At 41.0% G+C, this 72,089-nt stretch overlaps 1 protein-coding gene across 1 annotated transcript; it reads left to right on the top strand.

Annotated features, from left to right (window-relative positions):
• The first annotated feature begins 39,838 nt into the window (after positions 1-39,838).
• On the top strand, positions 39,839-58,270 carry KCNG4 (potassium voltage-gated channel modifier subfamily G member 4). The gene is made up of 2 exons (XM_010205250.1): positions 39,839-40,588; positions 57,485-58,270. The coding sequence occupies exons 1-2, from the start codon at positions 39,839-39,841 to the stop codon at positions 58,268-58,270; spliced, it is 1,536 nt and encodes a 511-aa protein (XP_010203552.1).
• The last annotated feature ends 13,819 nt before the right edge of the window (positions 58,271-72,089 follow it).

Below are 72,089 nucleotides of genomic sequence, written 5' to 3'. Positions count from 1 at the left end.
TCAAGCAGGTAGTGCTGAGCACTGAAGCTAAATGGGCAGACTAAGCAAAGCATATGCTCAAGGGTCCCCTGCCACTCTGCATGACTAGACATGATGAGATTTACCAGGAGGTATGTGATGTGGACCAGCAGTGAAGTGTAGGTGTCAAATTCTTGGCACACTTGCCTCGCAATGCGAGGAGACACCAAGGAAATTCCTCAGCTCTGTACAAAGGCAGCGACTGTCTTAAGGGCAAAGCCCAGCAGTGTCCGGCTGTCTGCTGCCTCCTGCAAAGCTGCTGCCTCCTTCTGCAAAGTCACAACAATTTCCTTGCATCAGTGAGATCCTGGCATTAGTAGCAGATTGCAACAAGTGGCACATCTGCTTGTTTAAAGTAAGATCTCAGAGTCAGTGGCTCCTCTGCAGATAGAAGGACACTGGCTGCAAAGGGGGTTCAAAGCAGTGCTACTGCTTTGGGAGGGAAGGATGAGGTGGAGGGAGGGATAAGGCATCCAGAACTGAGGCTGGTTGACAGAGCTGTGCAGGACCATTTTGTTCTGAATGTTTAATGGGACAATCCCCACCTAATCCTAGACTCTGCTGTAATTTTCAGATGACCAGCTGAGATTGCTTTTTCTGAGACTTCCAGGACCTCATACTACAGGAGGTTTTTTCCTGTAATTTTGTATTCAGGCCTCATGTAAAATGTTACTGCAGGAATAAGTAATAGATTACTTGTTTTATAGCATCAGTCAACCCCAGCCAGAGTCTCACTCAGTCCTGCAGTACATTGAGGTCTCTTTTCACAACACAAGTGAGCAACAGAGCACGTAAGCACACGCCTGTCCAACTCCTGATACTGGAGGTACAACACTTCCTCTTCTGATTAGCTTTAAACATCAGTCCTCACCTTTAAAAAATTATTTCCTAGCCTCAATAAAGTCCTGCTACTGCAGACACTGATACTAACCAGTGGCACTAGTCCCAGTCAGTGTCAGCAGCAACTCCAGCTGGAATTAAGAAAGGTGATAAACAGCTATTTTCATGTTTCATTCCCAAACGTTTCACTCCCCCATCAGGAAAATGTACATCTAGTAAATATCTGTGATGACATGAAGTCAAGTTACATGAATGTCATAGACTTAATTAGTTACACATTTCCCTAGCAGGAAATGGGAAGCCATTAAAACTACTGCTTTAGAATACCCCTCAAGTACTGCTTCGTTGCAGCTGATTTCAATTTTGTGCATCTGCCTTTCTCTGTTGAGTGGTTTCAGCAGGAATGCTTGAGGGGCTGCACAGCACAATCTGCACCAGAGAAATGCCATTTGCAGGTCGTGCTATGTGTGCCCACGTCTCATCTTGGCTCTTCCCATACCACCCTTTCCAACAAGGACTGTCACTCCATGATCCCACCATCCCTTCTTGCCTACCAACCAATTCCATTTAGCATCTTAGTTCCCCAGTTCTACACTCCTTAACTGGCCTTTATCTATACTATTCCTCTGTCTCCACAAGGAAAACCACATCTGTTTGCAAGACTCCAATCCCCTGAACACCTTGTGTGCTCACACCCCTGCACTTCTGTCCCTCTGATGTGCTGATGCTTTTCTGTCAGCTACAACTCAACAGGTAACATTCAGCCTCTCAACTTACAGTATTGTCTCCATAACAAGAACAAGCAAAGAAACAGGAAAAAGTAGGAAGAAAGAGGATGAGCAGATAGAAAGCCTTTTAATTTGTACAAGGCCAAAGCAATGTGCTCAGAGGATAATGAGTATGATGTAGAGCTCGTTTCAGTTCAGGGCCATGTTGAAACAAGCTGAGCCATTTAATTAATGAATATACTTTAAGAAAAGGAATAGAGGGATAAAAAAAAAAGATGACTGAGAGGAGCAATTATTTCAACAGATGCTGCAAATAAGGTCCCATAATGCCTCATGGAAGGATTGTGCTGAGCTAATTGTAATGCAGCAATTCCACAAACAGGCTCTTTGGGGGGACTTTTATGCCTTGATTGTAAGGGCTGGAATTGGTCCTTCACTGGGACTTAATTCAGGGACTTCAGAGATCTCATCAAAAGCTGAAAAGTGCTGTATTTTATATCATCTATAAAATGGAGCAGGAACAACCAGTGCAGTTTGGATTTGTGAGATGAGAAGATTTTAGCGTCAGGCTCCTTTTTTTTTGCTTGAGCTCCTGCTGTTGAGCACAGGAAAAAAAGACACATCCATACAGACACAAACCACCCCAGAAATGCTTTAGTAACTCCCTGGCATCACTATGTGACAAATGAACAAGGGCAAGGGCTTGTGTATCCTTTTCAGTTAATTCTGCAACTCTCTGCCACTGCAGGTTGAGAACTGCACAACTGGAGAATCAAACTCTTCCTCAAAGCAATTATCCATGATTTATGTCCTAAGTCAAAACACCTATTTTTCTCTTTTCTTCAGAGTACCCTGGATTGCCAGACAAAGTTCAGAATCAATCCTTAAGTTCCCTGAAATCCACCTGGCTCTGAGATTCCAGCTTTCAACTCAAGCCCAGGCTTGCTTTCTGCAAGTGTAAGCTGTAAGGCTCTGCAGTGAGGGCTAGAACACAGGGCTCAAACTTCTTTGAGAAACCTGCCATTTGAGGATGAATGTAGAGGGAAGTGTTTCTTCCAAGTGAGGTATGGCTTTGTTTGGAAGTTAAATCTATTTGCACAAGCTCTTTGCTGCTTAACAGCTCCAGTTCAATCTCTTGTAACCCCACAGAGCATTAACATGGCTGTTTGAGTAAGGTGCTGGAAGCTGCAAACTCACATTTTCTAATTTCAGAAAGTTGTTTACTTTGTGATGTGACAGAAACCCATCTTTTCTGATGCTTCATTTTGTTTCCATTTCCAGTTACAAGTGACTCCTTCTATCACTTCAGGACTATGGAACACCGTGAAAGATGAATTACACGGAAATAGATGTTTTGTGCCTTGTTAATACTACTCAGCAGTAACAACCCCAAAAAGCATTCTAGAGACTCTAAAAGCCACTCAGAAAACAAGATAACATTCATTTAATTTATTTTACAGATGCTGTTAGCGTCATCCTCAAATGTCACAGCATTTTCTCTTCTTTTAAAGGCAATTGAGGACCTGATTGCAACTCTGTGAGGCATTTTGCCACAACTGTGGATTTAACGTGAAAGGATGAGTAGTTTTATTGTGCAGAAAACATCACAATAGAAATAACCTTCCTCCAGAATATAAAGATCCTGCAGCTTCTGAAAGCGTGGCAGGGCACTGCAAACTAGAACTGGCCTGGGGGCTCAGATGCACTTTAGAATTAGACCAGGAGACTGCAGAGACATTTAAGTATGTCTTAGTAATTTCTTAAGAATGCAACTGTCCCAACCAAAGCAAGGAGAGTTTTTAGACAAAGATATTGCAGTATTCCTGTGTATGATGTTTTCTGGGTAGGAGGAAGATATATGATGATATATGGTCTTTGCTGATTAAGTACAGTTGTCCACATACTGGATCTTCTAAATGTATAACGTGATATTGATGTATTGCCACTTTTACCACTGGATATCTGAGAACAGAAGACACTGCACAGACATTAGGAGACCTCTTAACATCAGTTGGCTACATGGACTGCTTAAGACAAAGGACTTCCTCCCAGAAGCTCGTAGGGCCTTCCTTCTGTTAAAAGAAACATCTATCTGTATTTCAAGCACAAGCTGAAGCAGCACACACATACCAATTACAGCTACTGCATTAACACAGTATCATTAAAAACTACTTAGGATGAACGTCTACAACAGCCATTACCCTTCCTCACAAAGCAGTCACACTACAGCTGAAATGAAAGGACTGCTCATGCAGTGATGTTTCACAGTTGAGTGTCTGAAACATTACCATGTTAAGCAATCTTTATTCTGAGATAGATAGCTGGTACAAATGAAAGGGAACTGCTAAACAGGTCTGCAATTAGCCAAACTAGGCACTAGAGGTTAAAGGCACACATATCCCTTCAACAGATGACATGAGCAAGCACTTGATTATATTTAAAGCATAATTAGAAAGAAACCCAAATGTGCACTAAACTCAGGAAAAGCACTTCAGAATGGGCTCACATGAAACAAAACATTTGCTAAGTCTCAGAGAAACCTGCTGGTGGGAGACATCTGACATCCAGCACAACCAAGGAAATAAATATCCTCTTACAAGCTCCTTGGAACTGGTGAAGGCTTTCCAAGAATACTCTTATAGTTAGTGCTAGCACAACATCTGCTCCTCACACTAATGCTCCTCTGCTTCTCCCAAGTTCCCCCAATGCCCTGCACAGCCAGCAAGGAGACTCTGCCTGAAACCTTCATCTCCAAGTAGAGCACAGGAACAGCTGGTAGGGACACACTGAAAGCTGCATACAACACCACAAAGGCAGAAAACACACTGTGGTGCCATGAAAGAGACCTTATGACATACTTTTTCATCCACAATTAAACTCACAGATGAAACCAGAAGGTACCTAGTCCAAAAGTTCTAATGAAAGAGAAAGGTAAAACACAGCTTGAAAAAATCTGCTTTGCTGCAGTGCTACCTCGAGCAAAGTGGGAGATCAAGAAACCAAATCTGAGAAGCTCTGCATCTGCCCTTTTAGCCTGAGACATCATGTGAGTTGTCCCTAATGGAAAATTCAGTTTATACCAACAAGCAGGCGTTTAGGCCCACATTTGTTAATCCATACTGCAGTTTTAAAGCAAAGTTTTAACAGCTTAAAGGAAAGGGAAATAAAACAAAGTGGAAAATATGTTGCTTTAGAAGCTGAGCCTTTAGACAACTTCTGTTCCCAACAAAGTGCAGAAATAAACAACTTCTTGTAGATACTGCCCTCATGCTGCCTTTTAATTGAACTACATAGATCAAGCAGTGCTACAGGGAAGAGAAAAACAAATCAGTGAGGAATTTAAACGACTTTTAGGAAGCAATGAGGAAAATCACAACGAAGCCGGGACACAGCTGTAAACATCACAGAAATGAGGACAACAATATCACGGATTTTCACACACACTGCTTGCAGCAGCTCTTACAGATGCTTCTGCAGATCACCCCCTTCAAGCCAGACCCCACATGCTTTACTCTTCTCATCTGTGCTACAGATATTATTACAGATTCCTCTTGTGTGAGCCCCTACTCCTGTTACAACATCTGTATGTGTGGACAACATCTACCCATGTGACTTCAGCCAGGATTGCCTGGGATGTCTGGCTTTTATATGAACCACTCACATCTCTTTTGGGACTGATAATTTGTCTAGAACTAAAGACACATTCTGAAAAGTGTCTGTCTTCAGAGGGCTGGCTGGCCCCAGGAATAAATCATTTGGTTATAAGCAGACACTTCTGAACATTTTACCCTTGGTGAAAAGAAAGCACTATGTTATGGTTTCTTAATAAACTATAAACTGTTATGACAAACTTTGTTAGGCTCAAGGTCAGCTCTCTCTCCTCCCCCTCTTTCCACCTTGCCTAGCTGTTTCATTCAGTGGCTGCTTCTGCTTGTCACGTTGGGTGTAACGATCTAGAAACCAAACAGGCTCTTTACTTGCTCAGTACCATGAGGTCTGAGGTTTGACTGGAGACCCCAGATGCTACCAGATAATTATAATGACCACCTTCCTAAGCATCCAAAAATCCAAAAAGCAAGATTGGAGTTCCACTGAAGTCAATAGGAGCTTTGGCAGACACTTCAGTGCTGGTAGGATTTTATTCAACGTTTCTTTCACATGAGATTTAATTAGTAAAGAGGCAACCTTAACACTCCCCACATTTGGGGAAAGAGAAACACACTTAGAGTGGACAGTTATAATTCACAAACTGGATTGCTAGAACTACATTTCCTCTGCTTTTTTCCCCTTCTTTTCCAGGAATTACACAACTAAACTCAGTGCCTCCACACAGTCAGGAACGACTACAGCAAGGTGGTGTTGAACAAACCTGCTGCAGACTGCTGAAATGGAGGCCTGATTTAGGGTTCTCATTTCAGACTTGAGGAAAGTCAGATCACTTCACATATGGTATGTTACAGGAGACTACAAATTAGCCACAAGTCATCCAAGAATATGCCTTCAGATGGAAAACAAATCAAGAGGAAATTAGTCAAAAAGTAAACACCTCCTTTCTTCCATCAGGTTCGTGAACACAGACCATTTTTCTTGTCAACAATGTCCTCAACTGAATCCAATGAGGCTGTGCTCTTTGGAAATGAGCATCCTTCACAAAATCTCAGCTGTGAGTACACGACAAATGCATCTCTGGTCATAAGGCAGAACTTACAGAAGCCATGGTGGTGACCCACACTGCAATGCCATGTCACATCACTGCCTGCTTAGCCCTGCCAACACGGTTAGCTGAGCCTTCTATTCATTTATCACAATTTCCATTTGATTTCCTGAGTCTGCCAGACCTCTCCTTGAGGATCTCCAAGTACTGGAAACCAACCAGAGGACAGCATCTCACGTGCTTTCTAACACTGAGCTGCAATAAGTGTACAAATCCACACCCAGAAGTAGATGTTGGAGTTACAGCAGCAGTTGCTCCAGAAAAGGCATTCTGGTGAGAAACTACCCTGGGGCTTCCCAGGCCCATGCAAAGATGCCCACACACTGGTGGAAGACTGAGTAACAATAGAGTGGAGTGGTATGCCTGGTATGAAAGATGCTCATGGGCTAAGCCCAACAAGAAGGTTGCACACATTTGAAGAGGGAAAACTGGGGGATGAACAGATGAAGTTCAGAACCCTGGCACATCATTTTCATGTTTCTAGGAAAGGAAATACAAACCAAACAAGTTTGTTTGTATTTGAAGAGTCCACAAGAAGCTGATTCTTTGATTTCTCAAGCAGGAATTTTCTTGGTCATGTCAAACTCTTCTAACATTCCAGGTCAGAAAAGAACAAAGGATGGAAGCTGAGCTCAACATAATGCTGTGACATCAAAACAAAGTCAGACACCAGCTGTAATAATGGCTGGAAATGTGAAGTTTGTTTCCATTTGCCTTCCTGAGCAAGTGCTCCCTGGTTTTCGTTAACATTTGGAAGAAATCATGCCAACTCCAAACCGATTAGAAGGGGAAGCCAGTAAATGGAACGTGGATTACGGGACCACTGTCTGGATTAAGCTGGCCAGAGAGTAGCTACACCCTTCTCTTTCACAAAATACAACAGTTTCCATTTGTGGATGCAAACTAGTGAACAGCATGGTTACAACTTCATTATTTGATCGAGGACTATCTTTTGCTTTCACTTCCCAAAGGATTACTACTTTTGCTGAGAATAATAAGCAATAAAAATGAGTAGGCTGTAAAACCCTTTGATCTGGGCAGATTTGTGCCCATCCTGTTTCAAAACAGCTAATGTTGCTGATCCCTGGTCACAAATGACAGGGATGACAGACCATGGCCACAAGCCTGTGGCAGCTCAGGGGAGGATGGACACTCATGGACTTCCACTCTCACAGGATCAGAAGGATGACTGTGTGGGTAGATTTGTTCAGTGAAAATCCACATTTTAAGACTTCCTGCCCTTCAAACATCCTTTGCTATATCAAGGGGAGAGTGGCACAGTGCTATTTGTTTCACTACACAGCCTAGAACAAGAAGTAATAAGTTTCTAACCTACTTTTGCTCAGTTAAAACCAAAATGCACGATGATATTCAGCATAATCATAAGATCAAATGTCATAACCTGGTGCCTTAATTCTTCCCTGAAGGTATCATATTTTCATCCTCATCAAGATGTAAGTGTGCATATCTACCAATGTCACATCCACAGGGGAAAAAAAGATGACTTTGCATTTTACGCTCAATCTGAGATGTCGTTCAGTGATGCTAAAGACAACTTCTGTCACTGTTAGGCTATTGAACACAATCAGGCTCCCATACACATTACATGAGCCTGCTGTTGGCATCAGCTGACATCTTACTAGAACCACAGAATAGTGGTTGACCTTGCATAAGCCTTTTTCTGCTTAGGAGGTACATATCAAGATAAGTTTGCAATTAAAAGACTCATGCGTCCAAAACAAGGTGATACTTCATGCTCTGGGACTGATGAGCAGCTGAGCAAATGTCATCCCAATATTTCACATTGGTACTGGAAAGAGGCATTCTGGTACACATATTTCCTTGAATTCTTGACTGCAGTGGGTGATTTGATCTTTAGATACACATAAACCACATTAAATTGTTTGGGAGAATTAGAAACATGCTTCTGAGAAAGCTCCCCCATATATATCACTTTCTCCCTGTATAAAACTGATACATATTCATAAACTTTCAGCCACTGACTCAGGGAATATTGGATGTATAGCCTATATGTATTACAGCCTTTCTTTTTCCCAGCACCTGGAGCACCCCAAGGAACTGTAGATATAATTTCACTGATTCAATAGTGTTGTATTATAGAATTGCACTGTGTCACTGGCCAGGCTGCACGATCCCGAGGGACTGAACCTCTGCAGAGCCTGGTTCTGTTCTGAGTTGATAAAAATTAACTGCTGTCAGTGTACTGGCCTTTTCTCAGAAGAAAGATTTTTCCCTCCAGCAGCAGGGCAGAGAGTTTGAAACTTGAACAATTGCTCCTTTTTTTTCCCCCTGTAGGACTTTTTCACTCCAGTGTAAGGACGTGCCTCTCCTTCCAATTCTTTTTAACTCGCAGGAGAGCAATCACCTCTTCTAATGGAAGTGATGCCAAAACTCCTGGGAGCAAAAGCTTGGCCCAAAAGAATATAAACCCTTCTCCCACTTTCTCTCTTTAATCTCCACTAAATCCCCTTACATTATGCTGAATTAGATAACAGGGAGAGCATTAATATTTCTGCAGATAAGAAATAAGCTGCCCTCAGTTAAACAGCCCCTATTATTTATATCCATGTGAGCAATGAGCATGGTTTAGAAGATGTTTCCTCCCTGGCTTTTTTTTTCCCCCCCTTATTTTTTCTTTTGTTTATAATCCATTTGCATATTACAAATAAACTTGTGACAGAAGTTATTAGAGTAATGGGAAAAGCCTGATGAAACAAAGCTGATCCACAACATGGATTGAGGAATATTATATAACTATAAAATGTTTCCCAAAAGCAAGTGAATAGTGCCCTGAATCTGTGGAGATGACATCACTGCCTCCTAAGAACTTAATTCCCACAGATCCATTGTATCTTATTATTATTTACAGGGAAAGCACTGAGTGAGATTGTCTCCAAATCTCACGCTGTCTGCAGCCATTAGGCTTAGGAAGTGCCAGTGCCTGCAATGGCTTCAGGAACTGGGTTTGCAGGCTTCTCTCATTACCAGTGCTGCTGAGATGTGGAATCCCTTCAAATCCACCTGCTTCTGCTGTGGGGGAACTGACTGCTGTTGATGGCTAAGTTTTCTTGAGCAACACAGACTGCTCAGCAGACAGTATCTGAATGAACATGGGAAAGGCTCTGTAAATATTTTGTCCAAGCCATAGATGGGAGCATTAAAAACCCAATAAGAAAAGTACATTTTTATTCTCACTTGAGCTGAAAAGGTTAGTCTGAACTGTAGATATGGATGATCAGGTAAAAAAAACCTATTCATGTAGCAACTCAGCAGGAACTGTTGATGAAACAGTTACCAAAGTGCTGGAATCTGCATTTCTGAGGTCCTTTTGCACATCACTTTTGCAAATGAGCATAAAGAAGAAAGAGTAACAAGCAAAACAAGCGTTCCCCAGTCAGGTTACTGCATGCTTTTATCTCTGTTCAGCTAGCCACTACACTGGACAGTCTTGCTGACATTGTTTCATTGGAAAGCTGTGTAGCTGAGATGCTGAAGGTCATGGGTTAGTGGTGGGCTTGGCAGGGTGAGGGGAGGGCTTGGACTCCAGGAGCTTTAAGGTCTTTTCCAAACAAAATGACTCTATGATTCTATGATTTCAAACTGTGAATTGCATCCACTACTCTCAGTATATCTCCTGTGTCCAGATCGTTCTTCCCCTCAGTCATCCTCATTGTCAAAGAAATTAATTCCTTGTTACCCTGCAATTTCAATTAACTCCATGTAAATCCAGCTGCAGAGATTTTGCAGCATCAGGCAGGGCAATCATGTTAATAATTTACATCTACAGTGTTTAAGCCATCTAAATCTCTGCAGGACTGATTATGTGCTCAGCTCGGGCTTCAAACATTGCTGTGCAAGGGAGCATAAAGTCAGATGAGCAGAGGGAAGGTGTCTTTCCTCTTCTCCTCCCAAACACTGCCCCCTCCACTCCCTGGCCATAGAATTGATTTTTATCTGAGCCCCAGGGGAGCTTTTTGTGTAGTTCAGTGAAGAAATAGCCTGACAGACTGCTCCCTGTGTCTAATCCTGCAAATCAGGACCAATAATCATCTTAACTCTTCAGCAGATCTATTTTTAATGAGTGCCACCCACTATCTGACTTTCAGCTCCTGATTCCAGATGTGAAGCTATTGGCTGGTGGCTAATACTGGACTTTCACCGGGACTGTATAATCCATCGGGATTATTCAGTGAGACGCTTCCTCCTTCTCCTTACATAACCAAGGGGACCTTTTCCACTTATCATCAGAACTGAGGGGTTTCTAAATTCAGGCCAGAAAAGCTGTTCTCTAAACTCACCCACTGTACACTGATATTTATCCATCTATAAATACAATATACTGAGCTCAGATCACAGAGTCACAGAAGGGCTCTTAAGGGCTGGAAGGGACCTTGAAAGATCATGTCAGTGCAACCCCCCTGCCAGAGCAGGGCCACCTAGAGCAGGTCATACAGGAACTGGTCCAGGTGGGTTTGGGATGTCTCCAGAGAAAGAGACTCCACAACCCATCTGGGCAGCCCCTTCCAGTGCTCCCTCACACTGAAGAAGTTTTCCCTTGTGCTTCTTTGGAACCTCTCCTATTTCAGCTTGTACCCATTGCCCCTTGTCCTGTCATTGGCCATCACTGAGAATAGCCTGGCTCCAGCTTCATGACACCCCTTTTTGTATTTGAAAACATGAATGAGGCCACTCCTCCAAGCTGAAGAGCCCCAGCTCCCTCAGCCTTTCATCAGGAGGAAGATGCTCCACTCCCTTGATTAAATTGGTGGCCCTGCTTTTCAGTAATTGTTGCAATTAAATCTCAAATAACAACAACAGTATCTTTAGCTTTTCATTAGATTCAAGTTTTCCCTGGGGAGTGGGGAAAAAAAACAAAACACCTCAAATTTTAATCATAGCCCAAACCTTATATAACACTTCAGGATATGACTCACAGTCCAATTGCATCGGATGACAACTGCATTTTGAAAGCTACACACACAGACATTAATGTTGTCTGCCAGAATATCAATTTTCTTTGAAACACACAAACTCACTCTGCCTTCCTTCCACTGAAGGAAGAAATCTGTCACTGTTTTTAAAGTTCAATCTGAAATACCTCCGTAGTGATAAGAACTGAGTGGGAAGATTTTTTTTCCCCCCCTGTTCCCTGAAGATGATTTTTGGAAACGTTTCACGTTGTGCATCAGGACAATCTATCAACACTTTGCAAGTCTTCAAGGAACAGAACTCACATTTCTTGTCATCGCTTCTGCGCAGCTCCCAAGTTTCCTCCCTGTAATTTGAAAACATTTTGGACCTATTTGAAATGTTTAAAAGTTTCTGAACTAGAGACTACCTCAAATAATGAAATGCAAAACTGATCATAGAATCACAGAATGGTAGGCGTTGGAAGGGACCTTTAGAGATCATCTAGTCCCACCTCCCTCCAGAAGCAGGTTGACCTAGCTCAGGTCACACAGATGCCTTTTGTATAAACATTTTGATTTTGAAAGATCTTTAAAAAAATATCATTAAAAATTAACTCCTGAAATTCCCTTTAAAGGTTTGTCACTTAACAGAGGAAACATTCTATTCATTTCAGATGCGAGTTTCTCAGGGTGACTAATTCTTTAGGAATCAATAGGTCTGTGGACTCTTACCTGTATTATACCAGCCACATTAAAATAGTCAACTCCAATACAAGCCAGAGAGAGCTGTTATACCTTGGCATTGTATTACCAGAGCAATATCACAGGGAAGACAGGGAGCAGCGGAGGGCAGCTGACTGTGCTGTCTCTCTGAGGAAGCAGACAGACGTTTCTACCCAGGAATCTTACAAATGTTAAATATTCCTCATGGTTTAATTAAGGAAAATATTGCTATATGATTTTATTGTATGGAAACAGGGAGTTTACACAGACAAAAGCTGTTCCTGTTTTCACTGTAGTCACAGACTCTAAAGGGTTGGAAGGGACCTTGAAAGATCATCCAGTCCAACTCCTCTGCCAGAGCAGGATCAGTTAGAGCAGGTCACAAAAGAACTGGTCCAGGTTGGTTTGGAATGTCTCCAGAGAAGGAGACTTCCCAGCCCATCTGAGCAGCCCCTTTCAGTGCTCCCTCACCCTCACATTAAAGAAATTCTTCCTCCTGTTTCTTTGGAGCCTCTTCTGTTCCAGCTTGTACCCGTTGTCCCTTGGCCTATCATTGGCCATCACTGAGAACAGCCTGGCTCCATCCTCCTGACACTCACCCTTCATGTAAATGTTTTGGGCTTCTCCTGTTACTCTCTAAAATCTCAATCTAAAAAAGTGGGCTCTTTCTAAAAGGAAATATGTTTTTTTAAACACCCACCCAGTAGACAGCCAGAAGTGTAAGAACCAAGGGATTTCACAGATGAAGTATTAAACACATGTGCCTGGGTTTGACTTCTGTAATTTAAACCAGATAACATTTCTTGACTACACCTATACTTTGCTTTTCCTTCAGACATTCCTTCCCATTCTGTCCTGCCTCGTGACCTGCACATTGCTGATGCCAGACACAGACCAGAGCCTGCAGAAGTGCAACACATGTCCAGCCCATCCAGAGAGGCTGTGGAAGCTCCATAACTCAACTGGTGGGTTCACTGCACCAGCCAGGGGACACAGACAGATGGGGAGACTGCAAAAATGTGTTTCCTAGGAAACCAGAGAATCCTGAGAGCATGGTATCACTCGATGGGAATAGTTCATTCAGTGGTTTAACTGCTTCCTCTAGACTTAATTTCATCTGAATTACTTTTTTTGACTCTTTAAGCACAAACCCCCCTTCACTTTACTTTTAGCCACATTTTCAAAACTACACTGCAGATAGTTCACAGGACTTGGGCAGAGATACAACATAGGTTATTGGCAGGATTGGAGACTGACCTTTGATCTCTTGACCTTCTGTATCAGTACTTCAACCTTTCTTTCAATGAGTAATTTAAGGTCTTTTTCTTTCATAAGTTCTAGTGTTCTGTTTGAAGGTTCAGGCTTTGTCTTTATTATGTTTCAACGACTCAAAGGGACTTCAAACCCATAGCAAGGACACAGCAGCCACCAAAGTAGTCACACAGCTAAATGCAATGAGATTGCTCAGTGTGCTTCGTCTTTGATTGTCTCCACATTAGAGTTGGAGATTTAAGTTGTGCATCTGGTTCATTTTGAAAGGTCCAGTAAAACGTTTTCCCATGCTTTGCATTTAATGTCATTTGAACAAAGGCTGGAACAAACAATTATGAGATGCAGCAAGAGATTATGGGTGTGCAATCAGAGTCTGCCTAGCAAGGCTGGCTTGGAAGGAGTTGGAAGCAGGTCCTTGTTATGCTGCTGTCTGAATGAGCTATCACAGACAATATCCTCTGTTACTTTAGGACAATCCCTAATGGACTGAATCACTACATCACTGTAATCTGATTTAAAATGAGAAATAGCCATAAACATCTGCTGCAGCACTGCCCAGTTTGGCTTTACTAAACTCCTGGGACTATTGCAATAAAGCAGCCATCATCTGGTGTGGAGGTCTTGCCCTTTCCATCTTCAGTGCTTCTACTAACAACCTCCAAGAACAAGAAAATCCATAGAATAACATGGAGGTATAGAGCAGGATTGAGTATTTGACTTTCCTGAGCTAAGAGGAGGGTGAGAGAAGACTGAATGTGAACCTACGTGGTAAAATTGGGATAAAAGCAGCCCCAGTTGCTGTATAGATTGGTATATTGATGTCATCTTATTTTTATACCGTGAAAGAAAATCAACTATAAGAGATCTATTAGTAGATTTTTTTACTACTTCCAGCTAGGCTGATACAGCATGTATAATAAAGCATATGCATGATAGAAACAGGTCACTTGCTGTTTGGCTCCTTGGATATTAGCTGTGTTTGTGCAGAATGTATTATTCAACCCCCTCCCAACAACATTTCACTTTCACTGACCTAAAGGCCTCAGGAGATTTCAGCAAATGGTTCTCACAAGGTTGTTTCAAGTCTTAAAAATCTCTCTGCTAAGGAAATTTATGTAATCCAGTGACAGATTGGACTCTTACTGTGTATACAGAAGAAATAATCAAGTACAGGACAGAAAATCCCAGACACCCATATGACTTAACTGCCAGAGAAATCAGTTTCTTAAATTACACTGAACATGTCAACAAAGAGCAATAATGTGGTGAACCATGGCATGAAACAGCTGCAGCCCTACTCTGACACAGTGCTTGGCTTGTCTAAACTTTCGTCTTTGTGGTCAGAGAAAGAGGGAATGCAAAGTAAGCATGAACCTTGGAGAAAGATTTTGGGGGCAAAAAGAGACATGTGTGTCTTTCTCTGGAGACATTCCAAACTCACCTGGATGAGTTTCTGTGTGACCTACTCTAGGTGGCCCTGCTCTGCCAGAGAGTTGCACTGGATGAGCTTTTGAGGTCCCTTCCAACCTTTAAGATTCTGTGATCTCTGTTTCATCTTTCATTGCATGCTGCTTTGGTGGTTAAGGGGCAATCAGTTGTGGAAAACATTTTTCCTTCTAGTTTTTCAGATGCTGATTCTTTACAAAATAAGGTGTGTTTACACATGTCCCAGCTCTCTGAGCTGGGCACACAGCACATCCACAGCACAGGCAAGGCGGCTACATGCCAGGAAAGGTGGCTGGAGCATCTTGATACCTAGCTCACTCTCCCTTCTCCCTGAGGTCCTGGAGATGGAACTCTGTTCCCTGCCATATTTTTTCTCTTATTTGCAAGGAACCCCAGGCCACAATTTTTACATGTTTCAAACAGCACCTTACAGAAATCCTCTCTGTGTTATTCAGCACAGGCTCCCCAAATCCTGTGGAATTCAACTTCTTCTCCACAGAAGTCAGGGGCCACTCACAGAGAAGCTGCCCCTCTTCCCAATCATTTCAACTTTGCTTAATTAAGTAATAAAGCTCTCATGAGCTTAATGAAACCAAATCTCATCCCAGCTCACTCTTTGCCAAATCTGAGGCTGTTACATTTGTCCATGATACAAAGAAGAGACAGTTTCCCACAGATAGAACGTTTAGGCATTAGAGCCAACAGAGTGGACTTACCTAGGTAACTTTCCTTCTCTTCTAGATAAACATGTGAAATAATAGATGAGCAGATACTTCTGTTCACATCTACAAACAAACTGGTATTCATCACGCTGTCCACCCCTGCCTTAGAGTCACTGCTTGAAGGGAGAAAAAGCACATTCATCTGTCCAGGGTGTTTGGATGGAAGGAAAGAAGCAAAAAAGAAACCAAACCAAAGCAACCACTTCAGTCCAAGAGCTCAGGACAGAGTGATACAGGTGTAATCCTTCATATCTTGTGACAAATCATGTGCCCCAGCTGTCCTCCAGGAAATGAGGGACGGGCCAGTGCCTGGGCAGCTGGTACTTGACACCTGGTAGACACTGAGCCCTAAAGAAACAAAGAGAAAATGTTTTCTTCTGGCCACCACTGACTTTTTGTTAACAGCTACTTTCCTCCCCATGCTCTGCCTGCTTTTTGCCTTTATTTTGTAGCGTTGCCTTCCTGGGCCTTGATGGTTGTAGGCTTTTGCAGCACACAAATATTTCAATACATTTGGTCTCTCTTGTTTTTCATTCCCTGATCAGCAGTACCTGGCTCTAGTGCCTTACAGAAAAAATGTTGCAGAAAGGTTACTGCATCCCTCAGACACCTCCGATGTTCTTTTTTTCTCCTTATTTTTCTCTATCTCTTGTGATTTTCCCCCCCTCCTGCTCTCATTTTACTCTGTTTCCTTTGGTTTTCTGTCTTCTTTATCTCTCTCCTTTGTCTTGAGCTGCAGGTGCCTGCAATACCCCCAATGCTTCCAGCTGCTTTTGTTTTTCAAATCTCTGCAGCTGCAGCCAGAAAAGAGCAGGAGGGATGAGAGTCTTGTGGTGGTGTGCTGAGAAGCGAGAGGGAAGCCAGGATCCAGACATGGGCAATCTGACTGAGGACTGTGAGGCCCAACAGCCCTGAGAAATGAACACACTGTGAGCATGATTTGAAAATACAGACAAAAATAACAGCCAGAGATATTGAAGGAGTGAGAGTGAAAACTTCCATTTAATTTCAGTGACTCCTGGCTCCCTTCAGATCTTTTCATACTGAGTTAAATCTGGTGGTCCTCTTACCTTCCCACTGATTGTCATGAAGTAGCATGGAATCCCAGCATCTCACAATGCTGAGGTTTGGAAGGGACCTCTGCAGATCATCCAGCCCATCCTCCTGCTAATGCAGATTCCCCTCAATCAGGCTGCATCCTGCTCACACCCCTTCTGAAGGATGGATGCATCAGGCCCTCTTTCCACAATGAAGAAATGATTGATTCCAAACTGACACACCAGATGGACATGTAAAGATGTTAATTGCAACACCCATCCTGTAGTTTGTTTGAGGCAACCACAGTAATGAAAATGAATGCCTCAGGCCTGACAGAAAGCAGGCATTGGATTCCATTCACAGCTAGCTTTCCAGCCAAAAGTGGTAACAAATTAAATAGCCATCTGAGATGTTCAATAATAAGCCCAAGTATTCTGGCACAAGCTGCCATCTGTGGCTTGCTCGCTGAGGGTTCAGTCTTCAAAGGCACTGAATGCCTTAGCTGGGATGTAGCAAAGTGTGAGAGTGAGTGGTACACATGTAGTAGAGGTGAAGCTCAAGAAACAGCTCACATAACTATCATCAACCCTCTACTTAACTACTTTGCTACAATAAAGTCGGGAATTCAACTGAATATTTAATATATACGAGCATTTAATATACAGGTGAAGAAGCATCTCCTTAAGCTAAGCCAGTGATGAGTCACTTCAGATTTGCAGTTAGGAAGAATATCCTGGAAGAACATCCTGCAGTGGATACAGGTAGCCTGTATCACTTTCCAACAGTTAATATTTAAACCTGAAGCAATGAAATTCTGATAATTCAGAGAAAACATTGGGCATGAACTTCTAAGATGATTATTTCAGCAGATCCCACAAGCAATGTTTCTCATAAGGATTTGCTTCATGTTTCTGAGGTTCACAAGCTCCTGTGTAAACATTTGTTCTGCACAGCAGTGAGGTTGAAGAAATGTCAGTTCTGAAATGTAAAAACCCACTTCTTGAGGTCTCACAGCTGAATTCCTGGGTGCTCAGCTTCTCTCCATGGGAGGTAGCTTTGCTTGAAAATGTTTCAGCTAAAGCCATCGCTGCTAAATAAATGAGAAAGCCAGAAATTGCCAACTCCACAGGTATAAAATAACTGCCCAGCCTGCCAGGAGCATTTTCATTGCAGCACTGCTGTATAGAACATATGCTTTAAGATTTCAAAGTGACAATACCCAAGATTAAGCCATGTAGCCAGTACTTTCAATTTTATTCTCCACTCTTTGATCCTTTCCCCTCTTTCTTTAAGTTTCACATCCAGCACTTTGGTGGTTTGGAGAGTTTTAGCCCATATTATATAAAGGTAATATAAGAAAGGAATGAAGCACTATGATTTCATAGCTGCAAGGGAGTGCTGGTCCTGCAGTTTCATTGCAACAATGAAGTTGCAATGAATTAGTGGTTTAATGGCAGGTGTTGGCAATCCTATTGTTAAGCCCCTGCTTCATCCATGTGAAATCCTGTTGGCTCGTTTGACTTGCTGAATTAAAGTCAAGTAGATAAACAAGTGTGTTCCTAAACCAAAGGCACTGGCAGGAAATATCCCAGCAACACTGCATTTTAAGGTGATTGATCTCAAAACTTCTCCAACAAAATTCCTTGCTCTGCTTGCCCATGTAGTCAAACCAAAACAAAATCTACATTGGAAACAAAAGCAATTGTAAATGATTGTTTCAAGCACTGCAGAGGGAATTGCCAACAACTTCCAGTGATTTCAGTACTGAAAAGATGTTTATTAGATTGGCAGGGTGTTCATTCTGTGTTTAAAATGGAGAGCTGTCTAACGTGAATGCCTCGTGACATGACGTTGCAGAGACACGCAAGGGGATAACTGTTTTGTTCAGTAAGTGCCCATGGCAGATGCTTGATTCCCAGGGAAACTGTGACATGAAGTGAGCTGGGACAAGGGACTACACTGATTGCTAACTGTGTGAGCGTCTGTGTGTGCCCCTGCAACACACTGTGTCTACTGAGGCTGCAATTAATGCAGAGTTATTAATCATCTTGGTGCTGTACACGCTTCTGTCATCCTGACTTTGCACCTGCATTATAAGAGCACCTTCTTCTGAGAGCCCTCTTTCCAGATGAAGGATTGACTCAATGACTGCTCAGGAATGTGTTTCATGGGAAGGCCACACCAGTTCCCTGCTCTTTCACTCCTCACCAAAGATCTGCTTCTCGTTTCTGTGAGCAGAGGTCATCTTTGCTAACATCCATTTCTCTTCCAGCCCAGGGTCAGCTCATCCAGTGGACTTGAGGGCTGGAATCTGAATTATCATGTCATGCAACATGTGAAATCTTCCTTTGACTGTTGGGATGGGCCAAAGTCCCCTTGGCTCTCTGATAAATCATACTACAGAATGGATAGATACAGAAATAAAGAAACACAGAACTGGCCTGTGTGTCAGAACATCTTCAGGGTTCCTTTGTACCAATTAATACTAAAATATAGTTAAAGCACTCTTATTTAAAAGGCTTTGACAACTTGACCCCTTTATCCAAATATAACTCAGTTTGATCTTACTTTCTGCACTCATCAGTGTCTTGATTGTCCCTGCTACTCCACCATGTGCCTTATGATGTCACTAAGGAATTCACTCCCTCTGGTTTGATAGTTATTTTCCCTAGAATTAAATGTAATGTTTAACTTCTTTGAAATGTTGAGAAGATGCCTCGAGGCAGACTAAGGGACAAAAAGTTTCTTTGCTGAACCACAGTGCCTATGCTGCACGTTTATTATCTCACCAGGCAGATAGATGACAGCAGGCAACGCTGCTTCTGCAGTTTCTCGTCATCCCATGGGGAGGGCACTCAGCACAGTTTCATTTTTTTTCTATGCTGCTGCATTTTTTTTAATAGATGGCCACCAGTTCCAGATGTCTATAAAAATTAGAGCATCTGAGTAATTCAGTACTCCCAAGTACTGAGACTGTGTAACAGAACAGATGGCCAGTCCTCCAGCCTTGGAAGTACATTCTCCTGCCGTGTGAGATGGAAACTGCAGCGCAGGAGAAGTGAAGTATTGGGCTTTTTATTAGCTTTATCAGGTGACTGACATTTTGCTGGAAGACAGTCAGGCTATTTCTGGTTGCCATGTGTGCTGCTGCTGCTCATGCCTAAAATGGAGATGAAATTGTGGAAAGATGTGAAAACTGTCATGATGCAGCAGACAACAGGAGGATGAAAGTCACAGATTACAATAGAATCACACGTTATCATTTTACTATTGAAGGACATTTTAATCAGCATTGGCAATGAGTGGACACATCCTACTCCATGACAGAATCACCAAGTGGCTGCATACAAAGTGGTATGACACTAGTAGCACAAAAGATAGTAAATATATAAAGGGATATTATGGGCTTCTTCCAGTCTGATGAACTTGTCAAATAGAGTAATTTATTTAGTGAAACTTCTGCCTTACTCACTCTTCTGCTGTTCCTGAGGCTGCTAGCATCATCAGAAATCTCTGAGCACCAGAAATCATAGTAAATGCATGGGTAAAGTTTACTTCTTCTCTGAACACATAGGAAACCCCACTTAAGAGGATGGCAGCCTAATACCCATGCTTGGAACAGTAACCTGTCTCTGAAGTATCCGATCATTGCAGTTCTTGTTGGGTTGAACAACAGCTTTAGATGAGGAGGGATTACAAATTTTCTAGTGAACTACACAACATTTCACTTGTTTCTAGCCCTCAAAGTGATAATACACCAGATGAGACTTGTTTTTAATTAAAGTAATTGAATTCTACTTTTCTTAATCAAAAACCTGTGACTAATTTGTCCTGAGTCTTAAAACCAGGCAGCTACAACAGCTGCATTAGGAGAAACACTGGCAATGTTTGAAAAAGGTGTTCAAACTCCTCAAAATGTTTTTTGTTTTGATCAGTTCTGGTCCTGGAGGTGCTGGCTCACACCTGCAGGGACCATAACATCTCCACAGAGGTCCCTGGTAGGGATGGGGCAACAGAGGCACAACAAAAAGCATTATCTTCAAATTAGTGAAGGCCTAGGCTACTGCTGACTGTGGTGGGGAGGTCTGAGAGGCAACATATCTTCTTCCACATATTTTAGGCATCAAGATGAGAAATGGGAGGAGCACAAGTACAAAGTGAGACCGCTCAGTTGTCAAGAAAACCCATCCAAGCAGCACCACAAATGCACAGATTCAGTTTCTCAGTCATCCTGAAGCCAAGAAAAGTGTACTATTGGCTTGATTGGGCTTACACTTGAAAAAAATACACATATTTGTTACACATTCACACATGCCACATGTACATTGTCATATAATCTTACACACTAAGAACTGAATTACTAAAGCTCCTTACAGTTAAACAAACATGACCTAATTGTATCATCTCTAGAAAGTTGTGATTATTTTGCTAAGCAAGTCTGTAGCTGCTGGGCCCAGGCTCATGACAGTCTGAGAGATGAGTAGATGTACATGTTCCTTTTCATTCTTTTCAGACTTAAATATAATCCTGGAGATATTAAAATATTCATGCTACTAAATATTTAAATTCTTGCACCCAGCTGGCCTGAATCCTGCTACATTCTCCAAAAAAGAGAGAGAGAGAAAAGGGAGTTCTAACAGATGCAAAAAACATAAAAAGCTAAAGAAATGTTCAGCAAACACAGGTGAGTATTTGAGAAATAACAGCTTTAATCAGATATGATATTGAACCTGCTTCTGCAGGGGGGTTGGACTACATGATCCCTAAAGGTCCCTTCCAACCCCTACCATTCTATGATTCTATGTTTCCCTGTGCAATAGAGATGAATATATTGCAAAGGCATAACAATAAGGAATTATCTCACAATTCAGTGGCAGAGAGAGAAGTGAGGGTCAGCCTCAGCTCATTCTGTGGATCCTGAGATTTAAAATTTAGACCCAGATTTTATTCCAGAGCTCTTCAGGGTCATACAGTCACATGCCAGAGGTTTGCTGCATTTTATTAACACCATATACTTATCTTTTTTGGGTTATCCAAATGTGAGGATGGAAGGCATTAGTTAAACTCACAAACAGGCAATGGGACAGTCACATTTGGGTTTGTCTAGAGGGCAGATCTATTGAAAATCTAAAGCTGTGGCGAGGGGGGAGAGCTGCCCTTTGCACCAGAGTGAACACTGTTCGTGCCTACATGAAGCTTTTTGTTCTTTTGCTTAATTTGATGTGATGGAACTGATTTTGCTCTGACCAGTAGGGCGTAGGCAGGAAATCAGCTTTTGACAAACAACAGACTGATCTTTGAAAAAGCTGATGGGATAAGTAGTATTCTGAAAAGCTACTGTGGTCATGGCAAACAGCCACACATTCAGCTCTGCCTCTGCTGAAACTCAATGTCAGGAGCCTGCAACACCAGATATGACTTTGATTTTCAACACAGACAGCATAAACAACACAAATCAGGGCAAATGAAAGTGATTCCCACCCTTAAACTCTGTGATGAGTTTGAACTATATGGTACACCAGCATGTTTTGAACATGAAATACTCTGCAGAGAGGCATGTGGAAGGCATGTCTGGGTCCCTGTTGGACTTTGGCATGAGGTGAAGAAGCAGAAGCAAAGTGCTCAGCTCCTGAGGAGACTTAAGAGCTTGACTAGCTACAGAGGACAGCTGCCTCCAAATGAGGATGGAAACCAAGTGTGGGTTTTTAAGATTGTAATTCCATCTTCCACCATCCATCCTTTCCTCCCACCTCAGTCTCATTTTCAGTATCAGTATCATTCTTTCTCACCCTCTGCCTATTGCACAGACTGCAGGAGCATCTCCCCATTCCTTGATTCAGGTTCTCCCTCTGGCTCCACTGCAGCAACATCTGGCAACTTAGGAGACTCTTCCTCACACCATAGCTCCTCAGAAAGGAAACCTGCATAAGCAGGAGGTTCAACATGACCTACACTGGGTTCGCGGTCTGGATAGTGAGTGGATGAAGATACCAGAGTGCACCATAGGCCACTGCAGTAGGCAAAGGAAGGTGTACCTCCTGCACCTTCATTGTCTGTAGAAAAAATGGGGATAAGAGCTCCTTACCCCTCCTGAGACTGAAAAGGTATTTGTATTAAAGCTGGTAAGATACTCACATCCTGTGATAACAGACCCAGAGAAACAACTTAGACTGGAAGAATGCCTTTTCTAGGCAGCAATCTCTCTTCCTTTTCCATTAAATATAAGCTTTAGCTTTTACACAGTCAGTTTGTTCAGTAGGACTTTCTACACAAGTTTAAAAACCTTTCCACATTCTGCCCCAGAGACACTTCACACAGGAAAGCAAAATCTGTGAGGAGCCATTTTACACAACTCTGTTTCCTCACCTTTCTCCCTTGACAAAATGCTTAATTCGAGCACAATCTGCCAATGTCACCCACATGACAGTGCTCTGCATCTGTGTGGCCATATGATGGCTTAATCTGCCTGTTTCATAAGATAATTACTGAATAAGGCATTAATATTAGCCATAAGCCACCAGCTCACCAACTGCAGGGGCTGGCGTTTTGCTAGCACGTTGAAGCTAGTCAAGTTCAGGCAGGATTTTGCAAAGAACTTTGAACTCCTCGTTGAAGATGGAAGATGAAAGGACAAAATTAGGATTGAGCCTGAGCTCTTGTGAGCTCTGAGTCCACAGTCAGTACAACCCTTTTGATTGTTAACACCAGACAAGCCTGTGTGAATAATCCATCAGCCACCTAAAGAACTTCCCCCTGATTTCTCTAGCTAATAAAAGAGCAATAATTCTCTCAAAATGATTGCACTGAAATAGAAGAGGTTGTGGAGTATGTTAAATCTCTTTACAGGAAACTGTAACATTGACATGTTATGCAGAAGATGACTTTTGCATCTCCCAAATCAGTCCTGCAGAAATGTTGAAGAGAAATCTCCCCATTCCTGCCAAGCAAAAGCTCAAAGATTTCTTAAAGGAGACAGAGCTGTGATTTTGCCTCCTGCATTTCTCAGAATCAGGTATGATACATCGTTCACGGCTTGGGACATGTCTATATCCTACAGTGGGTGCACAAATGTACATTTATTTACACACACACACACATGTTCAACAGAAGTAGTAAGAATTAAGAAAATAGAGACATTCAGTGTTACACAGTGGAGGTAAACAGCTAAAGCATATGTGAAAGGGATCCATACAAAAACAGCTGTGAGGAAATGTTCTTTATACGTCATCTTGTGTACCTACACTGCATGAAAATGAAATGCTTTGGAAATGACATAAATAACTTTGTCATATTCCTCTCTCAGTAAATAACTGATCCTTGCCAATGCAGGAAAAAACACTTCATTCCTAACAAATTGCTTCTTTACATGTTTTCTTTGGGTATATTTTGTGACTGTTACCAAAACCCAGAGCTACTCAAACCTGGAAGCTGAGTAACTGTGATCTGACACTTCACGGTGCTGTTGCTCTGACAGGGTGTGAAGGAAGCCCCAGCCTCAGGTTTCAACATTATGAGGGGGCACAAAGGCAGCAGGAAGGATGCAAGGGCAAGGCATAAGAGCAAGATCATCTGTTAGGCAAACAACACCAAACAGGCTGAATCAAAACAAACACGATACCACTGAGGAGGTGTGCTCTGATGACAGACCCCTAAAGCTCTCCTGGCATGATTCTTTCCATGACTGAGTCACTAGGTTTAATAATGATCTCTTGCTGCTCATGACCCAAGACAGGACCTTAATCAAACCACTGCTGTTTGATTAAGCCATTAATGAGATATTTGACAGCAGCAGGACTGTGTTTTAACAGGAGGATAAACGGCCTTTGGGAAGAGAGATATTTTCCTTTCATTAAATGTCAGAAGAGAACAGTTCCAAAAACTGAGCAAAACGAAGACTTGCCAATGAAGAAAACTATTCCTGTCATGGTAACTCTAGTGATTCCAAACAAAGATGACAAATTCACAGAATGGCATGTTTTAACAGGCATTTGAGGTGACCTCAAATCCCTGACCTGTCCTCTAGTTGTTTGCCAAAGAGACAAGAGATATCTCTTGCCTGAGTAGGTACCTGTCTGCAGCTGGTGTAACCCAAGTGTGGACAGCTGGTGCAGCTCAGTGGCTGTTTGCCTCCCCAGCTCTTTAGATGTATTCCCACTGCTGGGTAACTCACTGGATTAGCTCATTATAGGAGCCAAACTTCCCCCCTTCGAAAAAGTGTTTATCATGGTTCAGAAGGACTCAGAATCAATTTTAACAAGAGATGAGGAAGAAACAACTTTTCCTTAAAAACAATAAGATTAGCAACAGTGGAACCAAACTGCAAAGGGATGAAGCAATAATGATTGGCAGTAGCATCCTTTTTAGATGCTATCAATGACAGCATTAAAGGCAGAAATACAGACAACAAAGGTTCATTCACAAATGGGATGATTCCATTTGTTTTTGCAATAACATTATTTTGCACAAGTGAACAGTTTTCAAAAGAATATTAAATATACAGTTTAATACAAATGTCTCAATGCATTTAATACATTTCAACATCTCTGGCCTGATTTTCTACTCACTTAAATCTCTCTTAGCTGGTGTAATCCCGTGGAATATAATAGCTTTGTTCTTGAGGGGATAAAATCAGATGCAGAAATAAAGTTTCATCTGGAAATGAGGTGAAAAAAGTCAGAGCATCACTTGCTCCCCTGTGCAAGCTGTCAGACAAAGTCAGAAACTAGCAGAAATCATGTGTCTCTGTGTTTGTCTAGGTAAGAAGACAGATGAAAATGAGAGGTTGTGTTAATCAGCAGCAGACAACACTGTTTGAAACATTCCCAGATAGAAGTGGGACTAAGACATTTGTATATAATATCCAGAAATAACCAAGCAAAAAGTCACTGTTCACTATCCTTCTAAATGTGCCTTCATTCTAACTCCAGCGTGGGCCAGACATTCCAAACTCTGCAGGTTCAAATAAATGAGTGCAACTTCAAGGATACTCACACAGGTGTAGACACATGCTGAGAAATCACCTCCTCAAAGCTTTACATCTACAGAGAGGAGGAGTATCATCAGCCTACAAAAGGGAAACCAAAGCACAGAGGGTCGGATCTTCATTTAGGTACATGCCTGGGGGAGCATGAGCCTTGGGATGCAAAAATGAGGGTTAAGGCCAAACATGTTATTTAATATCCTCAGATAACAAAGGGAAGCTATGGCATAGATTAGTCAATGAAGGATTAAAATTAGGTTTCCTTGAACACACTCAACAGGAAAAATAAACAAGATGGCACGTAACTGGTTTAAGAAGATGAAACTGTGGGAATAGTCTCATGTACTCTCCAAGCTGATCCAAGCAAATTAATTTGGCTTTTTGTTTTTTTTCTCTTGTCTTATTTGAAACAAATCCTACAAGAAACAGCAATAAAATCATCTTCCTGCCAATTGTGTATTGAACTGTGAGGCAACTAACTGAGGAGGTTATGGTTTGTGCATTAACAACAATCAAACACAATAAGGAAAAAGTTGCTGTGGAAATTTTTTCAACAGTGATGTCATGAAAATGTTGATAACCAGCCAAGTGGCACTTTTGGGGGCTTTCTCATGAATGTAGCATCATAACTGAATTAATCATGAGACTGTATTTTTGAAGAGTCCACATTCATACTAAGGGATGCCATAGCTGTTGGCAAAATCAAAAGGATAAACTTTTGTCTTTAAGTCATTCTAAACAGACTTAACTGGAGCTGAATATATCTGGAGAAAAGAAGGAAAAGTGTTTTCTGATGTTGTGACATATCCCCCACAACCTCATCCTGTGAAGGATAATCTTAGATCCAGGACCATGGAGGGCAATGGGGCTGGGTGAGAAGGTCACAAGCACTTTACTATGCCAACAACACTGAGAGGGCCATTAGTAAATCAGCATTCTGTATTCTGGGCATGGAATCAGTGATTAAAAATTGATTTTTAAAAGCTTGAATTTAATAGAAATAGAAGGATCTGGGAATGTTTCTACCTCCATATTGCATCTCTAACCAGAAGAATTCATCTCTTCTAACAAATTCACTCCAGCTTCCATATACTAGTCACATCAAACCCAAACAGTTATTGAACAAACACTAAGGACTGTGCATATCTTTTTATCAGGGCTGTAAACAGAATGAAATTACAATCTTTTTCAAACAAGGTATTTTGAAGACTACTGAATCTTTCATTAAGGTGGGTAGCTTTTGACCACATAATTGCAACCTGCTCTTACCATAAAGACTCCTTAGGAGAGATACATGGTGTGAATCTAACAGGGCAAAGCTTCTGAAGAGCAAACAATTATCAGCAGAATTTATTATTAAAGGCTGAAGTTCAAACATTTAACCATTAGCCAATTAAATCCATTGCAAACAGATTCTGGGACTACAATTCAGAGGATTCATTAGCTTAAAATATGCTAACATTAGCCAAAGAATCTTTTCCTACCTGAAGTGAATTTAAAGCTGAAGATATGAATGATATCACTTGTTCTCTACAGATTTTTCTGTGCATGATCTACAGCTCAGCATTACTTTATTTGAGTCTTAAACATTCAGTTTTGGCCTTGGCCTGAAGACATATGGTCTTCTTTTTCTTGAACAAGTGCTGACAGATTTTGCTTGTCATGTCCATATGAACATTTTCTACTCACAATTAACAGGACAGCATCCAGTGTGACTGAAATGAACAGAACAGTCTTGGGACAGAGATGAACAAGATTTGGCCCTTCAATTATACGTATCAGGCAGTTGGCCAGTTAGTGACACTTACGGAATTCACTTGAGAGGCTCTCAGTGAAACCAGAGACCCAATTTTATCTTTAAAATCATAAATGTTTTCATACAATACCCAAGTCCAAACAAACCCACAGTGCCTGGCTTAGTCTGTTGCATCTATTTCAAGGGTGAGCTTTCTGAGACAGCAACCATCTGTTTGTCCTGTGTCTTTACCAAACAGCAGGGTATTCCAGTCTATTCCTTGGATCCTTAAGCTCTTCTGCAACATCACTAATGAACAAGCAATAGCAAAACCACTCTTATTTCAGATATCAGAGAGCCAGCATTGATTTCTAGACAATATTAATGTAACAAAACATTGTTTTTTGCTGGAAATAATAGAGCCATAATACAGCAAAAGCATCACAAAGTACATGGCAGAGTAGATGCACTACAGACCTGGTTGTATTCCAATACCCTGAACCACTATTTCTTTTGAGTTGGAATAGAAGTGATAACATAAATCTACATTAAAATAATAACATTTCTGTAACAGTCAAATAATTAGGAGCACTATGAGAATGTGAATGTGGACTCTATGAGTCCCAAAGCCCAGCAGCCAGACAAAACGTATTGGAATACAAAGCTTCGTAAAGATGTTTCTTAAGATTCAGATCTCAACCTAAACCCACAAAACATACCATTTCTTTTTTTTCCAGTCAACTCTAGTTCTTTGCTTCTCATACCATCCTTAATGAAGGACTTACAGCCCAAGCTATACCCTCCATGCCCTTGAGTCCCGTTTAACTCTCCTTGATTGTCGAACTCTGCCTGAACCTAGTGACCAATTCTGTTGACTATGCACAAAAAGGAAGATAATTAACTGCTTTTCTGCTAGCAGGATTGCTTCCCCAAAGCTGGAGGAGAGCAGCATGTTCAATGCCAGTCATCATTACCGACAGCAGTTCTGCCTCTGAGTTCAAGCAGGGAATCAGAGGTGCTGAGTAAAGCAGTGCAATTCTCTCCTTAGTCATTGGTCACAGCAGACTCCACTTTCAACTGATGCTCTCTGCTAATCTTGTGTTTGGATCACATCACCTCAGGTTCTCTCCCTGTTTTTATCTGCTGATGCATTTACAGAAGTCAGCATTTGCACTGATTTTACAAGCTTTTGCAGTAGTGTGTGATCAGCAGGGCTCAGAGGAGCATACAGACAATAATGCACTGTCCTGTCACCCAGAGAATAAAACGATGCACTAGACTGCCTGGTTCCATCAACATGGACTGATACACTGAGATGACTCCTGAGAGGAAACCAGGCTGATGAAAATTCCTCTGAAAAGAGCAATTACTGTAGTAGTAGTAGTACAAAATGGCAGCACCAACAAAACCACAGCAGCAGTCAGAGCACGGAGGGTTATGAAAACTCATTAGACATATGATTAAGAACCCATCTGTTGAAGGAGCCTATCAAGAATGACATCAGGGGAAGCTTCCTGACACTTGTGCTGCCTGCATTACTTTATGAGCTTATGACAATTTGGGTTATTTCATTCTAATAAAAATCTTTTCCCCATTTCTAATCCCTTTAGCAGATTAAATATTGCTAAAGGAGAAATCAACTCAAGTTATGCCAGGGAAGGTTTATATTGGATATTAGGAAAAAAAGTTCTTTACCAAAAGGTGAAGCAAGCATTGGAACAGGCTGCCCAGGGACATGGGTTAACAGTTGGACTCAATGATCTTAAAGGTCTTTTCCAACTTCAATGATTCTATGATACTGTGACACCTATGTCCAGAGCCTGAACTCATCCATTGAGTTGAGTTATATATTTGAGGTCATTAAGATGGAAAGACAGTCCATTTTGGCCAGCTATATACCCAATAGAGAAGGACAAGCAATAGGAGAGAGTCAGCCTTTTTGAGATCTCTATCATCCTCTAAGTACCTTCTTATTTTCTGCTATCCAATTAAATAGTCTGGAATGAATACATTTCAAATCAATCTCCCTTCATGAAGTGAGAGGGATCTGTGCCATGTGCTGCCATTTACTCGAGTCCTTCTACAATGCTGTTAAAAAGGGAAGTTCTAAACAGCAACATCTTGGAGACAGAACTCGTCCTGGGCACAGTCTGTCAAAAAATGTATGCACTGATGTAAAATTACCAGGGACATGAAGTTTCTGCAGCCTGTGTCTAAAACGAGGAATTTTACCGAGAGTAAAAACACTTCAACTGAATATAATGATAATTTCTGCTTCCCTCAAGAAAAAGAGTGCATGGAGACATATTTATTGTGTTTTTCCATGCAGAATGGCTCAAATGAACTACAGAAATTCTGACTTCAGTACGTGAAGAAATATTATAGCCACAAGAAGCCTTCCAATTCTCTTTCTCTCTCGCTGCTATACATTTATATGGAGCACAACCGCCTGGTTATTTCCCCAGCAAGCAATAAGAGACCAAATGGTAATTAAGTTACCTCAATCAAATGTCAGGTGTATTTTGAGCCACAGTAATATCTCAGCATCTCACACACCTTTCATGTCCTGTTGTTAATTATCAAAGGAGCAGTGGAAAGGAGCATGAGAATGAGGTGTAGGTAAATATGAATTATTGAAGGGGAGCAGGAAGCACGAGCTGCAGAAACAAGATCTGTCATTTAAGATCCACAGAAGAGGTTTTAAAGCACAAATGAGAGCAGTGAATGTGAAAATGTTCTGACTGGTGTTTGTGTTGCTTAGCACGGAGTAAGGGGTGTAAGTGCCCACACAGTCTATCTCTCTGTAGCATGGGAAGGTCCAGCACAGAGGGAACACACAACCCAACATATTCAGCAAGCTTCTACATGGCTACCTCCTTTCATCACAGCTCCAGGAGGTGCCTCAGTAAGAGGCTGGGGGATACTGGCACTTTCCAATACATCCTCTCTGTTTGGTCTGCCCTTTAGGACTATTAATTTTACAGTTTACAGCAGTGTATCTTGCCCTTATTTGACCCAGGAATAAGAATACATTTCCCCTTATTATCATTAATTAATGCACCTTTGTAGTGTTCACAACAAAATCTGGGTTATAAATGTGAATCACATACCCATTTGGTTCCCAGCCACTCAGTCACACCTTCTCTGAATCAGTATGCTGGTAATTTTAAGATGATAGTGAAATACTGAGTATTTTTCCCCTCCAGCCTTTCAGCACTTGCAGCTGATAAGTCCTCCCAGTGCTGTAGGATAGAGGTAGAGAATACAGATTGGGAAGAGAGCGATCAGTTTGTAAAAGGTAATGGCCCAGAATGTCAGCTTTGGGCAGGAAAGCTCACAAGGGACACTTACATCTTCCTAATCCTTGTACCACTGCATGCCAAGCCAGCTCTCCAGTGTACTTTCAAACAATCCAAAAGTTCTTTTACATGAAAAGCTGATGAAATAGCCAGAGATCAGGGAAAAATGGAAAATACCTATTGACAGCAGGACAGCAACTTGAGCAATCCTGTAAGTTTTGCAGGACTGCAGCTTTTCAGTGCTGAAGCCTTGCAGCCCTGTATGCTGAGAGATGTCTGTTCCTGGGTTCCTAATGGGGATTTACAAGCAGAAGAAAGAGTTTGTAGGGAGGAAGGTGAAATGCGAGGACTTCGTTTGAAAATGGCTCTGCAGCTTTTAATTCACTTTTCAAACATGAACCTTCAAAGAGCAGGTAATATCAGATGGATTGAAAGATGGGTCTGAGGAGGGGATTGAGGGAAGAGCTTGGTTTCTCACCTGATGGTGGGCTTTTAAAAGACGTTCAGTGTCAGCCCCAAAGCAGATGGTGGAACACTCAGAACCAGCACAAGGAGGAAAAATTCTCTTCTTTCCTCTCATTCAGAGCTCAGTGCCTGGAGACCTTGCCATGGATTTGCAGAGGCTGCAATGCAAGCACATAGTCAATCTCCACTAGTTTCACACTAGTCTGATCACATCATGACATCTTTGAATTTTAGCCTGATTAAGACTAGTGTTCCATTGATTAAAACAGATACAAATCTCAATGAGGAACCAGCTAAGTTATTAAGAAGAGCTTAAGGGTATTTTTAACAATTGGGTGGTTTTATATGCATAACAATGTCTTTAATACATGTTGCTTTTTAACACACAGTCTCAAAACTTGGCAAGACATATAATGAGAATGATTCTCTTTTTTAACATGTAATGCATCACAAATGAAGAACTGGATTTGTATGGTAATTCCTTTGGAGGTATTAGAAAAAACCAAGATGTAATCAATCTCACCAGTAACAACTCTAAAAGAATTCTCAGACATTCCTTTCCGAGTTTTAAATGATTCAAGAAATAAATCCTAACAGGAGAGGGAAAAAAACCACCACCAACATTCAGTATTCAAACCCACCTCACCTGCTTAGCAATTCACATTTTAATCTGGCAGTTTGTCACAGTAGCTAATGTAATTTTAACACTGTTTCTGCTTTCTGTTTGAAAAGTGAAAGCATTGCTGTGTTTTATTCTTGAGCTACATAACTTTAGATAATCACTCTTACTAGTAACTTATCCAGCTATTTAAAACCAGTCTTCTCCAGCACAGTTAGTTGAAGATCAGTGTTTTAATACCTGCTGTCCTTCTCCCCAAATGGGAGCTTGTTGTCATGTCTTAGTATTAATAAACAAAATTCTCCTTACAAGATCTCAGTAGTTGCATTTGATTTATGATTAAGAAATCAAGAGATAATAAGTGATATGCCTGGGATGACAAAGAAAGAATTTTACAATGGTAAGGGATAAACAAAGAACTGGATTGTAACCACAATATTACCTTTTCCTCTTTCAATAATGCACTGCCTGATGGCAGATGTTTTAGTGTGCACTGTAAGTCAGGCATGTGTCTATGCATCTCCAAAATCAATGGTACTTACAGATATATGTATCTCTCAAGTGAACATTCTCCATGTAACAACAGTGTTCATGCTACTTGAAACATCAGGTTTTTTCTTCAGTTTTTCATCCTAGCAAATTTGCAACATCATCTTCTGTCTATTTCCATCTACAGAGTCTGAAATGGGTCTTTTTTTTTTCCCTGGCACACAGTGGCACAGATACTATTTCTCTGATACCTATTCCTGCGCAGAAACCCTTCAGATAGCTTCTCTTTGAAGCAAATCTTTCACTTTCTTAATCATATCTCTTGTAGAAATGCATGAAAATGGTAAAAAACCCTGACCTCACCCCAGCAGTAAAATAGTTTTTCCTTATGTTTAAATGGAAGTTTTTGTGTTCCAGCTCCTTTCCATTACCCCTTGTCCTGTCACTGGATACTACAGACAAAAGTGCTGCCCCAGCCTCCTGACACCCACCATTTTTATACTTATAAATATTAATGAGCTCCCCCCTCAGTCCCCTCTTCTCCAGACTGAACAGCCCCAGTTCCTGCAGCCTTTCCTCATAAGGAAGATGCTCCAGTCCTGTGATCATCTTGGTAGCCCTGCACTGGCCTCTCTCCAGCAGTTCCCTGTCCCTCTTGAGCTGAGGAGCCCAGAACTGGACACAGGACTCCAGATGAGGCCTCACCAGGGCACAGCAGAGGATGAGCAGAAAATGGAAGTTTATACTCTTAAACTTCCATTTACCAGCAACAGCCTCATGCTGATTATTACCATGGACTCCATTTCAGTTTCCTCAGTTGCTCTCAGTGAGGTCCAAAATGCAGACCAACTTTTTTTCCTGATGTGCACAGAGTTGGATGGGAAAGGAAGTTTGTGAGTGTTTCTCATTGAAAGTGTTGACACCTCCTAATGGACCAGTGCTTGGAGACAGTAGAAAAACTTCTTCCTTGAATGCTCAACTTGTCTGTGGTGCTCAGGGTGAGACTGACTTCCAGAACTCCCAGTTGTGAGGGAATTATTCTCCAGATCAAGTTATGAAACGTTTGTGTTTGCCTTCCTCTAAAGCATGACTTTCACATTACTTGGACATATCTCAATCAATCTCTTGCTATGTGGAGAGATAATAGCACTCAGCTCTAAGCCATGGCATTCAGCTCTTTGTTTCCTCCTCCCATGCCATACAACAATTTAATTCCCTAAAACCTTTTAAACCTCAGTGATTCAGTCCTTATGCAAAATTCATTTGGATCGAAACTAATTTGAAATGAGTTTCCTTGGGCACTGCCCATTAACAGGTGCAATTTTCTAGAAAGTCTAGAGGGAATGAGCCCAGAAAACTTTTCAAAACTTACCTGAAGTTAATTGCTTCAATCTTCATGCATGGGGAAGAATTCAAGGACACAAAATAATTGTGTCTTACATATCAAGAACCTTATTTTACATGTATGTAGCACAGGAATACAAAAGGAACTTGCTTTAGTTTTATTTCACCTCCTGAGAAGTGGTCCTGCTTGGCTTTCACCAAACTTGACAGAGAAAAAACAACTTTGACAAAGACAGGGATGGAAATAAGGAATAAAACACTGTCAACAGTATATGACTCTGTCTTCTAAGACAGTTTGTGGCAAATCAGGAGCATGGATCACATCTGGGGTTTCTAAGGGCTGGGATGAACCAACAATTTATTATAAAGTGCTTAACAAATCAAGGGTAGCCACTGCCTGATTCACCACATATTCCTGGGTGATTGCAGCATTATTCTACTGGAATCAATAATGCTGCAACTCAGTAAGACTTGAATAATGAAGAGGTGAACCTAAGCCCTTTACTGTCAATTTAATTATCCATACAAACTAGGCATTTGGCAAGAAAGGGTATTTCTATTGCTCCATAAAGAGAAATTATGAGGAAATAAACAGGAACATGAAGCTAACATTGTTGAACTGAATAAAAGCTTGGCATAAATCCTGAAAGTTTACCTTGCAATATATAATGTCATAATTAAACTAAGAAAAGAAGGTGAAACTATTCATTAAGACCAATGAGTAATGTAAGGATGTTGAAGAGATGTTAAATTTCCATGTAACAAGGTTATCTAAATCCAATTACTTCCAGAAGTGTTAACCACCTGTGAACACAAAGGTTGTTTTGAGTGTTGAAATGCTCCTTTCAATCCCATGGTCATTATTTTGCAGATTCAAGTTGTTTTTAAAGATTATTTATTCTATGAGTTCCCATGACATGAACATAAGGAAGGAAGGAGAGACCAGGGTATACACTGGCTAAGGCTTGGAGAAGAATTAGCCCTCACAGGCAAAGGTTGTACATTCAACTGATGAAAGAAACAGCATTCAATAGTTTTGTGATGAAATTGCACCATGTTGTGGTTTAACCTCAGCCAGTAACTAAGCCCCACGCAGCCACTCGCTCACTCCTCCCCCTTCCCCTCATGGGGTGGGGAAGAGAATCCTAAAAGAAAACATATCTCATGGGTTGAGCTAAGAACAGTGTAAGAACTGAAGTAAAAGATAATAATTATAATGTTACCATAATGGTTGTAATAAAAAGGAATGTAAGAAAAAAGAGAGAGAAACAAGATCCAAGAAAAGACAAGTGATGCACATTGGAGTCACTTACCACCTGCTGACCATCCCTGATGCCCTTTCCCACCACTCCCCTCAGTTCCTGTACTGGGCATGACATCCTATGGTATGGAACAGCTCTTTGGTTAGTTTGGGGCAGCTGTCCTGGCCATGCTTCCTCCCAGCTTCTTGTGCATCTCCTCCCTGGCAGAGTCTGGGAAACTGAAATTCCTTCCCTTAGGATAAGCACTAAGCAACAACTGAAACCTCAGGATGTGATCAGCATTATCCTCACACTAAATCCAAAACACAGACCTGTACCAGCTACTAGGGCGAAAATGAACTCTGTCCCAGCTGAAACCAGAACACACCAGCTGAAGATTCAGCACTGGGCTAACTTCTAAGCCAATGAATGAAGACAGTACAGGTTTGTAAAATTCATTTGTGTCAGTCTTATTTTTTCTCCTCTTTTTCAGGGCATTCATGTTTCTGTAAATAATGACTTTGATTTACACTTTTGTTTTCTCTCTGACTTTAAAAGTCTGAAATGCATCATCTGTTATAGATGTCAGGCAAAGTAATTACCTTTGTATATTTAAGTGTTACAAAAAGCCCAGTTGAGAAGGAAGGAAGATTGACAACAGTGCTGTTATTAAATTACACACAATTACATGCCTGCTCCCTGCAGAACGATTGGAAGACCTGCAAGCCCATAGAACTTCGGAGTGTACATCCCCTCCTTCATGAGATTGAACATTATATACAGATATCATAAGTCTCAGAAGATATACAGATAAACATACATATATAATCAGAGTTTTGTCTTTGTTCTGACAGAGAAATACTGTCAGTAGGTACTGCATGACCAACTCAGAAATGCAGGACCAACCTAGCAGGACCTAGGCCATCCTCCTTAAGTTTCTCAGCATAAGAACATCTCCATAGCATCACACCAGAGTCTGTGCAGCCCCATAGACATCATCTATCAAAAGCTAGGAATAACCAGAAGAGGAAAAGCATATACACTGTGGTATCTCTAGATTCTGCATGTATCTGCTTCTTGATAGAGGATTCTGGCAACATTGCAGAGAAAAAAATACAGGAGCTGGAATTACAGGTAAGCAAGCTATTAAAGTCAGTGACATTCACTGGCTGTCCTATTTTCTACAGTATTTAATTGTTATCAATATCTAAATACTAGCCCTGCAAATGATTTCATTGTTATACTATGTGAGTAAAATCTGCTCACTGTCTCTTACCAGGTTCTGTTCTTTGTGTCACAGGGACAGGATGATAACTGAACCATCATACCCACAAGGTTTCAAGGCAGCCCAGTAAATCTCTGCTGTGTGTGTCTGAATTTGAATTCAGTAAGAGTTACACCATCAATTACCCTACAGACTAGACTGAGGCTTTAACCTTGGTTTACATGGGGCTAGGCTCAGTAGAGCTGAGGGAGCTGTACAACAGTGTATGAATGCTTTGTCCCTGGAGCCATCTGGGTAAGAATCTCTTCTGCTCAGCTTTCTTCTCAGCACTAGCATGTTGCCCTTGTACAAATGGGATGTGAGAAGCAGGTCTAAACCAAATTAAAGAAGTGTGGCAAAACAACAAAAGGGGAGAACCAACAGGGAGGAGACAGCAATGTCATTCATGACAGCAGAGAAATGAAGCATATGGAAACTGCATTTGAGGCATAATGGGTATGTAAAAGAAGTTGAAACAACCAGATGGCTAAGGAGCAAGGAGAGAGCAATTCCAGAAACTGTAAGAGAATTAGAGAACAAGAGAAAAAAAGATTATTAACTTCATACCAAGTAGGCCAAATACAAAGGGAATTTAACAGTAAGACTACAGCAGTAGTTAGGAAAATCAAAACAAAACAAGTTAAAGAAAAACAAGTCATCAGAGGTTTGAATTGAGGCAGGAAATATGCCTGGGGAGAGGTTTCAATTTGAGATTTCGATTAATAGCTGTAGATTCTCCATTACTAAGAAGTATCACACATAGACATGGTAGCAGCATCCAGGAGAACAGAAGGCAGAGGCTGGCCAGAGTGGAAGGGCAGCTTTGGGAGTAAGTTATATGTTTAAGATCTTCAGAGCTGGGTTCAGGACTTGCCTTCCTCAGACACCAAATAAAGTAGTTTTCTTTTCTGTACCTTCATGTCACATTAATAAAACTAAGATAGAAATATTTCTATCCTCTCTCTGTCTCATTTATGAAGACAGATGACTCTTAAGGACTGACTGACAGATACTTGTATGGTTCAAGCTGGCAATGAGGTCCTGATCTAGCTATAGCACTGCTGCAGATCCCAGTAAAGCAAATATTAGGGTGTCTAACATTGGAAGTGAAGTCTTAAACATTAGAATATATGTATTGCTTGATAAATAAGTATACCACTGAAATGACTCAATTAGGTATAACATTTACTCATTGTGTTTTGATTTATTCACCCTCTCGTCGGTTGCTTTCAGAAATATAACCTTTAACAACACCACACAAGGGCTTCCCAAGGTAAGGAGGAAATGCTAATTGGCTTTATCCTTTTGTGAAACAATCCATCCAAAGTTAATTAGAATAGGTTTGCTTTTTCTTTGCAAAAATAATCCATAAGAAAGACCGACAGGCAGAGCAAACTGCATCTGGCACAAAGGTGGTAGGATTTAAGCGGTTTTGAGCTATGCTCCCAGAACTCAGTTGCCTTCAGGCATCTATCTAGTCTTCCTCTGTGGATGGCATAATTATGACTTGAGTGAAAATCCCAGTGGAGAAGCCTGATAAAAAGTTAATCTTCTGGGCACTACGTGGGCCAAGAGAGATACACCAGAAAGTCCAATTTGCAGAGGCTTCCTGTTCTGGGCTGTGCCACAGCACTGCTCAGCGCTGATAAAGAGCTGCTGGGTCTGCTGCTGAGGTACATCAGCAGTGCCAGGTCCCACACATAAGGATAAGCAGCACTGGGCAAGCAAAGGGCAACAACTGCACCTTGCACCCGCTGTGCAAATGGCAGAAAAGCAGCTCAGATCCCAGCTTATAACCATTTCTTCATGCAACCTTCATACTCACAGTGGGACATGTAAATCCTACAGCTTCACATGCCCTCTAGCAATAGGATTGAGGTTCAGTGCTTGCAGCCACACTGGATACTGATGTAAGGTGTTTCTTACTGCATTTGGGAGTACCACAGAGGCTGCTTGTCAATAGGATCTGATTGAAGGCCTCTTGAACCCACTGACTGAGGCCAAGCAAGTAGAATATGGGTCATATTTATGTGATCCCAGTTTTAGACTGAGGTAGCCCAAGACCTGCTGGCAGCACAGAACCTGAAACTATTACAGCAAGCTCACATCCCCTACAGCCAGGTATGAGAAAAGTAAGAGAAGCATTATGTTTAGTTTCCCATCATCTGTAAAGAAGAGAAGTGAAAGTTCTTGGCTGTCAGAAAAGCACTGCAGATCTGGAAAAGAGAGTGCACACCACCTATTCTTTGCAAGCCAGAGGCTCTTCTTTTATGGGAGGAAAGCACATCTCTAGTAGCCAGAAGAATGCTGAGGCCCAGGCATTCAATGGCCCAACAGACTTCCCTGTCTGTCCAGGTATATTTAAGAGTAAATTCTAGTTTCAAGAGGACATTGAAACTGCTCCAGAGGAATCTGACTGGTGTCTCCAGAGCAAGGAACTGTGCTACCACTACAATGGAAGGAGTTAATAGACATTGACATTATTTTATTAAGTAGGTTTGCCAGAATTTACTTATTAAACCTCATTAGTTAGAGACTGTCCTTGTACTCCATGTTCTTACCCAGTTGCTGCCTGCTGCCTGCTGAACAGACAGAGGGATGCTGGAGAGATTATTTCTAAGCCCTTCCCCCTTCCCTCTCCCCTCCTCTTCCAGGACCACACTGACAGTCCCAAGGGAAACAGAGGAGAGGCAGGGAGAGGGCATAATCACCAGCTCTCACTCAGTGTATTTCATCAGGAAGCCCCAGGAGTCCAGAAGAGGATCTGCTCCTTAGGACACTGTCTCCTTTGCAAAGGATCTGTTAGTACAACATATATTATGTGAACACATACGAATATTTCCCTCTTCCAGGAAAGAAGGAGAGAAAGAGGAAAGAGACTGAGATCTCCAGAGTGCTGTAGTGATTTTTCATGTAATCAATACTGTAAAACATCCCCAGGTCTTTCTGCTGGATTGTAACTCAGAGGAGAGCTGATCAGTTTGCAGCATGTGTACTTCACCTGCAGGGAAGCCAGGCAGCGGGCAGCAGCCCGTGGCGTGGTGGTAAGTAACTTTGGGGAAGTTTCCTTGTGATTTCTGCAGTTCACTGATTTGGGGTAATAAATGCCGTTGAATCTTTAGGGATTAGCAACAAAAACAGGGGTTTGTTCTTCAAAGGGGGAAGTGTGTCTTGCAATTGCTTTTCCTCCCCGGAGCTGATAAATACTTCGCTTTCTGTTTGTCTGTTTAATAAAGTTTTCTCCAGGGTGGGAAAACATTCCCTGTATCTTCTCAGTAATTTTCAGTGAGTGAGACCACGTTGATAAGAATAATCATTGTTTTTACAGCAGTTTACCTCTTAAGCCATTTTACAAGCATCTACTAGCTAATCCGTGCAATGCCCTGAGAGGCAGGCAAAACAGGCGTGCAGTGAAAGGAAGAGGAGTTGCAATTTGAGCATTCAAGTTAAAGCAATTAGGAACTTTGCATCCAGCTGATGGCAGGTAATTGACCACTCTAACTCTAAGCTGCTTAATAGTTATTAGTTGAGTTAGTCTGTATTTAAGGATTTCTAGGAAAAAAAAAAGAAAGCAAAGTGACAACCACCAGAGAAGACAATGATCTGACAAGGGCTGAGATCTGCTCAGAGGAGAGACCGATCTGTTCACATTTAGATTTGCAGGCATCCAAGCCTTTGCTATAATTATGAATGAGGCTTTAGCTCTCCTCTGTGTCTGTGTGTTGCCAGACAACCAATGAGGCTGCAAAGCAAATAGCATTCACAGGCTGCAGATTTCAGGAAGAAGCATAGAGGTGACTTTTACTTACAAAGCAGACACCCATTAATTCTGTGATTTAGGAAAGTAGCCTGAAACGGCTTTTCTCTTGCAATAACCTCGACTATGTTTTCTCCTCCTTCCTCTGCCTTTTGGCTGACAGATAACCCTGCTCTGATGCCATTTCAGATGTCCCAGTGAGAACTCTTAGAGATGCCTATTCTCTCCAGAGGCAGTGACCAAGACTATAGTAATATTAGCTACACTTCTTGTAATTCCTTGAGCCACTTCTTTCCTGTCTCCGTTGAAACCCCTTCTGTCAAAGGGGTCCATTACCGAAGAGCCAAGAGGATTTATCATCCTGATCAAGTCTCTGAAGTTGATCTAAAGACAGAAATCATGATAAATGTTGGAGGAATCAAGTACCTGCTACCTTGGAGTACTTTAGATGAATTTCCCCTGACCAGACTGAGCAAACTGAAGTTTTGCAGCAGCTATGAAGAAATAATTCAGCTGTGTGATGATTACGATGAAGACACCCATGAGTTCTTCTTTGACAGGAACCCCAATGCTTTTGGGATGATTGTCAGCTTTCTAGCAGCAGGGAAGCTGATGCTCTTAAGAGACATGTGTGCCTTGTCTTTTCAGGAGGAGCTGAGATACTGGGGCATTGAGGAATCCAACCTGGAGAACTGCTGCTTTCGAAAACTATTTCAAAAACTGCAGGAGCTGGCTGAGATACGCAAAGAAGAGGAGCTGAGGAGGAGCAAAGAGGCTACATGTGTCTTGGATGAGAAAACCAAGTTTGGACAGTTTATGAACAGACTCAGAGATATGGTAGAAAATCCCCAGTCAGGACTCCCAGGCAAAGTCTTTGCTTGTCTCTCCATTCTCTTTGTGGCCACCACAGCTATAAGCCTTTGTGTTAGCACAATGCCAGACTTAAGAGCTGAAGAAGACAGGGTAAGTAAGTCATTTTTAACTGGCCTAACTACAGAATTGAAAGAAATTTGTCTGTCTGGCTAGGCACACATCATTAAAAAGATACAGGAAATCCATTGCAATGAGGTTCAAAGCTGCTGCTGGTAATGAAACCATCTATGACAGAGGATGCAACGACGGCTTCAATTAGTTTTATCACTTTCAAATTTATAACTAAGCATAATGTGAACCAAATATTTTAGTAATTATTAGCCAAAACCCAGGAAAGAGCTTCTGGACAGGATACAAATTGCAGGATACAAATGTAGCATTGTTATATTAACTTTAGCACTGAAACCCTCAAACTGACATTGTGGAGTTTTCAACCTGCTTTACTCTCTAGTTAGAAGCAATCTCTCAGTCACACACATTGGCTAAAGAAATCATTTCCTCAGATGTCCTTACTTCTAAAATAGCTGGGTATCTTTGCTTGTGCTAATACAATCAAATCCTTAAAGAGGAAGAAATACTCATTAAATTTTGTAATGTCCTAGTGTTACATTTCAATAGCTGTGTACAGATTAAGGGACAAGAGACAGATGAAGTATTTTTGCAGATACTGATACTTTAAAGCTGTTCCTCGAGAACTCATAATTTGATGCTAATAGAATTCTGTATTTGCCTACATATATATGTACATATTGTAGGAGTAATGCCAAATACCAGGTGAACTGCTAACTGCCTTTAAACCCTTTTCAAGTAAGCCATCCCCATTAATTCAGTGCAAATAAATCAAGCTTAAATCGAGCCTGTATCACACATGAAGGATGTTCTCTATAGCATTGTTGTGAATATTTCAGCATTTTAAAGATTCATTATTCCAATAATAATGCAGAGGGAATCAATGACACAATGTTATTTTAGATGTAGTACTATCCAAATTCAGCAGATAACCTTGACTAATCTCTCACATGAATCCTGCATTTCGTTTGGAAACTGCCCTTCCAAAATTGTTGAGGAAATCCAGGTCAAATCAGCTGCCTGTCCCGAGCACTGCCATAAGACAGAACACTCCTCAGAGTATTGCATATTGAGGGATAAATCCAGTTTTACATTTATAGCACAGCATGGCGTGCACAATACAACAATCTGGATGTATTTTACTGCTCAGGCAGTAAGTCAAAACAGCACAGTCACAGTGAAGATACTTCACGATATTTGATGTCTTTGAATAAAACTAAGGGCTACACAGAAGGCTGAAACTTAAGATCATCCCCTGTTTCATTTAACCCCTTGAATATTAACTTACATTTGCATAGCAAGATTCTTACCTTTCAGTAGTAAGTCTGGTGCTCTTGCAGCCTTCCACAGCTATTACTTTTGGCAGGAAAAACTGTAACTCTGTTCCAATAGTTCTTCTAAGAAAGTGCTTTAAATATAGAACATCCTTCTTAAAGCTAGATGTAAAAACAGTACAAACTCTGCTCCAGCAAGTGCTTGCAGCTAACTTTGTTAATGGAAGTAGACTGATGCATTTTATCTTAATTTCCCAAACACTGCAGAAAAAGCTTGTCTAAATACTTTTCATGCAAAGGAACGAGCACATCGTGTTTCAGAGCTCAGCTAGATGTCATATGTTGTATGTTTTAAAAAGAATTGACCATATGTTAGATAGGGAAGCATGTTGAGGGTTATATCTGATAGCTGCAGTGTAGCTGCTGTTCCTGAATTTCCTATAAAACAGATGACATTACTACTTGCAGATTTGCATAGATATCACCACTTTAAAAACAAGCAAACTGGACTGAATCAAACTCAAAAGAATGAATGTTTAAAGTGCAAAGGAGAGGATGAAGGATGAACTTCAGCAAAGGGCTACATTTGTCTGAACACTTCAAAACATTACATAAGTGACACAGCACCAGTCTGATGCACTTTGTCATTGTGTCCCACAAGCACAGAACAGAGTATCAAAAGTCTTATTGTTTGAATCATGTAAAGTTATGCCAGTGAGAACATAGGGGAATATATGAGACAAAATACTCATGCCTTGAGGAAAAGCAGATAACATGAACTATGGCACAGTAGTTTTTCCATTCCCTAAATTTCCATCCCTAGGTTCTTAGCCTGCAACACCTGAGATTGTCTTATTAGGATCTCAAAAGAGCATTTCAGCTTGAACTGGACAAATAACTCTGAGAATTTAATTGACTAAAAAGACTACTTGGTTGCAACTGAGTCATACCCAGGCAAATTACAACTCTATGTTGAGCTGTAACTCAAACTGTTCACTGGCTGACCTGAGGAAGTGACTTCAAGATGGGGCCACATTTATCAGCAAGCTGGGACAGGCATGCAGAATCTGAAATGTCAGCTGTTTGGGTTTATCTTAAAGATAACACAACATCTCTTTGACAAATGACAGAAAACAGTGACATTCCTCCAATAAGATTTCTAAACAACCTTTAATTCCATGTCTGAATTCAAAGATGCCCTGTCCTGAGGTTCATTCATTTCTAAGTTAAAGCCTGGCAAAACCTCTATGGTACATGTGCTTACCAGTACTGCAAGGATCCATTCTGAAATACAAATACAAAAGGCTTTACCTCTGCTGCATATGTACCACTCTAAGGGAGTGAGAACTGGCTGGATTCCAGCTCAAGGAGAAGGATTAGAGTGAGAAAAAAAGAAAAGGAAAAGCACTCCAAGGTGACTTCCACATCCCTCAGAGACTTGGCTGATCCCACCCTGCAGGCACAGGAAATCATTTGTCCTTTTTGCAGTTGCTAAACCAGGTCTGCTTACAAGGTAGAATAGCTGCTAGGGCAAACAGAAGAGCAAACAGGAGTCCTCACCATCCAAAGGAAAGTGAAACCTCCAGTCTCTAGCAGAAGGATGGCAAGGAACCAAGCCAAGAGCATCTGCATCAGGGAAGCCTAGTCACCTTGGCAACCAGAGCAGAAGAGGGGGAAGGAGCCATCTCCATGAGCAGCAGAAAAGAGAGGAGAGGGTTAGCTTAAAGATAGGAAATACAGCCAAAAGTAAAATAAAGAATGTCTTACTCTAACTGACACCATGCACACATTATAGAATATGTCAAATGACATTTGGGAACCTCCTCATCAGAGTTATAAAAAAAAAACTCAGATAGATGGGCAAACAGTTCTGTAACTGTATGTCACATGAGCACCTGCCATGGATCCCAGCCCAGAGCAGACAGGTGAAGGAGGCCTAAAGTTCAGGGAAACTCTAGATCAGCAAATGTGATCTCAAGTCTAAGTCTGACCATGAAACAGATATACAAAAGGATTTGTCATATATGACAGGAGAGAGGACTCAGTGACAGGTTTTGCTACTTGGGCATAAAACAACTGAAATGTCACCTCCTCCAAAGGCAATACATCCTCATTTAGAATATTTGCATCTGTTCTTTATGGACACCAAATTGTCTTCACTAAAGAAGCACGTAGTATCACCAAAATGTAGTAATCAAGGCACATGTGTATATAGAAGTAGAAAAAAGAGCATGCTTGGAGGTGAGGAACTCTATTATTGATCTGAATGATCAGAGAGAACTATTATTGTTCTGAATGGCTGAGAGAACTACAAATCTGAATGAGAGACCACATATACAGGATAAGAAAGCTGAAGCAACAAAATCTACCTGTATTTCCCTCAAATGAAGGGATTAAGATCATCCCACTAGAGACAGGGCAAAAGCCCCATCAAAGTCCCAGTCATAAGAGTTAAAATCAGGATCCAAGAGGTGTAACTAAAACAGTCATTGCTCAGCACATCTAACCCAAAGGAAAAAAACATCATTACACCAGGGAACTACAGCATAAAGCCACCACACAAGTGCTTGGCCACGAAGCCTACTTTGAAGCACTCTTGGGATTTTCCTTAGGAAGAGATTTCTTTTAATGAGTCCCTAAAATTGGCATCCTCAAGAGAAATGACTTGGCAGAAAGGGTACAGCAAAGCCTTTTCTTCAGGAATGCAAGTAAATTAAGGTCAGATGGGAAAAGAAAAAGAAACTCCAGACACTTCTACTCCCTCAGCACCAGTAACAAATCATTTTCTCCCAGTGTGGACAGGTCCCAAGAAATCACAGTTACATGATGTGGTGTGTAGGTGTGGCTTAAGGGAGATGGAAATACCTAGTCTCTCTTCTCTCTGGTCATCAGTGAGTGGTCAGACCCGGTTACTACTCATTTTTGTATTTGCTCTTAACTGACCTTGAGAGGCTTGTAATTGCTTTATGCATTTTACATAACCTAATGGAACATAACTGGCATAAGCTGCAACCAATATTGTCAACTCTTATGATTTATATTGAAACTTAGAATATTATTTAGGTTTTTGTAAAGCTCCCATTTCTGGGATGGTTTGATTCTGTGAAAATCTAATGCCTTCTAAAAGAGTAACTTTTTAGTCTCTAGTTGCACTAAAATCAGTAAAAAAATAAACAGAGGAAAAGAACCTAGTAGCTAATATATTGAACCATCACAAGATGATTTTTTTTTCATGCTACACTATTATTCTGGAGGCCTTGACTTATGTTTTGCAATGTTTGATGTTGCTTAGTATGACACTAAACCCAACATATTTGGCTTGTGCACTAAACTGCCACGAAACACATTTTCTTTAAAAGTGGAGTAATTTTACTTTATAGTGGAAAACACAATTTATTGTGAAGAGAAAGAATATCAGACAAGGTATTTGTTTCATCAGGGTTGCCATTGCCCCAGCTAAATGTGTTAATTAGAACAATTCACAGACTTGTATCTAGACAGTTCAGTATGTGAAGATATTCTTGGAAGAGCTATATCCTCAGTATTCAAGCTATTAAATCCATGACAAAAGCATTAGAAGGTAAAGCTCCAACCCTGCCTATACCCTGCAGATAATATTAAATATCTCTAGTGAACTTATGAAAGGAAAACCCAAAGATCTTGGAAGTGACTGGAGGAGATAATAATCCATGTGGAGAGTGTCAATGAGAGGAGTGTAAACCTCGTCCTGCTGCCACACAGCCTGCAAAGATAAGACTCTTCATCAAAGTGTAATTTGGCCAAATGTTAGAAGCAATCACCTTTTGTAAATTGAATATGACAGCCAGATTTTGACTGATGCTGCTGGCTACCATTTTTATAGCTTTTAATTAAGGGGGTGTAAATATTGATCAAAAAAGGATTTTTCTAGCTGATTAGCCAGAGCAAAATGATTTCTGCTAAGAGACATCTTTTTCCAATGACTGGTCCAGTGTACTACTAATGACCTGGAGCACTGCTCAGAATTTACCAGAAAAGCAGGGCTATTTCACAGTGACTTGGTGGTTAAAGTTCCCTTCTAACAAACTATACATCACAAAAATCATGGCCCAGAATGACTTGCTCTATTGCCAGGAGATTAATGAAATCCTGCCTTTCAGAAACACTTTCAATGCTCATTTAAAGCTATAAGACTATAAAGGTGTATGTGTACAGGCCTATCTATAAATATATTGGTATATACATCTGACTTGAAATTGCTTGGAATGAAATAGAGCTGGATGGGCTTTGGTTTCATTGCATCTGCTCAGTACATCTCCCTGGGTTCTTATCAGGACGCTTCTGTGGACACTCACTCTCCTAAACTGTCTAGTCATCTAGCATGAATCTGGTTTCTTCTAACCATTTCGATCAGCAATGAAACTATTGCAGCTTCTTGAAATAAGAAAATGTGCATCACTGAAGCACCAGAAAACTGCCAGTCTCCTGGGTGTACTCAGCTCAGTGAATCCAGGTCATTTATTTCCTTTGTGGAATGAATCAGTTAAAATCATTGACTATTGAAGAATGGTTAAATTCATTGACAAGTGAAGAAAGATGTAGAATAAATCATAATACAACAGAAATCAGAGCATTCAAGCCTGAGAATCTCATATACATAAAATATATTGCTTTATGGGATCTGGTTTTTTTTGAGGTGTGCATATCCATTCAGTCACATCAAAAGCTTTGACCTTGAAATTGCACCTTTATATTGGGACTCTGATTTCATACATGAGAAGTAACTGATTGCTTTCCAAACAGAAATTGCATATTTCAGCATTAAATCTAAGATGTAGAACATTGCTGAAGTTCATGTTAGTTAAGCCCTGCTCTACATAACCAAAGAAGGGCACCAGCTGGGGGGAGACACTGCTGAACATCTGTGTCTCAGCTTACCCCCGCAGCCACAGAAAGCAATTTTCCTTACAAAGTCTGGGCACTCCAGTGAGTAAATGGATTCTGCATGGTTTTCAAAAGCTGGCTCTGCCAGTACAAGGTCCAATGTTCAGAAAGTACAATTAGACATTATTAGTTTGCCTTATGTTCATCTAGTTTTGGCTGTATCCCAACAGCACTAAGTCTCCTGGCTTTGCACGCTATCCTGGGGGGACACCCAGCTGTTCCAGCCAAGCGCCTGCTATGCAGCGTGCCAGCACATGTGTTCCTCGTGGGCTTTCCTTTCCATTTTGCTGCTTTCAAGTTTGTAATACTTAACAATTAGAAAAAAAACCCTGTTCACTTTCCTCATCTCAAGGGGTTCAGCACAGATGATTACTTAATAAAGGCCTCCTTCAGGAAGATGGGTATTGCCTCTGAGGCAGACACTCTGCCTTTGGCAAACGCTATTTGGCGTCAATACATCCTCCAAGTTTGTAGCAATAATGCTACAGGTATTAAAAATAAATAACCACCCAAATTTGTATGTGCTTTAGAAACTCCTTCGTGGGCACGATGGAAATCTTTGAGGACTCTTTAGTTTATTGCTGCAGTCAAATTCACAATCTAAGCAAATCTAATTGCTAATTTAATTGCAGCACCAAGGCTATGAACTGCAGATGTTGTGTTTATTCCTACAGTGTCAGCACCACCTATTAGCACTACTATTTTCCCTTATAACAGGTTCAAACATATTTGGGACCCTGCTGTACATTCTTTTCTACACAGGTACCGTAACAAGTAGTTTTTCCTCCAAAGAACTTAGAGTGCAATGAGGAAAGAAGCAGAAAAGAAATAGTATCAGGGCAAAGGATTTGACCAGCAGCAAATCTGGAAATTGAAGTTCATCCTCCTAAGTCCCAGATAAACACCTTGTCATTTTGGCTAAATGGTTCTCCATAGTTACAAAATGAGGACTTTAATTTCTTGTTTGAAAAATAACAAAAAGACTGTACTTCCACATCTTTGTCCTAACACAAATGCTCTGTGCTCACCCCAATTGGTTTAAATCAAACTCAGATTCTTCAAACTGATTCTCACAGTGTTTGCAGAACACAGACCAAAGCTTAAAAGTCAGTTGAAATATTTTTAGTTACACTTATGCCCCAGAGGAGATAATTATGTGTTGGATACTGAGATAATTTCCTTCTATGTTCTTTCTAATGTTCACATTAATATAAGCCCGATATTAGTTTAGTTTCCTCAAATGTGCTACTTGTAGTAATTGTTTTCATAAGTTTAGGCTTCTTTCAAAGTGAGTGGGAAACGGTTCTGTGATCAGAATACGCAGCACTCCTTTAACAAGCTCATCATTCTGTAAATCAGGTTGCAGCCTCTTGCTCAGCAGGCTGTAAGCCTTTTGATTTTATTGCATTAGTCTGTAACCATAAATCCAAGTACTGAAGTGATCCATAACGCAGGATTTTCAAGCTCTCCCAAACCATCACTTGATCCAGCAGAGCATGGTTTAATTATTCAAACACTAGCGGCAATGCAGTGGCAGTGATTCAGCAGTACCTGCAGCACTGCAGCCTCATCCCACAGCTCCAGGTATGCAGGGCACAGACTGGCACAACGCTTCCTTCACTCAGCATTTTATAGCCAAAAGGGATTTCTCCCCTGCATCTGTTCTCTCCTTGCTGCAGATCAGGATAAGAACAGCCAGGAGCCAGGAGGTTGTTTCAGTTCCCTACACTGAGGTCTTAGTCTGCCTAACCACTCTCTAGACTAGTAGCCTCACCCTGTAGACCCATCAGCTTGGACAAGCAAGCAAGAGCAGGAGCCTAAGCTTGTTTCTTCACTATTACATTGGCTAGTATTTTTTTTCCACAGAGGGAGGGGTTTGTTACATCCAGTTCTGGGCTCCCCAGCCCAAGAGGGACAGGGAACTGCTGGAGAGAGGCCAGCGCAGGGCTACCAAGGTGATCAGGGGACTGCAGCATCTTCCTTATGAGGAAAGGCTGTGGGAACTGGGGCTGTTCAGCCTGGAGAAGACTAAGGGGGGATGTCATTAACACTTATAAGTACCTAAAGAGTCGATGTTAGGAGGACAAGGCAACACTGTTTTCTGTAGTGTCCAGTGGGGGGTGTGGAGGCTCCTTCTCGGGAGGTTTCCAAACCTGCCTGTATACATTCCTGTGCTCCCTGATCAAGGAGAACCTGCTTTAGCAGGGGTTTGGGCTGGATGAGCTCTGCAGGGCCCTTCCCACCCCCACCATTCTATGATTGTATCATTTCCCAGGGAGAAGCTGTAGACCAGGATGCACTGCACAGGTAGGACCTTGAGCAGTGCAAAAGGCTGGAAAACAGCATCCTGTCCAGGAAATGTCAGCCTTGGGCTTAGAGAGGAAAACTCCTGTGAGTTCTGCTTCTAAATCCTCCATGTATAGGGATGAATGTTTTTCCTCTGAGTGGGCCAAAAGGCTAGACTGAAGAGCAATCTTGCTGAGATAAGCCTCACTACTAAGTGTTGGACAGCACAAGCAGGCAGAAGGCAGGTGGACAGCCACAAAACAGACTGATCCCATCTGCTGCCACTTCAGTGGACACTGGCCTCTGTCCACAAAACTGTGTGGATCAGAGAGAAGGATCTGAGCAGTGGCTGGCTGCACTTGAATGTGCCAAACAAAATCTGGACCTGCCGAGGTAGGTTCAGCAGATGAGAACCAGGGAATAGATTATTTGACACAATAAACACCAAAAATTACTGGTGTCACCATGAACAGTGCTAACTGGCAACATAGAAAGGAGATCATGAGAAATGCTGCAGGTTTGCCTGTCTTTACATATCTAGACCCCAATCTATTTATAGATTGTGTGAAATGTCAAATTATGTACCATGGAAAACAGGTCCAGATTGCTGCCAATAAACTTCCACTTAGAGTCAGCACACCAAGGGCAGAATGTTGGTATCTGTCCAATTCCTATCCCAATACAGCTGCAGCACTACTCTTCCAATATACTGGGAATACCAGAATTTCTCTTCCATTTTTCCTTAGATTAAGAGAAACTTTGAATGCTGATCTTTTTAGATAGCTTCAGTTGTCTTTTTTATACTCCAGAAATTGCTTATAAAAGATTTGTTTGTTTGCTTGGGGTTTTTTTTTGAAGCATCAGTAACAAAACATGAAGAGTCCATGGCCACAATCTAGAGTAGGTGGAGATGAAACACTCCTTTAAAGAAAAGTGCCAAAATTTGCTAGTGGGCTGCTAAGTAGTCAGCCAATACTTTACCATGGACATTGTGCTGCTGATTTCCACAGTGCTCTGCAGAGGATTAAAAAGAACATATTGGTTCCAGTTGATACTGGGGAAGGGATGACAGGTAAAACCTGTTCCCCTTTCTACCAATGTGCCACACAGCCTTCAGCTGCCAAGAGGCCAGACAGACTCAGGTTCAAATCTTCAGAATCCTCAAACAGCTTTATCAGAGCAGAGTACCAAAGTGTGCAATATCCAAAGTATAGATTATCACTCACTTTTGACCTTACAGTGGACTAAAGGGTAAACATCCACTGCAAAAGGTATTGGGATAAATCTTTGGCAGTAGATAATGAGCTGTCAGATTGGGTAGTGATTCAGAACAAGATTTCCAGAGCATACTTTAATTATGAAGTGTCTTAAAGTGCAACCAAGTGGGACACAAATGGTCAGCACAGAGCAGATGCTGAAAGTGTTAAGAACAGTTCCTTGGTGTTCTCATCCAGTTATATATAAATAACAAACTTTTTCCTTGTCTAGAAAATGTAACAAAGTGAGTTACATCTGAAAATCAAAGTGGATAGACAAGATATATATTCTGCAGGGGAAATTCTGATTCAGTCTCCCTGGGCATTGCTACAATTATTGATGCACGTAAAGATATGATTTGCACTAGATGAGATTTATATCTCTTGGAAGATTGGTTAGTGTAGCATCGCTCTGAGATCTGATTTTGTTTATTATCCTAGACATCATTATACTTTAACTAATGTTTCCTGATAAACTAAGAAGTCACTTGGCCAGCAAATTTATCTTCTTTATTTTGTGAGTGGCATATATCTCAAATCCATTTCGTTTGAATTCACAGCTAGTGAATAAATTTCTCTTCTGTAAACTTCCCTGTGCAACTGAGGTCTGAGCTTTAGCTGCCTCCCTGGCCAGTCTTGAACTCCTGAACCTCAGAGCACTTTGAAAAAAAGTGTTTCAAGAGAGCTGCAGTAACACTTACTAGAGTCACACACTTTCTCACTATTAGAAATACTACATTCTAAGCATTGTCCCTTAAAAAGCAAAATGTATTGAAATGAGAGGGGATCTTATTAATGTCAGGAGGATGGAGCCAGGCTGTTCTCAGTGATACCCAATGATAAGACAAGGGCAACAGGTACAAGGTGGAACAGAAGAGGTTCAAAGAAACACAAGGAAGAAGTTCTTTAATGTGAGGGTGAGGGAGCACTGGAAGGGGCTGCTCAGATGGGTTGTGCAGTCTCCTTCTCTGGGGACATTCCAAACCCACTTGGATCAGTTCCTGTGTGACCTGCTCTAGGTGCTCCTGCTCTGGCAGGGGGGTTGCATTGAATGAGCTTTCTAGGTCCCTTCCAACCCTTGATCATCAACTGGATATAAACTGGATATAAGTCAGACCATAAACTTTGTCACAAACTGAATATAAGTCAGACTATACAACCTACAGCTCACCCACAATTTAAAACTGCAGTCTCAGTCCCTTCTACTTCAAAAAGGAACAGGGCCAGAGAAAGGCAACAGGGATAGAATGACACAGGGACTAAGGCAGGCAGATGGGAACAAGCTATGAGAGAGGCTGCAACTGAGCCCTACAAAATTGCAAAGGGCTGGAAATGAGTCAATCAAGAGTATCCTTCAGTGACGCAGTGTTAGGGGTGTCAGATGAAAGTAATGGGAGCCTGGTTCAAAATAAAGAGGTGAATCTTCATGCAATAGGTAACAGATAAAAGAATGGCCAAACTTTTTAGAAGAGCAATTCAGTTTGCTTACATAAACACCCCCTTCAGCTCATGAAGCTCTGAAGTGGAAAACAGAAGCCAGGAGATTTGCCTCGGGCATCTGTTTTCTCAGGCTGTTGGAACAGGGCACTGGGCTGACCAGACTCAGAACTGCCATTCTTATATTTTATTGTGAGCCCATTTTTTTCATATCTAAAGAGAAGTTAACAGAAATATTTTAAACTGAGTAATTTTGGTGTAACACTGCCAAACGTTCCAATGTATAATAGAACCCAGGAAATCAGCCATTGCCTTGTCCAGTGGAAAGCAAGAATGAAAAAGGAGGTAAGAACTGTGTATTGTCTCTGGTGGTACAAAACTTTGAAACCATCAATTTGCTTCTTTGAAGAGACTGATACATTCTTGAAAATCCCTCAACATTTCAGCCATCAGGCTCAGGATCTATCTTTTTACATACAAAATACTGTTTCCTTCCTTGCTGAGCCAAATGCTCTTTTCCTCCATAAGATCAATACCAGGCACTCATTTTGTTACATATATATCATACACTGCAGATTTTCAGCTACAGACAAGTTCCATCAATCCTGGTAAATTCTTGCATTGTTCAAAAGTAAATTTGAAGGGTGAATAAAGTATAAAGACTTAGATACTCACCACTGGCTTTGTGATAGCTGTTCTCCCATCAGAGTTGATGACAGTTTGAGTACTGATTGATGCTGTGGTAAGTGTAAAACATGTCAGAGGGTTCTGTTGAAAAAGCCCACCCAAAATATGCTATGGTCAGTTAGAAATAAAACCTCATGTTCACAGTCATCAAACTGCTTGGAGCTTTTCTGGGTTCCACTATGACACAGTACTTCAGGTGCAGAAATGCAGACAGGAGAAAGTCAGTGATAAATTTGTCTTAAAGATCAGAAAAGAAAAGCTCAGAACTCTGTTCCAGTTAATGGTAAGGCCAAGAGAGAGAGTTGTTAGTGGGGTTTTGTGTTAGCAGGCACTGATCACTAGAATTTCCCACATGTGTTTGCTTTGTTGAGAAAGGGAAAATACATAATGGTTGTGGCACAGAGATTCCTGTATTGGTCATTTATCCAAAGCAAAGCCTTTCATGGATCAGAGTATTTGGGCCATAAGCTGATAAATCACTGAAAGTAACTAACATCTGACAGGAGTTTGGTGACAGAAGCGAATTTGGAGACTATCACTGACAGAGAAGGATTCATATTTTGGCAAGAACATCCTATTTAAAGTCACTGTGCTATTTTGCCTGCTCTTTGGATGATACCTGTGAGTGGTGCATAAAGCAGTCAGCAAATCACCAAAAATACTGAGAAACAGAAATTGGCTTTGATGCTTAATATTGCCTCTGTTTCCCTCCCTTTCCAATATTGTCTGGTTTGGAACAGGATGTTCAAAAAGATGAAGAATCTTCAAAGAGACACTAGAGAGGGATATTCTGTATAAACCATGTCACATACATTAAGTGATACATGCAACTATTCTTAATATCTAAAACAGTCACATACAAACTCACTGGATTAAATCTATCTCCCAGTGTGAAATCAATGAGGATGTCCTCATTAAATACCATCAGGGCAGCATCTCACACTCTCAAGGCACTGATGTCAGGGAAATAAAGACAGGCAGAGAAAGAGGCGTGGAAGTTTCTGGCAGATATTGTGTACGGGCTGACTAAATCATGGTACATCTACACTAATGGAGTGAAATGGCCCTGCTGAGAGATGGTAGCTCAGCTGTATCATTTCTAGGGCTCGAAACTACTGTGCTGCATGGATAAATCAGCTCTCTGAGAGAAACAGGGCAGGTTTTGCTGCATGCCTTCACGTAGTGTAGGTATGTCTGGGTAAACAAATCCTTCTTTTTCTGTCTCTTCTAAAAAGAAAAATGAAGCAGAGAATTGTCAGCATTAGTCATAGTGCCAGAGACTGTTATCCTGTCACTCTTTTGTTTGCTGCAGCAGAGAGGGACTGTGGCTTGAATCACACACAAACATTTGTGAAATGTCTTTTGCAAAGTACATAAAAAAGGCATAGAATGCAAACAGGGGAACTCACCATCCTTTACATCCACAATTATGCACAAAGGAAAACCAACACGCACAGTGACATTCCTGAAAAGTTTGATTAGGAGGATGCTCTTCTGGAAAATGAAACATGTATTTAGGAAGCTGACTGCACAAATGGATTTCTCCAAATATCTATATAACTTTCCACAGGGAATACTGAGGCAACCAAGGGTGGTGAGAAGAAAAAATCTCCCCAGAAGTTCTTATAATGCTACATCTTGAAATTTCCCATGTAATTCAAAGCACCCTGGGTCCTAATGGTTAAAACTACTAGCAAACAACGTTTCTTTTCTTGTTTTATTCCAAGGGAGGAATAGTGAAAGCTACATGATGATCTGAGAGCAGCGACACCTGTAAATGTACAGAGGTAAATAAGTAACAGATGTACTGGAAATTCAGCCTAGTTAACAAAACATAAATAAATGGGGATGAGAACAATGAATAATTCACAGGGCACATCACTGGAGTGACCACAGGCAGGTCTGTGCAGAGTCCAGGCTGCACTGTACCAACAATTTACAACTCAGAAAAAGTGAACACTGCATAACACAACTGCTGAGTGCAAGCAATCTCATCCAGCCAAGTCAGCAGCTCTGCAAACAGCAATGTACTCCAGGCACTGCCATAGCAGAGACTTCAGATGGGGCTATAACCTGATCCTGTACACATTACTCTATCAGAGCTCAGTCCTCATTACCTTTTGTAATGTTTAAGACATAAATTATTGTCTTGACAGTGCAAAAAGAGAAAAGAAATCTTCAAACTATGCTACAAAGATAGATTGTTCTGAGGGTTAGGCAGGGTAAAACAGATCATAGAATCACAGAATCATGTTGGTTGGAAAAGACTTTTAAGCTCATCAAGTCCAATTACTAACCTCACCCCACCAAGCCCACCACTAGCCCATGGTCCTCAGCACATCAGCTCCACAGCTCTGGGATCCCATCAGGGCTGGGCACTCCTCACCTCCTTGGGCAGCCTGGCACAGGGGCTGACACCCCTCTCAGGGAAACAGTTCTGCCTCAGCTCTAATCTCAACCTCTCCTAGGACAACTTGAGGCTGTTTCCTCTTGCTCTATCACTTGTTACCTGGAGCTGAGCCTGACCCCCAGCTCCCTGCAGCCTCCTCTCAGGGAGTTGCAGAGGGTGCTCCTGTTTCCCCTCAGCCTCCTCTTCTCCAGGCTCAACACCCCCATTCCCTCAGCCCCTCCCCAGCACCCTTGTGCTCCAGCCCCTTCCCCAGCTCTGTGCCCGGCTCTGGCCACGCTGCAGCCCCTCAGTGTCCCTGTGGCAATGAGTGAGGGGCCCAGCACTGAACACAGCCCTGGAGCTGCAGCCTCACCAGGGCCCGGCTTCCCACACTACTCCTGATACAAGCCAGGATGCCCTTGTCCCTCCTGGCCCCTGGGCACGCTGCTGCCTCATGTTCAGCCAAATTAATATATATACGAATATATATCTGTAAGGGATATGTCACTGTTTTATCATGGGAAACTCAGTGAGCCAATAACATGTGATGGCTTCAAAGCTACTGGATATAAACACTGCTTAATCAAAAAGAAGTGGTACTCCCTGGAATATAGTGATTCTGTCACAAGGGGCACTCATTGCATTGTAATGCAGAAGGTAAATGACTATTGACAGTACATTTAACTAGTATTGGGGTTTGTGTTTTCCTGTGGTGTATTTAATCAACATCGGCCACAAAATTTGGCTGAGACTGTATGAGGGATTGTTTCTTCAAATTGCTTAACTTCAGAGGCAGGCTAGCAGGAAAGATGCATACAGCAGCCATGACTTCATTCTAAGAGGTTACAGAAACACCTGTGAGCCAAGGGTCTACAGTTATTCCTAAAGAACACATGGCCACTCTGCTCTCCTAAATGAGGCTCTTTTTCTGCATAGATCCTCCACCATCCCTAATTCTGCTTCATCCTCTGCTGTTGTAAATATCTCAGAGACAGTTGGTCCCAGTTTGGCAAGAATACAGGGAGAAGACTCTTTAACCTTGCTATGTACCAAAGCTGGAGCTGGAAAAAGCTATTTCCTAAATATTAATGTCAAGCAACTTAAAAATTTAAAATGAAATTACCACCTTCTACATTTGGGTTTTCTGGAACATGCAGTGACAACCCACATTCTGATTCTGGTCAGTCCCCTTCTCTGGCTCCAGATTATAGCTGAGATTTCTCATATTCACAAAAAATTCAAACCCTGTGCACTTCATATGTCAGTGTTTAGCAAATGTGCTCAACAAATCAAAGCACACAAGGCTGCCTCATGGTCAGACAAAGTCCATGAAAGACTCCAGTTCACTTCAACTGGTTTTAGATTGGAACTGTAGTCCAAATATTTACGCTGACCCAAGAACTCAATGTAACAGCAGCATGGCACTGTGAAAACATCACACAAGTATCTGTTAGGTGGCATTCTTTGATAAACTTATTCACATTGCTTAAAAGCAAAAATCCAGCAACAGTCCAATCACAAGACCAGGTTTCTTAAGAACATATTAGTTGTCTGTGCAGGTACAGGGATGTATTTATCAATAAGACAGGGTGTGTAAGCAAGCATTGACATCAGTATTTAAAGAGAATACGTTTCTGTCTGGGGGGGCAGCCCAGCTGCTAAGTACATGCTGCTTTCACTGCTATTTCTTATCATCTATAAGGCAAAAAAATGCTGTCAGGACACGGTTTGTTTTCTGCCAGCTGGAGTACAGCAAGCAGACACTGTGTGTGTGATGCAGTATGAGAACACCACTGTCCCTGCAACTCACCTGTTCATCTCTCTTTGCATGGGTGTAACCTAGTGATTGCCCATCACTGGAGGCCAAGTCTTACCCAAATAATTATGAGTTAGTGTTTGCCTCTCTGTTTCACTGGAATAGGCCAAATGAGGTTTCCTTTTCCTTAAGGTCAACTCAGGCAAATAAAAAACATGAATACAAGGCAGCTAAAGTACAGCATTCCCTTAGATAACAAAACCAAGGAAGTACTGCTCCTACCACGTGACCCCAAAACTGGCAGAGGATTTTTCAAGGCAAGCTTCACCTACTGAGTGTGTATTTGTTTGCCTTTAGATTAAAACATTTGCTTTTACAGAAAGAAACATGATTTGCATATGGCACAATTGGGCCAAGGATCCAGATGACTTAATATCTCTGAAAGACTTCTGATTGCACCAGAGTACACAGCACTCTGAAGGCATCAGCAGTTTACAGAGTCATTCAAACATGAATATTTCTTTTGGAGATAAACTGATTTTTGTACAGGCTTATAAACCAGTCAAGTTTAAATTAACTTCTGTTTGAGAAGACAAAGTTAGACTTACTTGGAACTTGAAGGCTGGGTGCCAAGATTTTATAGAGAGGTGATTTTCATTAATTTAGCCTGGAATAAGCAACATAATAATAATAAGTAGGTAGATATATCTGTTCACTCAGATGTTTCACCTGCTTATTATTGTCTGTTCACCATTGAAAGATGGCTGCCACACAACTACCTGTTAGCTGGGATTTGTTCTCTTGTGATAACAGTGGCTCTAGCAGATACATATTGCATCTTCCTGAGTGTTTCTGGATGCTGGTTCACAGATTGTTCTTTTATTTAATTGTCTTTTTGTTTTGTGTCAGGGTGAGTGTTCCCAGAAGTGCTATTACATCTTTGTCATAGAGACCATCTGTGTGGCTTGGTTTTCCCTGGAGTTCTGCCTCCGATTCATTCAGGCGAGGAGCAAGTGTCAGTTCTTCAAAGGGCCCCTAAATATCATTGACTTCTTGGCTATTTCACCCTACTACATTTCGCTCATCTTCTCAGAGGATGACTCAAACGAGGAGGACGACAGGCCAAGCAGCAACACATATTTGGAGAAGGTTGGTTTGGTGCTACGGGTTTTACGTGCCTTGAGGATCTTGTACGTCATGCGCCTTGCCCGACACTCCTTGGGCTTGCAGACTTTGGGCCTCACGGTCCGAAGATGCACGAGGGAGTTTGGTCTGCTTTTACTCTTCTTATGTGTGGCTGTCACTCTGTTCTCTCCTTTGGTCTATCTCGCCGAGAATGAATCTGGGAAGGTGCTTGAATTTACAAGCATACCTGCTTCTTACTGGTGGGCTATCATTTCAATGACCACCGTAGGGTACGGAGATATGGTACCACGGAGCGTCCCAGGCCAGATGGTGGCTCTCAGCAGCATCCTCAGTGGGATTCTCATCATGTCTTTTCCTGCAACATCAATATTTCACACTTTCTCCCATTCCTACTCAGAGCTGAGAAAGCAACACGAACGATTGCAGTCTCGGCTAAGCACAGTTAAAAATGCCAATCACACTGGTGAAAGCGACACCTTCAATGAGACAGACAGCTTGATTCTGGAGGATCAAGCATCACCAATCAAATACATTTACACAGGGAACTAAGCCTGCTTGTAAAGCATTCCCAAGGATAGGAAGAGAAATATACACATATGTATGTCAATGTAATACACAAAGCAAAGCAACAAAATAGGTTATGATGCTCTTCCTCTCTGCCAGCATAGGTATAATAAGCAGCCAAGCTAACACAGCTTGCTCCAACACATTGTTATGGAGTTGGAGGTTTTGAGAATGTCAAAAGTCAGAGTTCATTTGATAATAAACATCCACTCCTCTTTGACTAATAAGAATAAGCTTTTTCTCTGTCAGTCAAACATCTTGCTGAATACCTAATATTGAACAAGTAACGAAAGCAGCTTCTGTTGGCACAAATACACTTGTTATTTGCCTTTGAGTTTCCAATGTTCTTGCAATTGACATCTTGAGCCAAGCATTACAATGGCTTCTTTGAGGGCTACACACCAGTGTTGCTTATACAATGCTCATCTACCAGGCATATAGAAGAACCCTCGATACAAGTCTGAATTCTGTATCTAAACCACTAACAAGCTTAAAATAAAAGCACTGTATGTGAAAGCTTTTCAGGTTTGCCTATAGCAAGGTGATCAATCTATACATAACCAATTGCACTGCTATTGTATCAAATACAGTGTTTGCAAGAGAATTTGCTTGAAATGCAGTTACAGTCTGCAAACTGTAAACATTCCATAGTAGACAGCAAAAGTCTTCAAACTTCTTTTTCATATACTTATTGAAAACAATAATGAGGAATAAAAAGCCCCCAAGCTTGTTGACTATGTCAAAGAGTTGGTGTTATCTTTTTGACTGAATGGTGATGGCTTCTCTGGAAGAAACGTGAAACAGAGAGTTACTGAAAATGAGATGACAGCTCAGAAGTATCCAAAGGTATGTACAGAATGAGGTAATGATTAAATGATATAATGAGTAAAGACTGAGGCGAATGATTGCCAGAGGGGCACGGGGAGTGATTTCCTGATGCAAATGGAAGGTGTCCCTTTTGGGATATCCAAGTATAGCCAGCAGAAAGCGACAGGACTACACCCAAGTCAAGAATGCTGCTTCATGGGATAGTCAAGATGATCTTTTATAATTTAGCTTCTTAGATGCTGTGAATGCAGTTACTGAAAACCAATGCCAAGACATGAAGGCTGGGTCTGTGCAAACGTCTGTGCGTTTAGGGTCTGCCTCAGCTCTCAGGCCCTCAGTGAAGCAGGTAAGCAGTGCTGGTGATACCTGCAGAACCTTGACCCACTGAGTGTTAGGCACATATTTTGGTACTGAGATGAATCAAAGCCTAAATGATTTTTTAATCAGATTTCCAGCATTCATTATTCCATTTCATAAACCTTTCCAAGGTCCCTGTGACCTTCTGATGGAGCAAAGTGCCTAAGGTGACCATTCCACTGTGGTTTTCAGCACAGTATGGTGCAATCCCAAACCCAGGAGCTACTTCCAGGTGCTGTGACCCACGTGGACATACAAACACAGTCACCTGCAGGCTTATGCAACTTCATGCAGGCTTTTGGGAGTTTCAGTGTTTAGATACTACCCTCAGTGCACTGCAGAGCTTAAGTATGAAAAGCACAGTCGCTGGCACAATTTGGATCACGTGACACAAAATAATCTCCGGGATTTATCTTGCTATTGACTCGATGGTTTAACCCAGAGAAACTAGTAGCGGATTACAGATGGGATATTCCAGCACAGCTGGGACAAGTCCACACAAGATGACAGGCATTTATATTTGCCTCCAAAAGGGCAGAATTTCTGCAGGTTTATGCACAGGTCCATCTGATGTATTTACCTTTCTTTTTCACAATTATCATTTAGTTTTTGCCAGCAATTCTCTACAGCAGGAACACTTAGATGGTAAACCAGACAAACACCAACCCTGATCTGGGCCATGACCCAGATCTCTGCCAGGGTCCTATCCATAGTGATGCCATGTGCATGTCTATCAGTGAGTCTATATTTCTTCAGACATTCCACTTTCCTAGGAAAAACAATTGCACACTGACATAATACCCATCACAGTCCACTTCTGACCCTGTGGTCTGGCAGAGCCAAAGACAATGTTTACTCCCTGCTGACTGATGCCTGCTGCAGAATAACCACATCTTTTAAAAGACATTTCTCCCACTGACACATCCTTTAGAAATACAAGCATCTGTTTTTTCTAATTAACAGTTTTCTTGAACTGAACTCCTAGTTCAGGAGTCAGTCCAACACCATCCCACCGAACATTAGCCCAGCCTCAGCATTCTAATAATGGGGCTTTTACTATCCAAGTACTTTTAACTATTTCATGTCCAACAGATTCTGTGACGTAAGTGGAGTTGTGGACACAACATGCATCTAAATTTACAGCAATCCAAACCTTGACTCAATCAAACATTTAAGCTTCTTCAATTTCTTCCAAAATACAATGCAAGAATGTGCTGAAACACGGGAGCTAAAACAAACAAACAAACACATCACCCACGTTTATTGATAAAGTAAGTGCTTGCACTTTCAGCAGAATCAGGATAACAACATATATTTCTGTTTCGAACGTAATCTCCTCCTATAGTTGAGTGTGAGCTGCACCAGCTTTCACAGAAAATGTCCTTCGTGATTCATTGTGTTACTAGGGAGGGAAAAAATATGTTCAGAGGAACATTTAGTTCCTGTGTAACTCGAGTAACAAATTCAGAACAAGCAGTTACAATTAGCAGATATTGTTGTTGCCAAGATCATATCATTTCATAACCAGACTTAATTAAAAGAGCAGTTTAGGCGCCTGGCATCCAGCTTCCCTTAGTTCAAAGCCTTTCCCCCAAATCTAAATCCTAGAGGTGGCAGAGGAACAGCACCATTCTCCAGGGGAAATCACATTGTTCAGCCCTCATCAATACAGCACATCTCTTTTTAAGCTTCTAATTACTACTCTGATACAGCAACAACACCTACTGTATAATGAAGGGACACACAAAAGTCCCCATCATGCTGCTTTGTTGGGGAAGTTGACAGGTACACTGCTCTGCAAAGCAGCCACGGACACCAGACAGAGTGTGACAGAGCCACGACAACGCAGCGCGGGACCCTTCCAATTACTGAGCTGACTTGGAACCAAAACACAGCGAATGGGGTTTGATCACGGACCAAATGCAAATTTGCTGTTAAGGTTCAAACTGAACTGAGGGTTAGACCTTTGCTTTGACTTAACTCTCATTCCTTCAGGCATCCTGAAGATTGTTTCAAACTCTCACCGCAGCCCTTGTACCTCCCGGCTATTCTCCTGCTGTTTCTGCTCTTTGACTTTCATCAGTTGCTCTGGTAGAGAAGTGTTACATAAGATGGGCACATTATTATTTCAGTAATGAACTCTCATTAGTCTCACAGGTTCAGTAGTTTGTTATTTCCACCTACTTTTAGATCTCCTGGAATTTACTTTGGCAACCTGAAGCTTGTATCCAGCCACTAGTATTCATGATCTAATTCAAATGACCAGGTTTATTATTTGGAAGGCATAATACAACATTTTAGGGGTAAATTGCAAAAGAATTCACCAAGTGTAGTGCATATTCCATGCACAAATCACAGCACAACTACTGAAAACTTGTATAGGGTCAATGTTTTTATTTCAAACCTACCCAGATAGAATTCTGCAGTTATTTTGAACAATTAAGCACTTCTGCTGCTAGAAATGACACTCAGAACTGTCTCTTCTGATTTTCTTCTTCATGAAATATTTTCCCACTCTTTTATTTTTTTGTTCAGAAAACTATTTGAATACATTGCAGTAATTTACAAAAGATGATGGAAACCCAGAAGATCAAGGAAATTAAAAGTACAGCACATTCCCTGAAGGAGTATTAGAAAGTTTTTCCTTCTACAAGGAATAATTTACTAGCCATATTTTAAAGTTAAAACTGATAAAAGGCTGACTTAATGCATTTCTTAAATGGAACCTGGTTTCTGCACAGTAAAGAGCTAGATATTCCAGCACATTATACTGAAATTATTCAATTCCTTGTTATGAGCTATTCTGCTTCTGTAGCAAGGACTTATCTGAGCTAAATGGGGCTTTCACCACTTCCCTGAGTCCTAGCCATGGTACAATACCTGGTAAAGCCCTAAGAAATGGGACAGGTTGTGAATACAGCAGGTACTCAACATGCACATGGGGATCTCTGCTGGTGTCTGACATGGGGTGTTAAAATGGATTCTCCCAGCAGGCAAAGCACAGAGACTGAGCTGAATACTCCTTTTCCTTACAGGACATCATCATTTGGCTCAACCGAGGCCTGCAGAACTTCATGACTAGTTTGGGCAAAGTGATTGTTTCATACAGGGTGTAGATCTTGTCAGGAAGCCTCAGTTCTCAATTTGCAATGTTAGGATGGAACCTAATACTCTAGGTTGCTCTAATTTTTTGTTTTCTGGATGACTAAAACAATACTCACAATGGAAAAATGACCGAGAGCACGTGCTGTGGTGTTTTCCTTTCCCCCTGTGGTCCTGCTTTTACTATTTTACTTCAGATAAATGCTAGCTCTCAAAAATTTATCTCCCCAAAGTTCCTGTAGTTCCCTTATGACAGTATCTGACCTCTATGAAAAGCTCACACGCGAAGGAAAGAAACGTAACCCAAAGCTACTTCACTATAAGAGAGATCTGCATTCAGAACAGTAGCAAGGAAATTCAAGTAAGAATTCAGGCCTGGATCATCATCACAAAGTGCTTAAGGAGCACCTTAGCAGAATACTACAGCAGATTCAGCAGGATGGATAAGAACCCCACTCAAATTTCATTATGTCCATACTTTATTCCTGCCATAACTGCAGCAGTTGTAAAAATCAAGCATATGTCTAAAAGGGAAGGGCTGTAGAAGACCCTTTGGGTTTTTGTCTTCTGACAGTTATAGTCTGTTATATCATCAGTGCTAACTGCCATAATAAGTAATCAAACATAACCATCCTGAAACAACACTTCTAATTTTGTGTCTTAGATGAAAAGGTCTGCTGCTTCATCCCTGACACTCTTGTTAACAACTTCCTTTAGGACTTAATGTATTAGCATAGAGCTCTATCCATGCATATAATAAAGTCATAATAGTTTCCAAAATTTCCTGCTTGCCAGTTCTAGCATTTAGACAAACATTAGTCAGTTAGATACCAACCACAAGCCAACAGGTTTTATCTCGGTTTCTTTCAAAAACAAATGCTTTTCACCAGCTTTCACGAAACTGACTATTCTCAGGCAGAACAAATGGAGTGACACAGAATTTTTCCTCTGCCTAAAGGTAAAGCAGATGAGGTACAATTTACAGTGACCTTGCAGAGCAATGAAGCCCTCAGAAAGCCTCTGTGAGGATCCCACAATGTTTCATTTCAGACAGACAGCATGATCATTTGCTGATGTTCCACCATTTGCCTTTAACTCTGCATCTAGAAGCTAATTCCCACACAGACAGGACACAGACCAATTACCTTCCTACCTCCACGGCTTCTTCTGTTTTCTCTTGCCCACTTTGGAATCCCACATCAGGACTTATTGCTTTGCTATACAAAAAGTCATCTTGTTAAAGATTTTTCTTATTAAAATCCATAACCTTAAAGGTACTGTGTGACAAACGCTAAACATAACCGTATTGCACTATGAACACAGCACACTGAGAAAACAAAGGCAGAGCTTTTATGTCCTTCAGCCAACTGGTCTTGGACTGTCATTTAAGTTTCTTAGAGCACCTTTTAAGAAAATCTCCATTAAAATTTTCTAATCAAAATTTCACTTGTAGGTCACTGGTCTTGAAATACCTTCACCAGAACAACAAAGCAGGTAACAATCACAAAACTTCATGCCTTGAGCAGCTACCTCTCCAAATTACACAAGTTTCCATTCATCTGACATTTTACCTACCTATCCTGAAGCTTTCTGAACTGCCTAGTTCCACACCACATTAGTTAGAGCTGCTCTGCCTCTGAGACACTTTTATATAAGAATTATACAAAAATCATCTCAGCTCAAAGACAACAAACTCCAGGAAATTTCAAAGCTTCAGAGAGAAGAAAGAGCTATGAGCTATGCATGATTAAAGGGAAAAGAAATATTACACAGTTCAGCAAAGATGAATAGACTCATACAGCACAATCACTATGTGTTTTTTTACAGGATATTTTTAGGAAAGAGAGTGAAACCACACAGAATGAAACCAGTTCTATCTGTAATTCTGGGACATAGGTTGATACCTGCAATAGTGCTTGCAGGATTTAGTGCAGTCATTTCCAGAGTTGATAAAGATAATGCTATCAGCTCATTGAGATGGAAGTAGTGTATGCTTAAACAAATTAAACTAATTTAATGTGGATACAAAGATACCTAAGGGAAACTGAAGGTCAAGCAGATTTATGCCATAAGAGATTCAGAGATTGTAAAAGGTTCTAACAGAATTTAAAACTACATTTTATCTACTGATCTCTGCACTTCTGAATAAAACTGTAACCAAGAGGCCATTCCTCAGAGTTATTACACAAGTGGTATTAAAAGACAAACCCAAACAAACACAGAAATGCATTTCAAGAGTAAGAATACTGGAGCAAATGCTATGCAGCAGAAAAGAGAAATCGCTTCAAATTATCTCCCCAAAGAGCCAAATATGTCAGCAGCAGAGGTTTGCTGGTCTCTAACCACTGTTTGTTGAAATAACACCAAATTAAAGGTCTGTTTTGTAGATTGTCAGATAATTTCTGCAAGCTGCTAAGTGCTTCTGGCTTTGTGAAAGTTCAGAGAGTTTTAATCAGCCAGTATTCTGAAAAGTCTAAGAAATGCAACTGAATATCATGATAAGGCAGTTAAATTTTATACTTGACTAGGTTTCATTTCATTGAAGTAACACAGCTTCTGACTGCTTTGAGAAAAGGCCTCTGTGTCTCACACTGCCTGCTTCTGCAGCTCAGCTTGGAATACCAAGGAAAAAAAAGCAGCCTAGCTGTGGTACAAATCATTATCACTCTTAAAATCCATAGACTTAATCCAATTTACCACAGTTGTTGCAATATGTTCGTTGACATTCTCTTCCTCAGCCAAGTGGTTCTGAAATGTAAAAAAAGCCTTTCATGAGGTCTGCATTGTCTCCAGTAGAAGCACTGAGAACTACAAGAAGATACTTTGCATGACAAAGTAAGAGAAATCCATGTAATGCTGAGCACATTTCTAGCTTAGTAGACCATTGCACTCTTAATTGTAGACATCACTCACTAGCTTTGAGACTTTACAGGTACTACCTTGCCTGGAGGTTCTGAGAACTGTGAAATTAACAGTAAAATATCTTGGGTAGCTTAGCATAAAGGCAAGAAAATTGCAAATTGGTGCTAAGTTTTATTCAGGTAAAAGGTATTTTAGTGTTAAGGGAAGAAATAAAGGAAAAGAAGGTTTAAAAGAGTCATCATGAACAGAGAGTCAGGTAAGATTATTTTCTATATTATGTGCAGCCCAAAGACAACTAACTGCCTACTGTGTTTGCCTTTAGCTTCACATGTAGGGGTTATTCAGAGTAGACAGATTGACACAGTTCAGGGAAATACCTCTTTGCCAAAAGCATGACTTGACCCTAGAACACAGGAGCTAGTCACTATTATCCAAGGGGCATCACACTGTCATCCAAGGGGCATCATGCAGATCACTCAGCCCAGGGTTCCCACTAGAAAGAAACATTATAAATAGGATGGGAAAGAATAAGATTTAAACTTCTGGTCAGCTGTAAAGATAAAAATATTGGCAGATCTCAGCATCCTGGACTTCAAACTTGCTTTTCTTCTACCTTCAATACACCCAAGCCCTAACTTAATTAAACTCCTCAGCTTATCTCAGTAGAGATGCCTCATAGAGAACGCCTATGTAATGTTTTCCTCTAGCACTCAGGAGGGATACATGAAACTCTACAACCAATAAATAATGCAAGAGAAACTAGCTCTAAATTTAAAGATTGACAGAGGAAAACCCCTCTAATTTCCTTCAGCCTAAATTCTCCTCCTGTCTGCCAACATACTGACCACACAGCCCCTACCAATTTATAATGATCTCAGGTGTCCTGCATCCCCCAGCCTGGTTAATTAACACCAAGATGTTTCTTCACATGCTGTGGCTCTCTATCTCTTTGTAAAGTCCTGAAAGCAACTAAAAGGAAGAGGAGAAAGGGAAAAGCTTTAGCTGGCATTCACCCAAACATATATCCTTACACAGAAGGTAATATCCTTAGGGAAGGAAAATGACAGAGCGAGTTTCCCAGGACATAGGATGGCAAAAGAATGCTGTTATGCACTCTGAGAAATTCACTTTCAGGGTATTTTTTCCCCCATTAAAAAGGCAGCAGGTTCTGTTATAGATTTTGTACTAGCTCCTTTCACAGTTCAAAAGACAATCCAAGTTTGTAGTGTAAGAGGAAAAGGAAAACAGGGAACATTGAAAATTAACTCAAGTCTTTATATTGCCAAAAGATTAAATGTCATGTTTAAAAGATTTAAATTCCATCATCCTCTTTCTAGATAAAATTTATTTTATCTATAATTGCCATATTTGTGACAATGGTTTGTTTTTAGACTGAGTAGTGTGATTCTTGAACACAGAGGTTATTACTGTACCATGTTCCATGGGCAAGCACCTACAAATGTGACTCCATTGAACTGGAAGCCTAAAAGTATGATTTTGATCATCCAGCCTAGACTGTAGATTTTTCCTCAACATTAAGCCACTGAAATGGCTGAAGTCTGACACAGGGTTACTCATCACTGACTGTAGATCCAGCAGCACTGTATGCTGTGTGTATTACATGTAGAGAGAATGAAGATGTCTGCTCAGGAGAGTTCATGGTCAATGCAAAACGTAAAGGAAGGAGAGTGGTTTGTTATGAACATTTTCCATGTGTCTTAGTGGTTCCACATTTTTATGTAATGTTCTTATTTTCAGTCATCTATTTTTAAAATGTCTCAGAAGGATACACCAGTGAGTGAGTCAGTGGGAAGATCTGAAGGAGGCAGATTGAAAAGAGAAAAATGAAGCACTGCAGACAAGGTTAAGGTGGCAAGAACGTGCACAGGGAACTGGGCTGGAACCAGTGCAATGTAAGAGAGCTGTCTCACTTCCATAAAGCACACTTTGAAATGTGGCTCTAACTGCAGTCTTAAAGCTTGTCATCAGCAGGTCTCACTGATTATCACTGTTTACTGACTTGTCTGTGAAGTACTGTCCAGCCTGTATTTTGTCATGCACCCAATAAAAATGTGACCAGCTCCCCTCCAACCTGATAGCTGTACATATGGAAGATTAACAGCAGAAGCACTATGTTCATTAGAATGATTTAACAAACAGATTTGTCCCACAAGACCAGTGCAAAATCTTTATTACATTATTGACAACATGTGGAGACTGAAATCCTGGGAGAGCACCACACAAGATTTCCCCAAATTGCAGCTGAAAACCAAAGCTGACACCCGGCTTAAAGTTCCAAAGCTGAATCTCTACTTCCCTGCTCCTTACATATTAATGTACTGAAAAAGCCCTCAGCTGTTTAAGTGTTACATACTAAGCATGAGGCAGCACAGAGGGTAAATGAAGAGTAGCTTAAAGCACATCTCAGCCTGGTCAGATATTTTCTGTTGGCCTAGCAGTTTTTACACTTAATTAACCTTTTTGCCAGGCTGTGTGATTGCTGCTGTGGAACCTGCAGTCTCAGGATGATTTTTATATGCAGAAAGCAGTAGATTGATAATATATGGGTGTTTGAATGACCATAATAGTGATGAAATGTCTTTAAGAGAAATGGTTGATGTGACATTTTTTTCTCAAACTGTTTTGAAGTAAATATTTGTCCTCATAGCAACCAAAAACATTAATGACATGCTGCACATTGCTTTCTATTTCTAGATTTTTCCTTTCTTTTTACTAAAGAGCTGTTTTTCTTCCAAGACAATTAAAAATGTTGATTTATGTGAAGCCAAATCAGACCTTTAGACATAAACACCACCTGTAATTAATGGGTTTTCTCTTCTTACTGGTTTACTGATGAAGTGGAAGGGACCTTTGGTTTGCTCTAAGAGACTATAAAATGAAACCCAGTAAGAAATTACCATCTGTGATGAGGATGCCTGAAATATCTAGGAATATAATGATTTCAGAGTTCAGAGGGAAAAAAAAGGAAAACTGAAGAGAAAAAACTATCTTTTTTTCTCCTGTAACAACAGAAATTTAAGCACAAACTTGGAGCCGGCAGAAGTAAAACATGAATTCTTTCTTGGGCTGAATTATCACTACATGTTTCATAAGGATTAACTAGTATGTTGTTATTAGTCGGTGATTTGCTATGACAGAAGATTGGAAGATTAAACAAAAGCTAATCTCTAGAAAAGTAGGACAAAATCCTTTGTTTCTTTTTCAGGAAAGAAAAAGAACTCATAGCTTGCAGGTTCTCAGAAGCTGGCTTCCCCCTTGCTGCCTTGGGAAGACAAAGTTTTTCTCAACAGCAATACTTTCCCATCCACTTCTCAGAGGAATGCAGCTTCCAACAATTCTGTATTACAGAACATCAAGCATCAGGAAGCACCAGCTTCCTGCTCATTTTTCTGACAGCTTAGCACTAATAATGACTATTTGTACAAATCAGGCAACTGTTTTATTGCACTGGTGGTCAGTTTGACACAACTGGAAAAGGCTGACACATCAGGTTGCTGCAAAGTTTGAAGAGCTATTCAGCAAACCACTGAGAAGCAAAATGCTGTGAAAAGTGCTTATGTGTATTTTAAAGAAAACTATTGGCAGACTCAGCATTTATTTTAACTTGAATCCACAGTATAAAGCATATTTCAAGTTCTCCTCACTGACTTATTAGCTGTAGGATCCATCTAAGAGAACAGGATCAGTTCAACACATTGTGTTCTACCATAAATCCCTTACTGCAAGGGACTGCCACTCACACAACGGCCAGTGCTGCCAAGATTTGATTACTTTCAAAAGAGAGTAACAATCAGGCTTCTGGATGCAAAACCTGAAATCAAATTATTTCAAGTCATAAGCAATGTCTTTATTTTCTTTTGTTGCCATGATGGTCTGTAAATCTAATCCAAAGCAGATGCAAGTTCCAGCTTTCGCTTTGGCACTCTGTTTCTCAATGTAAAAACAATGTACTATTGATGGAAAAAGTTACATCCAGTTTGATAGAAAAGGTTCTTGACTAGGCAGCAATGTTACACATTTAAGAACATCTAGCATGATATTGAAATAAATTTTTTATATGAGAAAATGAATGTGGAGCCAACCCCCTAATACAACTCTACATCAAGTTTGCACTTTATCTTCACATACTACATTTTTGGCAGCACCACTCACCACGGTCTCTATTGGAAATATCAGTGACACTCAGCTGATAAATGGGTAAGAGATAAGAATGATAGATACAGTTCTTGGCAATGTAAGACACAGAGCAACTGATATACCTCCTGTATAATAAAGATTTTCAAAGGTGGCTTAGGTTCTGGACATTTTTAAGAGATTTTTAGTATTTAAGGACCTTCACAGTTCTCAGCAAAAAATCTGGGAGTTTAGCACTGAACTCCTGAAGACAATTGTGAAAATGGTCTAAAACACCCTTTGAGATGTCCAAATATCTTCAGTAGTGCTGGAAAATCTTCAGTATGCTGTATGACAGACAAATGCCACATATTAACTCAATCTCTTGTATACTTCTGTTAGATGCCCTCCTGCACTGTAAGAAACTTTTCATCCAAGTGCAGGAGTTTGTCCAGGAATGGTAATAGCACAATTACCACAGCTCCTAGGAGGATTTATCCAGGGGAGAGTGAAGCTTTAAAACATTTGCAATTCATATCTCAGTGATGTCTTACTTTCCTCCAGGCTCCCTCTACAGTCACGTTCTGCTGAGAGTACCAATTAAACAGATGCAGCTGCTCAGATTTGTTATCTTAACAGCAATGCATCAGTTTATGCCTCTCCTCAGGATCAAAGGCACCTCAGTGGGATGACCCTCTGACAGCTGGAAAGGTCACCTAGGAAGTTCCTGCTCATCTGCTCTGGGGTCAGATCTTTCCCGTGGCAAGGTCTGGACCCAGCAGTTGGTAGTGGGCACTTTTTGCCTTCCAGAAAGTTCTGACATGGATGAAGTGATGTGCTAAGAAATTGGCAGCAGCAGGACTGGAGTCTTGGGGCTGCACAGTACATCCCCTACACTTGGACTATGTAAGAACCACCTTTGATTTCTTGAATTAATTAATTTTACCATTTCTTGTCAGTCTTGCAGTACACAACCATCTGTCCTTTGAGACTGAAACTCAGCACAGATTGACAAGCCATAGACAGTGCAACCTGCAGGAGAAAAATGTTAAGACTACTTACCAGAAATAAAGTACATGAAACATTCACCTCAACCAGGTGAGACAAATTACAAGCAGCTTGAAAGTCCCTGTTTCTTTTCTCTCTAATTTGCTTTTCTCTCTACCTCCTACATATGTTGCCTTACGTAATGTTGCCTTGTACCTCTTCACATGAAACATGAAACAAATGAGTGTTCAGTGAACCCATGGGAACCCTCTTACTGATTCTAGTTTCAGTGAGGTTCAGTGTTAAGCACCATTGTATAAACAACTGAGAGTGTGAGGTAGCTTTAAACTCAGGATACTTCAGACTAAGGGAGTGCTTGGAAAGTTTATATATACACTTACTCGCCTGTTCTGTTCCCACAAGTTCCTCTATGCAGTCCCTTAAAAGCACAGTAACCATTCCCCAGTAATGAATAAAGTTTCTAGAGTTTCAGATCTCACAGTAAAAAATTGACTGTTCTGAGTGTTACAATATTTAGCATCTGCTGCAAGTCACTCGTGGCTCACTACCAGCTCTTCTATGGCTCCCAAAGGCCTTTCTTAGAGGGAGAGACAAGACTACATTCAACCCACAGGCAGATCTGGCAAATGTTTCTCTTGAGTGACATTTTTGGTGGACATTGCCGCAGTGACACTTGCCAGAGCCGCATTTGCAAAAGAGTAAGGCATGAGCACATCTATCTGTGTCCTGTGCAGGCCAGCTGAACAAAAAATGGAAGGAAGAGCTCAGTAGATGTTACTGTTTACAAACAGTCATTTTGGAGGACTAACAGCTCCTGTAGCTTGAACATAATGGCAGAGTTGGGGTTTTTTTTCCCCATTGGAAAATAGCTTTCCTAACAGGTCCAAAATCAGAAGGCAGAAGATCTGTTCCATTTCATATGCATCACTCTAACTTTGCTTTGAAGTCAAGGTATGAACAGCAGCATTTCCTGGGTGTTTTGACCAAAATACATCTGTGTATATCCTACAGGTAGGGCCTAGAGTCCTTCCACACACAACATGACTCAAAAACCACACAGTCAGAAATTTTTATTCCCAAAATACTGTATGTGCAGTGATTTGTGGAAAATCCAAGGAAATACCTGTCATATCCTCAGCTGGTGGAAAACAGCTTAACTCCACTGACACAAACAAAACCAACCTCTAAGTGCTTCAGCTAATAATTTCTTAAATGAACTGCATGAGATTGCCTCTGTGCTGTTAATTTCTAAGGGACAAGAAAGATGTCAGAGTGCTGGCTTGTTTTTAACAGCCCCAAAACAAACCCCAAACACCCACTGAAATTCCTAAAAAGTGATAACATCTATGTTAACAGCCGACTTCCTCCTGGGATCCAGGTATGGTTACCTGTCTGCTCAATTACTTACATTTTCATGGAATAATCATTTTGGTTGATACTGATTCCATCATATTTTATTACTCTAAACTCACCATTCACCAGAATAAAGAAGCTGAACATTTGGCTATTAATG

This window comes from Colius striatus, chromosome 14 (assembly GCF_028858725.1).
Source record: "Colius striatus isolate bColStr4 chromosome 14, bColStr4.1.hap1, whole genome shotgun sequence".
Classification (NCBI taxonomy): domain Eukaryota; kingdom Metazoa; phylum Chordata; class Aves; order Coliiformes; family Coliidae; genus Colius; species Colius striatus.
The sequence above is the reverse complement of the archived record's forward strand: the minus strand, read 5'-3'. Positions and strand labels throughout refer to the sequence as shown.

What these genes read in the sequence shown, in the direction of transcription:
- KCNG4 (XM_010205250.1), top strand. Translation starts at nt 39,839, where the DNA reads ATGCCTATTCTCTCCAGAGGCAGTGACCAAGACTATAGTAATATTAGC. An exon ending in TAAGAGCTGAAGAAGACAGG is followed by an intron (nt 40,589 to 57,484) that starts GTAAGTAAGTCA and finishes GTTTTGTGTCAG; the next exon opens with GGTGAGTGTTCCCAGAAGTG.